Genomic DNA, 72,089 nt, shown 5'->3' on the forward strand with positions numbered 1-72,089 from the left:
ATCAGTCTGCTTTTGCCCTGAGCAGAGGGCTGGATAAATAGTCTTTTTCTAACAATGATTTTATTTTTGTCTCCTCAGGCAATTAATTTAAAACATCAACAGACATGAGTCCAAACTCATCATAAGAATAGCTGAAAGCAAACTAGTCTTTATTTGTACTAGTTTGAGATTAACAGACGTTTTAAAATGCAGATTGTAGGTAGCACAGCAAAGATCCAAAACTATCCTAACCTGAGCCAAAGTCAGGCTGAATCAAGAAAGAAAGGTAGAAATGGTTCACCTCTGTACTCACTGGTCTCAAACTTTGCTTCCAGCTCTGGTGATTAATGTATATCCCTTCATAAGAAGAATTTGCATCTCCTCAGTATGTGTAACTGAAAGCAAAGCCAACTGTGTCTTCTTCTCTAGTGCTCCCTGCAAAAGAAAAGAAAAATTCAAAACAAGGACATAAAATGCATAGAAAGAGAACTAAAAATTTCTAAAAACCTTCATACAATTACTCTGTTTACAGTGATCACTTAAATTGTACGCATTTTCCACTTTAAAATGTAAAAACAATTTTCAGGTATTTGGGAAATGGAGCAGGAGAAGGCCAAGGTGGGAATAAAGCTTAAAAAACCAATACACAATTCCTGCTACATTTACATGGCTATATTGCTATTCTCCCCAGCACATCTTTAATCAACATTAATAAAATAAGCATGGTGCTTTGTCCTTTCACCTTAGTTTAGGAGGTTAAGACAACAAACAAAGTTTGAAGGTTTTTTTCTTTAAGATATATACTTTAAAACATGTTTGAGAGCAGCCAGGTTATCATGTGTGCCTGAGGAAATGTATGATGCTGACAGAGGCATGGGTGGAATGTGTCCACCTTGCTCTTCATGAAGCACTGGACTTGGATCAAGACAGAAAAGTTTTCTAACCCCTTCTACCTGTGCTGGCAGTAATGTTCCCTAGGAACCCATCCTGCTGGCTCAGCATTCCAAAGACAACATCCAGTTCAACCCAAAACCTTTCCTGCTCCAAGTTCCCTGTCCACATTGAACACAAACTGGATTGCCAGTGAAGCTGGTTTTATTCTGCATAGGCATTACCCCAATGTAAAAAGCTTCCAGCTGGATCTGCAAGATGCTTCTCTAACCCTTTTGCATTGCATTGATGTCAAAATCTGGATTAATGGAGATCAATCCAATGATAAAAATCATTACATTAAAAAAGGTAAGTAAAAGGTGATTAATTTACATTTCATAAGTGAGAGCAGAATTCTTGTTGCCCTCTATTAGAAAGATGATGTAGCTATTGGCTATCTATTTTACAAAAATTTTTATAAGACTTTACATTCATTATTAGTATCAAATCAATGTTCAATATTCATGAATTTCCTGCATGGAGGCTAAATTGTGTAAGAGAAAAGCCAGCAGGCAACTAAGCATGCCACATAGTACAGGGTACCTTAGAAATAGGCTGAAAACAAACCTTTTTTTGCCTTTGAGAATTCCTGCTGCCTGCAAATGGGACAGGACACACAGCTCTTGCTGGACTGGTCTCTAGCAAGAACACCTTGGTGCCAGGATCCACCAGTAGGGATAAACCAGGTGATAGTAACTACCCATGATCAGGCCAAATCTTCATAATTAATTGACTCATTAAGGAACAGTAGAGAAGCACACACTTGAAAAACAGGATGTCATCCAGAGGGATCTGGGCAAGTTTGAGTGTGCTCAAGGGAATCTCATGTGGTTTAACAATTCCAGGCACAGGATGCTGTATGTGGCTCGAGGCAGCACCAGGTATCAACAGAGTTTGGGGGATTGGAACAGACTGACGGGCTGCCCTGCCCAGAAGGACTTGGGGATGCTGGTGGGTGAGAGGCTGGACATGACCCAGCAATGTGCACTTACAGCCCAGAAATCCAGTTGTATCCTGGGCTGCAGCCAAAGCAGCGTGGCCAGCAGGGCCGGGGAGGGGATTCCTTCCTTCTATCTGCTCTGGTGAGAGCCCACCTGGAGAGCTGCATCCAGCTCTGGGGTCCTCAGCACAAAAAGGACATCAGTCTGTTTGAGCAAGTCCAGAGCAGGCCACCAAGCTGATCCAAGAGAGGGAGAACCTCTTCTATGAGAAAAAAGCTGAGAGAAGTAGGATTGTTCAGCCTAGAGAAGAGGCATCTTAAGAGATAACCTAATTTTGGCCTTCCAGTATCTCAAGGGAGCCTACAAGGAAGAAGAGGAGAGACCTCTTACAAGGATATGAAGTGACAGGACAAGGGAGAATGGCTTCAATCTGAAGGAGTAGGTTTAGATTAAGTATTAGGGGAAAATTCTTCCCTGTGAGGGTGGTGAGGCACTGGAAGAGCTTGCCCAGAGAAGCTGTTGGATGCACCATCCTTGGATGTGTTCAAGGCCAGGCTGGATGGGGCTTTGAGCAACCTGGTCTAGTTGAAGGTGCCCCTGCCCATGGCAGGAGAGTTGGAACTAGCCAATCTTTAACACAGACCATTCTATGATTCTGTGACTTTTTAATCAGTACTTCAGTATGTGAACCATGCCATGCAATGGTTTGAGGGAGCAATGGACAAGCTGATATTTAGTAATGGTAGTAAGAGTTTTTTAAAAAGAAAAACATTTTCTGAATCTCTCTGGGCTTGGTTAGGTGACTGCCTTCCTCCAGAAGAGGAGGTTCAGTTCAGAGAAGGTGGTAACCTGATGTCTCCCTGTGCTCCTGCCAGCAGCATCACTTATAGGCCAAGATCAGATTTAGAATGATTTAGACTGTGTTTTCTTCATATGTTTGGTCTCCTAATGGTGCAAAAAATTTCTGGTGAAGTTGCCAAAGTCTCTTAACGTGAGTTTTGGGAATTTTGCAGCCCTACCCACAAAGTGCCTTTTCTACTAGGAAAGTTTTATTGCATGAGCATTGTTCTTGGGATTATAAATAGCAGCAAGTTGAAAAAGGTTGGTTTTGTCACAGTATTTGTAGATCAAGTGTGCATCTCTGTAAAACTGTTTTGATGATTTATTTTAATGGAAAAATATTTTCTGGAAATTGGAAAGGAAGTGGACTGCTATTCCTGCACTTGTACTGGTGTGAACGTTGCCATCGCAATGGGGTGAGCAGTGCTGCTGAGCGTGTGTAATGCCGGAAGACAGGATGGCATCGCCACCAGGTTTGGGTAGAAAGTCACAAGGATTTGGGAGGTACAGACTTCAGAGCAGCAGAGAAGCAGCAGACTGACCCTTGAGCTCTGCACAGACAAAATCATTCAGTCCCATAGGAGATTTCAAGAATTCAAGCATTGTTTCCATTCCAACTCTCAGCCTCCAAAATGCCAATTTTCTCTGCATAGGCAAAGTAAAGCTCAGGAGCAATCTGGTGCTAGCTCCAGAGCCATGGAACAGGAATGCCCTGGCCACTGGCTCTGCCAGCACAGGACTCCCATGCTGGGCTGGGTGGAACTGCCCACCCTCCATGGCCACTGCAGCTCACCAGAAATTGCACAGCTGTTTCCTGTGAGTGTCATCACTTCTACCCGACCCACTACAGCAAAACTCTGGCTTGTCGTGCCTGACATACTGAAATGTGTCCAAGGCCCTAGATGGTCCTGCTGCTTTGGCTTTTGGCAGAATGACTGGGAAGATCCCAGCCAACCACAAGTTTGTGTGTGTTGGAGTTTTCTTTCTGTGCCTGTGTGCTGTGAGAGGAGCAGGGGGCAGGACATGCAGAGGGCAGGGTTGTATGGGGGGTGTGCAGCTGTTCCTCGGACAGCATCTGCAGTGCACACCCATCTCCAGCCCTGCTTCCCTCATAGCATCTGCATCCAGGCTAGTTGGGAAACCCTATTTCTGTCCATTGTGCTGTGCAGCCCAGCATGCTGTGTAGGATAGTCCATCACCCCTCCCTGTACTACAACATCCCATGTTGTGTACGGGCTCCTAAAATGTCATCAGCACCACCCTTACCAAACTGAGAAGTGCTGGAGTACTTCAAGTACATTTTGCACTCTTTTGTACAAATGCTTATACAATGCATGCTCTGGGAAGCACTGGCTGGACTTCAGTACCACCGCTGTGCTTTAAAGGCAGCAATTTAAAGGCAGTACTAGATGTGTAATTCAATCATTCTTTTGAAGAGTGAGTTTGTCATCTCCATGTGATTGAAACTTTATCTAGGACTTTCTGTCATCTAAGAACATAATGCAGAGTCTTATTTGAAAATTAAGAAAAAACATGTATTTAAGAAACATTCTTCATTCCTTCATTGTCCTTGCCCTCAGAAAATATAAATGTGCACTTCTGGAACTGTGCTAAGGATCCCTCCCTCCTTTAGCACACAATTTTACAAAGGCTGAGTGCCCCCAGTTAGGTGCCAAGGTCACACCTTTGGCCTTGGCAGGGCCTATCACACACCTGCAATTTCTCCTTAAATTAATCCATATCCACTTGCAAGTGTTAACAATTTTGTAGAGGAGAATCTAAACACTCAGCATCTCACAATTTTCTGTTTTGTCAGTAATATGAGTATTTGAAGTTACTGCTGTAATTGCAAGAACGGTCACACTAATCTATTCCCTCTAAAGATTGCTTTCATTTCACCAGTATTTAATTTTTTTCCCCCTCTAATTTCTTATGATGCCTTAGGTAAAAGTGATTTTTGGTGCTTATCCTTTTATAAGCATTTTCTTTTCTAAAAGTAGTTTTGTAGTTTGATATATCCCTCACATTACAATGGGTGGTTGAATTCTAGAAACCCTAGTGACACTTGTGAAATATTATCATGCAGAAGCCAAAAAAGGGAAGCATTACTAATTTCCTTTATGTACTAATTTGATCGGTTTTTACTGAATTAGTATGTATTTTTGGTTGACTACCAGGCTCTTTCTCTTTCATTTAAATGTGAAGAACACACATTTCAAATAGCATACCTTCCTTTTAAGGAAGCTCAGAGCTTTTAAGGGTCAATATGACTTCTTGTGATCCCTAACTTTCCCGTTTTGGGTGCCACGTTTTCGTTTTTTTTTGTTTCCGTCCAGATCTGCAGGGGGCTGGGGAGCATTCCCCCAAGAGCATCTTTCTGCTCGTTGCTCTCGCCGCCGCCGCCGCGCTGGTGATGCTGTGAGCAAGGGGAGGGAGGCAGCGGCTGCTGCTGCGGGAGCGCCGGGTCCGCATGGCCGGGCGGGCCGAGCGGCGGAGCCGCCGGGGCCGGTGCGGGGGTGCCAAGGGACGCCAGCGCGCTTTTGAGATGCGCTTTTGTAGCCGTCTCAGTGCAAACCACTCGGGGGGTCCCCGTTTTCCACTTAAAATGCAAAAAAGAACTCTCCCGACGGGGGATCTCCTGCTTAGCTCCGTCCGTCCGCCGCACCGTGCGCTCCTCGCACTGAGTGAGGAGGCGGCCGAGAGTGGGGAAGCGCTCCTTCGCCTCCGGGCTTCCTCCCGTGAATTCTTCCAGCGGAGTTAGGGTTGCCGGGAGGCCGGGGAGGTCTCTCGTCCACCGCCTTCCCTCCGCTCCCCGGGTCAGGAGGGGCGTTTTGGGTCGCTAACGCGCACTCCGAGCATCTCGGCGAGAAGCCCCCGCGGCCGTGCCCGGCAGGTGCTCCCGGCGCGGCGGGGTCCGGCCCGGCCCCGATGGGGGCGCGGGCAGCGCCGGGCCGGGCGGGGGCGAACAAAGCGCGGCCGAGGGCGTGCTGCCCCGACGGGGCCGGCGCGGAGCCGCCCGCAGCGGGGGCGGGGTGACCGGGGCACCCGGCCCCCCTTCCCCACACACACACACACACACACGCACAGACACACAGACAGACACACAGCCCCCGCACACGCACACCGCGCCCGGACACACGCCGAGACGCACGGGCGGCCGCTGGTGCGCGGCGAGAGGATGCGGCCGCTGCGCCCCTGGGCGCTGGTGCTGGGCGGGCTCCTGTGTGCCTGGGCCGGGGCCGGGGCCGGGGCGGCGGCGCGGAGCTACCCGCACAGCGCGGTGCTGGACGGCGCGGGCGCCTACCGCCTGCTCTGGGGCCGCCGCGGCAGCGCCCTCGCCCTCCGCCTGGAGGTGCGCACCCGCGGCTACGTGGGCTTCGGGCTCTCGGCCAGCGGCGGCATGGCCTCGGCCGACATCGTGGTGGGGGGCGTGGAGAGGGGCCAGCCCTACCTGCAGGTAAGGCCCTGCTCCTTCCCCTCGGCCGCCGAGACGGGTCCTCCTTGTCCGCCCACTTTCCCCGCGCTGTCCCTCTCTCGGGACGCCCTTCTTTCCCTGCCCCACGTTTCTTCTGCAGCCTTCTTGTCCTGCATCCCTGCACCTCTTTACTTCTTCCTTCCACCCTTCGGGTAATCCCTATTCTGCCTTCCTTTGCCCTGGAGGAGACAGTTCTTTTCGATCCTCTCCTTGCCAACCTTCCCTCTAAACTTCTACATAGATTTCGTTGGAGGTGTCAGGTTTCTTTGCTCTTTACCCAGAAGATGTAACAGCCCTATCCTCTCTCCTTTGGGCACTCTCTCCTGCCTGCCCGCTGAGCCCAGACCCGCGGAGGGGAGGGATGGGAGGGCAGAGTCTCTCCCGGGGAGGTGCGGCACCTTTCCCTTCACCTTGCCAACAGCTGCTGGAGCTTGGCCCTGCTGGTGCCGCCTGAGCTTGCTCTCTCTAATCCCACCGGCATGAGGGCAGCATCCCACCAGCTTCCAAGCCTGCTGACGTCCCCTTCTGCAGGGGCACAGCCGGTGCTGCTCCTGTTCTTGGTGTTCCTCCTCTCCTCCCCTGGAAGTGTTTTGAGCCAGATGTTGGAAAGGACTTGCAGAGTAACCACTGGGAGGACTCCTGGTACATGTCCTTGGTCTGGCAAAGCAGCCTCAGAGGTGCCCAACTCTACTGGTATAATTTCCTTGGGATATTTTTGTAGTAGTCTGGATATTGTCAGGGCTACGTCTGGGAACAGGAGTGTGGAACAGAGGCCTTGCTGGTGCTTAGAGCAAGTCATCCCCTCCAAGAGGCACTGGTGGAGCGGGAGCTATGAGAGAGGAGGGGACCCACACCTTTTGTCCCATCTCATCAACCTGAGATGCAGCCGGCAGGAGTTGCTCTGGGGTCAGGGGAGAAGGGACAGCTTGTCCCACGGATGACTGAAAGGGCAAGTGGGCCAGGAATGACATGTTGTCACCCCCAGATGCTTGAATAAGTCAGAGCTGCAGTTTAAGAGCAGAGTGGTTGTTAGAGTATGGTCTAGGAGAAGTCATCTGTCTTTCCTTCATTATGCTAGAGCTAGTTGATCTTTGAAGCTCCTGCTTAAATTTTAAGAGGTTTTCCCATAAGAATATGGATTTTCTATTCACAATTCACCATAAGAAAACAAAATGCATAATATGAACTCCCTACTGTTTGTCAAGGTTTTATAAAATCAAAACTTTTCCAGAAGAATTGAGCTTTCAGTACAAATATTTTCCTTTAAAATGTCTTTTTCTTTCTTCCATTCATTTGCTATATGAAGTTTAGGCAAATATTTGTCTTCCTTAAGTGCAGACCAGTGATTTTCAGAATATTGCTTTCTCCATATTTCAAAATGAAGGTAATTTTTCTTGAAGTATAAATAAAAGACTAATAACAGTACAAAAACCCACTCTAGGCAACTCATTGAGCAGTGATCTCTTCACTCACAGAATGAAAGGCTTTCTGAAAGGCTTTGCAATTCTCAGAAGACACACCTATTAACCATTAAAAGAAACCTCAGCTTTTTTCCTGGTTAGTTCATAGATCCTGTTAGGGTAAAGCAAGTATTTTAGAGAGACATCCAAACCTAGTGTAAAGTGGTGGAGGATCCATCACTTCCGTTGCTAGTTTGTGGCAATAACGAGTCTCTGCTGTTCCTGATTGCCAGGATTAGTTTGTCTTGGTTTAGCTTTCAGCTATGCATTTTCTCTACTATATTAAAAACTCTACTCCCCCTGCATACCGCCTTCATAAAGTTATTTATATACTGCAATCGAGACAATCAAGTCGCTGCTCCATTTTCTTTTTTGTTAAATAAATAGGCTGAGCTCTTTAGCATCACGGGACATTTCCCCCAGCACTCACAGCACTTTTGTGGCTCTTTTCAGCACCCTTCACAGGTTTTCAGTATCTTTAAAAATGGCCCCATGCTAACTCCATTCTTCCAGCAGGTTTTATCCACCAACATTATGTTACAAATAGAAAAGGACTGTAGCCAATGCCCACCAATAGAAACCTACTGATATTTTTCCTGAAACACTAATTTAGCACATAAATTGTTATGCTAAGAGCTGTGAGTTATTTTGTTGCACTTTTGAGCAGTTAAGAAGAAATACTTTCCTCATGATTGCTTGCCACTTGAGGCTTGCTCCATCCCCGTTCCTTCTTCAGTTCTAGGGAGCATGGTTTCTTTCTAAACAGAACTGAGGTTTTTTTAAAGTTGCTCGGTTAAAATTTTTCCATACTTGCACCAACAAGGAACGGCCAGAAACAAAGATGATAAACAAAATTTGTCCAGAGGCTTTTTCTGGTCAGGCAGCAGGGATTGCCAGAAAATGAACAAATTGTTCTAGGATGTTGTTCCAATAATATCCAATTCTTCACTTTACTGGACAAACAAATACAGTTAATATTTTAAAAATACATTCTGTGTTAAGTGTAGACCATCATAATTTAGATTATTACTACTGAAAAAGATTTTTTCATAGATAGCACCCTTGAAAGTATGTGGTTTTATGCCTAGCTGAACTCCATGAAATATGTACACCCTATAATGAATGAACTTACTTTTCTTTTTGGTTTTAGAAATATGTTTTTATTCCATGACCATCTGTTGGAAAATGTGCATCGTGGTCTAAACTCTTAGAGGGGTCATTTTTTGGTTTCTTTGAAAGTTTTGAGATGCTTGTTAGTGGCCTGACATTCAGATGTTCTGAAACACCTTTATAGCCTTTCAAGTGGGCATTGAAATTGCTAGTCCCTTGGGTCAGTTTTGCCTTTTTTCCCCCCCAAATTCTCTCACCTTCTTTAAAAATAGAAAGTGTTCTCAGAGGTAAGAGTTCTCTTCTGGGAATAAACATGTAAATATAGTTAGACTTACAGCTGCCAGTTAGGGTAAAAGCACATAATCCTGTCTGTGGAAGACCCATGTATTGGGGTAGAGGAAAACTGCCAGCTAGTTTTCGGAGAAAAGAAAAATATTGTTTCCTCTGGCATTTAGTCTTCATCCTCTCAGTGCAAATAAATGCCATTACCACCATCAGCAGGCAGTGTTTGCCTTGAAAAAACTCAAAGTCCTGGATATCCTGGGTTGGATTTTACTTTCTCAATTTTCAGTGTATCCTGAACTTGGGTGCAATGAGCTGTTGGTTTTGGTTTGCTTTTCCATGTTGGAGCTGCATTTAATCTGAAAGGGTGTCTGACATAAGGAAAGGCTAAAACAATTTGGAAGCCTGTGGCTTAGTTTTGTCTAAATATATCAAGATGGAAAGTGTTACGATGTCAGGAAAGAAGAAGAAAAAGTTTTTTGAAGAGCATCGGAATGATCAGGGAATTACAGGGAATTATACATTTACAGTCCTAACATTTAAGAAGTTTGATACTTGAAATGGGAACCTTAACATATTTTGGGAGGACATAGAATGGATATGTGTACACATACATGCATGACTTAGTGCTTTGTCATGAGGGAGACATCTCCATCAAGCAGAAGGAGAAAAAGGAGATCAGTGAACAGGCTGTTCTCACACACTACTGAGAGCCTGTGGTGTCAGAGCAGCAGATTGTGTGGTGTTTGGCTGAGCATGTTTGAGAACAAGAAGATGCCAATGGGGGTCGGTATTGGAAAGCTGGGAGCTGTCTTTGTCTCTGTAGGGAGGAGTTGGACTTAGGAGAGTTCATTCTTAGCAAAATGTTACCTTGAAATATTTCCATGGTCATTTGCAGCATGTGTTACTCTTCATACAAGATCTTAGGGCAGCCTTAGATTTTACGTCTAGTTTTCTTAATTCTTTTTTTCTTTTCTTCTTTTTTTCCCTTTTTCCTTTTTTTTTTTTTTCCCTTAATGCATCTCTTTTGTGCTTATGAATTGACACAGCATGCATTTTCTTGCTAGACCCATGCCTTTTCCTTGGTCTCCACCCCTGTCTGGAATTGTGCATCCCCACCCACAGCACGTAGCTTCTGAGAGCCCCATTTTGGGGAGAGTAATCCTCCTTGATGAATGCCTATTTTGTGCAAGTTATACAAGAGGGTTGCATTGTTAGAATCTTCTGTTGAACTTGCACAAAAATAGTCCCTACTCAGGGTGAATAGGGACTGTATGTCACTAAAAAGTACTTTATTATTCATTAGAGCCCTGCTTGTTAACTGTCACCCAAACTAAAGAATATCTGTTATCAAATGTATCCCATAGAGTTAGCTTAATTGCTCACAGGGAAGTACTTGGAAGAGATTTTAAAGGACAGAAAACAGTGAGCATTTTCAGTACTTAACGATATGCCGCTTTTAAGTGCACTCATGCCAACAGCAACAAAAGAAGTGTTTAGAAAACAACTTGAAAGGCAGCAAGAGAGAGATGCGAAGCGAGTGCCACACTGACATATCTCAGTCGGTGTTTTGTTGGAGGTATTTCATGCCTTTGGGCATCGGGGCAGAATCTCCAGATGACTAATGTCTCCCTCTTGGCTTCAGTGTGGGGCATAAAGAGACACTCCAGCGTACATCTCCACTGGCTGGGTGCTTTGTAGTTCCCTTTGAGAGGTACAATAGTTAGGACAAGGAAGCAACAGTTGGTGAACAAAAGATGAGAAGAATTCTGAAGCTTGTAATTTGCAGGCCTTCAGGGGACTGTTTTCAAGTGTTTGGTTGGGATTTTTTTTTTCCTTTTTTTTCCTTTGTCATATTTTTTGTTCTCCTTTGCATTTGGAAACACCAAGAAAATGAAATTTTCTCACATCTCCCCAAAAATATGGAATTTTAGCCACTGTGAATGATGCAAAGACTTAAAATAATGGGAGGATGATTTAATTCCCTATATAAACAAGTACCACCGAAGGAGGAGGGAGGAAGGGAGATTTTCTAAGGCAGATCCAGAAATTTTGGGAACAAGTACCCCTAATTGTTGTGCTTGAAAATCCCCTAAGTGTTTTTAATCTTCCTCATAATTGAAGTAATTAAAATAATTAAACCCAGAAAACTTGTACTGAATGTGGCTCCTATGTAAGGAATGTTCCTTGTGATAAACTGCAGTTCTAAGATTGTATCGTGCAGTATCTCCTCATTACTGATTTTCTTTCCCTTAAAACACTTTGCTACATGTTTTGTCTAGTCTCTTTCTGTTAGGACAGCCTTTAATCTAGCTTTATATTTTCTGATATAGCTGGAATATAAACTCTTAAATTGACATTTATTCTTGATGTAAAGACTTGTATAGGGCCTTGGGACTCCACCACAATGTCAAATTATCCATGTCAATATGCAATGTCATTGTAATGGGGTGACTTTATGATGTGGAATTGTATGCCCATTTGTCTTTTCAGCCCAGAAATAAGTTTTTGCACCTTTCAAACTAGATCTGAGAGTGAAGGGGGGGAGAAGGAGAAGTGGTGGATTGTCTGAGGTGACTGTATTCAAAAACAGAGATGAGAGCTTCAGGATTCCTGCTCACACACTGTGTTGCCTGCAGCATGAACAGCAGGAGAGAGCTCTCCTTTGGTTTGGTTAGGGTGGTTTTTTTTGAGCTAGCTGAGGCAGAGAAGTACCTTGGACTGTGGCTTTTCTTTTTCTTGGAACTGACTGGCCATGCTCTGGATCAAAAAATCCAGAACATCGGGAGCTCACACCTGTGGCCCACTGGGGCCTGGGACACGGCATTTTCCAGCACAGGAGGGACTGATAAGAGACTGAGCAAGCCAAGCTACAGCCCATCACAAGGACTCCCTGAATTTGCCATCTCTTCAGGACAGCAAGAGGTTTTATTGTTTGATATTATCCAATTTTTATGCTTGTGAATACTTTGTTTGCTAAATAAACGTTTTTCTTCCACTTTTCTCCCAGGAAATCTTTTCCTGAACCAGTTGGGGGAGGGGCAGCTGGAATCTGCTTTCTAGAGGAACCCCTTTGGAAGTTTCCTCCCAAATTTGCCCTAAACCAGGACAGTCATATTTCAACCTCTAGCCACTAGTGCCTCTCATACCTTCTTATGCTAAGATAGACAGGTCTCCACACTTCTGTGTTTTCATTTGTGTGCAGAGAAAGTGATGGGTTTTACTTCTCATGAATTTCACAAACACAAAGGGATCCCACTGCCAGCTGTTGGCCTCCCTGGGCACCATTTAACTGGATATAAGAAATATACAGAAGTGTATTCAAGTGAATATACGCTTCTATAAGAAGTATAAGAAATGTAAGAAGATATTCTTCTATTCTCTCGTATAAGAAATATACAGAAGTGTATTCAAGTCTGAATGAGAAAAGGCATATTTCTAAGTAAATAATTGTGTTTCATGTATAAAAAAATACAAACCCTCTTTTGTGAAGAAAATATATGAACATGTACACACATATACAGGCATTATCTGCTTCTGTAAATACACAAATGGAAATGTGTGTCTTTGTGTATATGTTTATGTCTGCATTTAAAACACAGACACACACACACAATTATTTGTTAGAGATAAAAACTTTCTGTCCTTGTCAGAGTTAGTAGTACACCTGAAGTAAATAATCCACAACCTAGTGTATGTCAGCCAGTTTAACTGGAGTTGTACCAAGAATTGTGTACAGCTTCTCAAAACTGCCCATGTGAGCGAGATCCAGGCTTCCTAGCAAGGACTGAATCCCTTCTCATAACCTGCTGTGTAGGTAAAAATGTAAAACAAAAGAACCCAAACCCACACCCCCAACCTCCCAAAAACCCACCCACCCAAACAACCAGAAGCAAACAAAAAACCTCCTGAACAAAAGCCAATGCAACATGCTCCCACCCCCCTAAACTAATAAATCAATTATAAACTGACTGCCCATGGGACAGTGGCTGTGAACTTACTGATCCCAGTTACTTTAGGAACGTACTGCAACTACTTGATTGCTGTTGCTGTACCCTTTTGTATGGTTATTTTTTCATTTGCAGCCAATCTCAAGATTGGTTCAGTCAACTGGAATGCTCTCAAGGTGTTCTTGTACAGAACAGTGATGCTTTCAGGCTCCTGCCTCATGTTTGGCTGCTGTGAGTGGGCTCTGCTTTTCCCCAGCATAAGAACATAGTAAGATCTTTGCCTGAAACTCAAGCTGAAATTTATTTGAGGTTGCAAAACAGTTTGGTTTGCTTATTTGTAAACTCATGCTCTGTTTGGTTCTTGCCAAATACAGTGTAAAACCAGCTTCTTTTAGGTGGTAACATCTAGCGTGTGCTGGAACCTTGAGCAGCAGGATTCCATTTAAATTGAATGCAACAATAAAAAAAAGAGAAATGTTAACCACAGTTATTTTTTTGGAAACCCAGAAAGGCATAACTTGGTGCTTATTTCAAACAAATGTTTGGTTCCATTCTTTTCCTTACCGTAGCAGTTTATCCAGCCTATTTATACTAAGATAAATCCTCTCCTACACCAACTTTCATCTTTGTTACAGCTTCATGATCCTTTTTGCCAAGCTTCTCTTTGGTCCTGGTCATTGGCATCAGCTTGGTAATTTGGGGATTGTTCTAGGGTGACTTTATCATGCTTGTATCCCCACTTGTCTGTTCTGTTCATGCTGGATGTTAAGTTCTGCACCTTTCAAAGTAGATCTGAGAGTAAAGTGGGGAGAAGGAGTGGAATGTCTGAGGTGACTGTATTCAAAAGCAGAGATAAGAGCTTCAGCATTCCCGCTCACTGTGGTGTCTGCAGCATGGAGAGAGCAGGAGAGAGCTCTCCTTTGCTTTTTAGCTAGTTTTTAGCTAGCTGAGGCAGAGAAGTTCCCTCTACTGTTTTCTTGGAACGGATCAGCCTGCTTTGGATCAAAAAATGCAGAAAAACACTGGGAGCTCCCACCTGTGGCTCACTGGGGCCCAGGACATGGCATTTTCCAGCACAGGAGGGATGGATAAGAGATTGAGTGAGCTGAGCTACGCCCCACGAAAAGGACTTCCTGAATTTGCCATCTCTTCAGAACAGCAAGAGGTTTTATTGTTTGATATTATTCAATTTTTATGCTTGTGAATACTTTGTTTGCTAAATAAACAGTTTTCTTCCACTTTTCTCCCAGGAAATCTTTTCCTGAACCAGTTGGGGGAGAGGCCACTTGAATCTGCTTTCTAGAGGAACCCCTTTGGAATTTTCCTCCCAATTTTGCCCTAAACCAGGACACGGATGTTTCAAATTCCATGGATTGGCTGCAGAACATCAGTGAGGACAAGTAGAAAGATGGCTTATTTTCCTGTCATTTCCCGTTCCTGACTTGTCCCTTTTTCCACTTTTGAGTGTTAGACTGGTGCTGGAGCAGCAGTGATGGCCCAGTTAGAGAAAGGCAGTGCACATAAATGGGGTGGCTGAGTTTCTCACAAGCTGAGCTCATGAGGCAATTGCTGGATGGGGCCACAATCTGAGAATTATTTTATGCTCCTTGAGGTTGAAAGGTGATATATATAATTTAGGACGGGAAACTGATATCATAAACAAAACAATCTTGTACATTGTAAAGGTCTGGGGGGAGAGTCCCATAAACACCTGTTTCAGTGTGTGATGACAGCTGGTGGGGCTTTTGGGGTCAGGCTTCCCTCTGCAGCTGTGCTTGCATTCTCAAAGGAGAAACCAGCATCTTTTCACATCCTTAAGAAATTACTCTCCCTGACTGTTTGTGGAACAGAAATCAGAAACCATATATGCCACAAAGTATTTTTTTTTAAGAAGGAGAGTGGCTAATGGTATCTGAAAAACAGTATAACATGATCTGCCGCACATCTGGGAAAGAGCATAAAATATCTTGTAATGTCAGGAAGATTTTTCATTTTCCATATCTTATTTCAACTTTTAGGTAATGTGAGGAAGGAGATACTTAATTATTTGATGGATTGCACAACTTAGTTCAGAGTTCAATATGCCATTTTATGCAATATCATCAAAGGGTGTACAACAAATTTAAACGTTTCACATGTAAACAATTTACATACCTAAATCCTGAAACAGACATCTTTGTTATCATGTAGCATGACCAATAACACTTGTGAAGCTTTTTTAAACACTTAGTCTTTAAAGAACCAATAGAAAAATAAAGTTACTTTATTCTTCTCTTTAACTAATTCTTATAGTTCTGTAAAGCTGATGTGTAATTTGAAAACTTTATTAAACATATGATATATAATTTTTGTGTGGAGAACCTGGATACAAGTACAGAATCAGTATATAAAACCATATTGTGGGTTTTTCCACATACATGAGAGTGTTTTAGAAGTCCAGTTTGCAGGACTTGACAATTCCTGTAGATCTGTTGGAACTTCATGAAATTCAGGGGACTTGTATCAGTATAATCTACCCTACAAAAGACACAGGTTTTCTGCCTAACTGTCTGGGGTAGCAAAACCAGATCTGTGTAAAAAAAGATTGTACCATGTTAGAGCCTTTTTCTGCTTGTTGGGAAGGATAAACTGTTCCAGTACGAAGCCCATTTTAGAACTATCTGTGATAGATATCAAAGCTCTGCAATACTGTGGATTAAATCATCCCACTGCTTTACAGAATTAAATAAGTGAAACTTGTGAATTTGGATAAGCTCTGTGTTATAGTAGTCGGGACCTGAGAGAGTTTCAAATTAAATTTATATTCCTTTAGTTTAACTGAAACCCAAATGCCCAGTTTACCCTCTCTGGGCTCTGTAGATCCATCCTCTGTACTGCCACATTTCAAAGGCCTTCAGAGCTATACAACTTTCTCCTTTGACTAGATAAAAGAGTGGAGTGTAGGCAGTCCAAATGTGATGGTTTTAATTGCATTTGCACCAGGACTTTTGGCAGCAGGACTTTATTTTTATTGTTCTACTCTGAAATGAACCATAGAATATATATAGCAGTACAGACATATATCTACATAGATAGATGTAACATTTTTTCACTTTTCCAGATGGCAGGTTTTTCCAAATTGTGGCTGAAAAAGATGTGGCATCGCAGATTGTCACTGTGTTGTCATTTTTGAAAACCTTTTGTTCATTCTGTTTTGTACATAAACGCATCTTAAAGGCTTTTAAGCTTTGATGAGTAAATTGAGCAAAGTCTACATAGTTTGACTTAAAATCTTCTGTGTGAACAGAGAGAGATTCATATGGTTCCTGGACAATGTGGCATTATTTTGTTTTAAAACTGGAACACAAACCATTTTCATGTGAGAGGTTGAGCAATCAAATTTTGAGTTGTTCAGCTTTTTGGTTTTGCTGTTTTATGTTGTTGTTCTTTGTTTTATTTTGGGGGATTTTGTTGGTGGCATTTTTTGCGTGACATAATTTGATTTTATTTTTATGATGAACGTCTGGATAATTTTCAACAAAGGAAGTAAAAATAGCATTGGCTTCATCGAGCCACCAAATAATTTCAGGTGAAATCACTGAAATCAGCAAGGTTCTGTTCCTTTTTGACAGCAGGGTTGGGCACCCAGTGCCTGAGCAGGCAGCAGTGTGAGTTCCCAGTGCCATTCTCATCCCATGGACAGCAGCCTGGTCCTCTCTGGGGCCTGGGATTTGGGGCCACCTTCCCCAAAGCATTCACCAGCCATAAAATGGGCCCCTCTTGGTGAGCCAGAACTGTGACCTGTCTGTGACTGTCATCCAGCTGGGTGAGATAATTACACTGACAATCACGTTATCAAGGCATATCTGAGCTTATTCCTTAATTACAGAACTTCTTTGCATTATTGTTGCATTCTTGCCTCAGGCTCATGGAAATCAGGACTTTATCAAAGGGGTTTTTTTCTGGTTAGAGCTGTGTCCTCTAGACTTATCATGAAATTGTGAAGTTTACCACAAAACATTTGAGTGTGCACATCTTTTCTTCACATTTCTCAGCTTTCCTTCACACTGGTTTCAGGCAGAGACTTTGAGTCTGTTCACATGAGCAAAAGTTGCTCTTGAATTTGTATTCCTCAATATTTCAAAGTGTGGGGGCATTCACTAAGAATGTGTTCCTCCAATTTAAGGTAACATTTAAGCAAAGATATCACACTTCAATAAAAACTGATGTTCACAGGGTTACAATTCTTGTCCAGACAAACGCTTACTAAAAGATGGAAATGGAGATTCCACAGAAGAGTGTTTTCAGAGCAGGAATTGTACTAATGCATAGGCAATACACTGCCTCTTCCCAAGTTCTGATGCATGGTAAAAGTGGAGGGTTTTGATCCCATAAAGTATCTATCTTCAAAGAACCATTGCAAAACAACTGTTATTATTTCTGTCTGGAAAACAGCAAATCCAAGTTATTTCTCTAAACAAATACAACTCATCAGTTCACTTTCTTTCAGGTCCCAGGCCTGTGTTTTGCTCTTTTTAGTGATTATTTTTCCATTTGCCTATTCTCTCATGTATGTACTTAATCATTTGTATTTGTAAGAAGTGGTGACAGGAAAAGAAGAACTCTCTGGTGTCTTGCCCACACACAGATTTCTAGGGTGGAATTAAGTTTAAGATTACAGCTCCTAAATGACCCTTTAGTGAATTAATGAAGTTTCAGTTATTTTTTTTACTGCTATCAAAATACTTGGACATAACCTTTTACTGTTTTTCAGATTGGTTACCTCAACCTTAATGAAAGGGGAAAGTTAGAAATGTCCAACAGTGAACAGAGGTCCAAGCAGATACAGAAATAAATGCCTGTTGGGACCAGACAGTGCTGCATTATTTTGCAAAGACACCACACAATTAATGGTGTCTGCCAGTAGCCTGTTTGGCATGAGAAATACATTGCTTACTTAAAAGATCCTTCCCTACCCCAAAGCAAGCAGAAACAGCCTAAAACCCCAAGGAGGGTGAGCAGAGGAGGTGGTTCTGGGGCAGTGGCCAGCCCTTCCTAGGTGGCCAGGGTGGGAGGAGAGGGAGGGACGGGTCCCAGCTGCAGGAATCCGGGGTGAGGAGGTTAATGACCTGACATTGCTGCCATGCTACTCCTTTGTGCTGGGCCTCTGCAGAACCCTGGATGGGAAGCATCTTTCTCACAAACAGCTCCCTTGCCTCTTCCAAAACCTCAACCTAATCCCAGCAGCTTTTGTATGAAATGAGCACTTTTCGTGCTAGTTATGCCGTAGGGTTTCTGGTTCCAGTCAATGTTCATTCAAGAGGTTTGTTTTTTGTGGGAAAGAAAAAAACATAGGAAAAGTTGTGAAAAAAAAGGAGTGACACTATTGTTGATGAAAATATTAAGTGAATTTCATTCTCTCTTTAATTTCTCCTGGAGCTCATGACATCCCAGTTATGATAAATAAAGCTTCTTGGTTGCTGGATCCAACCTTTATTTCTGCAGTTGCATACAGGCAGCATGTTGCTAAAATTACCTAAAGCATTCTTGAAGCTGTTTATCAGGAGGGTTGCTTTCTTGGAGATTTTGTATAAAAAATAGTTCAGTGCCACCTCAAATTTAATGTTTAATTCAAAACTGACACTGCAGAAATTTACACGATTTGAAAAAGGCTTCAGTACTGTACATCGAGTTTCCTTTTTAATATTATATTTTAATAATGGGCCACCTTTCTTTCATAACAGGATTATTTTACAGATGAAAATAGAGTACTAAAAAAGGACCCTCAACAGGATTACCATCTGGAATATGCCATGGAAAACAGTACACATACAATACTGGCTTTTAGCAGAGAGCTGCACACCTGTGACACAAATGACAAGAGCATAACGGTAAGAGTCTCTGACTCTATGTACAGAGATGAAGTAATTAACACAGGATAAATGTGTGTATGGTTATTAAGCTGGTAATTGAAATATCTTTTTAGTAAAAGGACAGAATTAGATAAATTCACTTTCCTGTTTGCTCAGGTAAAATACTTGCGCTAGTTTTTTTAAACTATTATGTTTAAATTTCAGCTTTCTTTGTTTTTAATACATTATGTTCTGTAATTTCTAACAAGTGTACACAAGATTGAAATAGATACTTCTGTGCCATCAAGTCCTATATGCCATTGTTACAACCATTCAAGGGAGGCCAAATTGAGAAATACTTTTAAGATTCTGCACTAACTTTTAATTGATCTAAAAAACAAATTTTTTTTTTTAAATTGGAGAATATATATTTAAAGGGTCTGTTTGCTTTATTTCTTTATTCAAAATTAAGAGTGAAAAAAATTATGGTAAAACTTCCCATGGTAAAATAATTGTCATGGTAAATTCTTCTGTTGCCCTAGGGATGACTTTGGTATTGGAAATGACAGAAAGGTTAGAGAGATTTGCAAGGCTTTCTCTGCTTTGGCTTGTTTACTTCTTCTTTTGGAGGCATTACTAGAGGAGTAAAACACTATATTAATTATCTGTGTTTTTACAATATATGCAATTATAGCAACATGAGAGGCTGAAAATGCAGGAAGCAAATGCCACCTGTATAAACCACCAGTTTCCCAGGCAGTCAGTGGGTCTCTGGTTTGCACACCTGCTCCAAATTCTCAGTATAATTTAGCATTTTGAGACACTTCAGGATTTATTATAGCACTTAGTCTCAAGGGTCATTCTTGTAATCTGAGAATCGTTTACAGAGAACTGATCTGTGTAGTGGCTGTAGATTGATTTTTAATATGTAAATCTGTTCTGTAATTGAATGTTAATTTTCCATAACATCTAAGGACAGCAATTCACTGAAGGTGTTCACATCTTCACAGACTTGAGCCTGGAAAATGTCTGGCGGGGAAACATTCTGGTTGCTGATCAAATAAGTAACATCTCTAGAGAAATGTTTGTAATGCATTTAGCTTGTTACTTCTTTATGAGTCTTTTCTGCCATTTGAAGATATGATTTCAGTTCACAACATTAGGGAAGGAGTCTTTCAGAGAACAATTTAATTTCTCTGTATTTCCAGTTAACCCACTGAGTATAAAACAGTATTTATTTCAAAGGCCAAATTCTGTAGGTAGGTGACTGCTCCTCTAGGATACATTGTCATTGCTTAAATACACCTGTGTCACAGCTATTGCAGGAATTATAGGAACTGTGTAAGGAAGATGTTGCTCCTATCCCTTGTGGACATTCTGCTTTGATTTTTCAGGAGAGCACAGTGCGGGTAATATGGGCCTACCACCACAAAGATATGGGAGAAGCAGGGCAAAATTACCACGGATTGAATCGTGGTACGAAGAGTCTGCGCCTGCTGAACCCTGAGAGAGAGGAAGTCTCATCCGCCTCTTTGCCGTACTTTGACTTGACAAACAAAGACGTAAGTTACTCCTACATGCTGTAGAGACCTACATGCTGTGGGTTTCTGTGGAGAAGGGAATAAGGCGGTAGCCAAAGCCTTGACTCACACAACGAGTAGTGTGACTTTTATATGTAGATTAAACATAAGGAAGAAATTCTTCACTGTGAGGCTGATGAGGCTTTGGAACACCCTGCCCAGAGAAGCTGTGGATCCCTGGAAGTTTTCAAGGGATGGGACCTTGAGCAATCTGGTCTAGTGGAAGGTGTCCCTGCCTAAAGCAAGGGGATTGGAACTGGATCTGGACCTCTAAGGTCCCTTCCAACCCAAACCACTCTGTGATTCTATGATAATACTGTGTTCGTGCCCTTTTTATTAAGACAGGTGCCTGTGCCAGACAAGGACACAACATATTGGTGCCAAATGTTTAAGATTCCTGTACAACATGAAAAGCATCACGTGACAAAGGTGAGTGATTCAGACTCAGAAAATTTAGAGGAATTTAGAGTATAGTTACACTTCAAATCAGTTCTTGCACTTTTGAAGTTTTTTTCACTGCTTACTGGAGGGAAACAAGACCTCTTCCTGTATTCACAAATATGGATCAAGTGTTTGTGTATGTGAGCCCAGAAACTTTCTCAAGTGTGCCCTTCAAACTGCCCTGAACAGTGACAGAGCCTCTTTCTTGCAGTTCTTTTCTCCTTCATCCTCTCTCCCATGAGAAAATGAGGTTGAAAATGATTTGTGTCTGTAAATATTTCTGACAAGGACTAAGTAAAATTGTCTAAAAGCATGTTACATCAAGTTTTTACTTTTATATAGGAATTTAATGAATTTCTTTTAACAGATAGTAATTTTAAATTTAAAAAATAATTAAATGGTGGTGTTTGTTTAAATAAAGGGCCAGGTTCTTATTTGATTCCAGTCATCTTTCTTGTGATGACCAGTGTGGAGCCAGGGTGCATCACATAAGAACACACACCAGTGTTTTCAGCAGTTTAAAACCTAAATATTATTTCAAAAAGAGATGAACATTGCTGTTTATTTAAAAAATAATGAAAATGTGTGAATAAACATTCACACAAAGCTCACCAGGATCCTAGGTGACTTGAAAACTCATATGCATAAACATGTTTTCCTATAACACATTCTGTAACTTTTCTTTCTATTTTAAATTGAAAGCTTGAGTGCTGAAGGAAAGATGATTCTCACATTTCTCCCCAAAAGCAATATACTGAAGACCTAATGAAACAACAAATTCTTATTTTTCTAATATGCTGAGGATAGCTCAGTGAGATAGTTCTGGCCCTTATTTTTATCTTTCTTTGAACCCACAGATGCATTGTGAGGAATTCTACTTCTTCTGTTTTGTTACAATTGTCAGTCATATTTCTTCAGTGCATTCAGTAAGACTGAAATTTTTAATTAATTCAGAGAACTTTAACATGTGATATCAATGTCTGTATGATAAATACTTCTAATTACTCTGAAATATTGCATGTTTCTACACATTCTACAGAATGAACAATTGCAAGGCCCAAATTTCTGCCTTCAGGTACTTGATCTTTAATCACATTTGTGACAGCTACTTTCACTGTATGAAATAGAGAATTTGTTGTGTTATAATTTGTATGTCAAGATCCCTAGTTCTTCTGCTTTAAAGTGAGAGACCTTTAAAATGGTAGTATAGAAATCAAGCTTCTCATGTTAAATTTGGTGGAAGTTGTAGGTATTTGCTGCTTTGCTAAAAAAGTTCCCCGGAAGTATTCATTATTTATAATTTCTGATTTTATTTTCTAAATACTTTGCATGACTGCACATACAGTTGCTCAGTCATTAAAAAATAGTGTTTGGTTGAAGCTAAAACAAGATTTTAGCTCAGAAATACACTGGTTGATTTTTCAGGATAATTTTATATTCTTTGTTTTTACAATAATGGATAAAAATATTGAAGTTTTAGAAGTCATATTTTCAAATCAGCATCTATTTTATAAAGTTAAAAATTAGAGTAAAACCCTCAGTGATTTTTCCATCTTCACAAAAGCAAGAAAATTCGATTTTGTGGCTTAAAAATTTTTAGAGAGGGAAAAATGAATACAGAAAGAGAGTAGATTTAAGTAGGAACACTTCCATAGCCTTTCTTCTCAGGGGCACAACTTATATTTTCCTTTAAGTGGCACTTTCAGATGCCACATAGAGGGTTGTTGTGGAATTGTGTCTATGTGCTCTTGCAAACTGATTAAACATTTCCTAAAGCCTGCTGATACACAAAGGATGGGGCTTATGGCTACTGGGGGAGATATTAGCTGTGCAAACAGAGCTTGAGTTCCACAAAGGGGAGGGCGGATGAGCTCTCTGCCCTGATCAAACTGTCCGGGTTAGTTAAATACTTACATGGATGTTGATGCTGGATTCCCTCTCTAGCACGGTTTTCACACAAACCTACGCATCTCATTTTTGCAGACAGAAAAAAAGAGGTGTAGACATGGTGCAAATTTGTCTGTGGCATAACTTAGCCTGCTTCAGCAGTGTACGTGTGAGCTGGCTTTGGCCATTTCTGTGCTCCTGTACGGTTCTGTGGAGTGTTGGACTGCTCAGTTTGGCTCTTGCTGGACAATGTGTGCCATCAACAGTGTGTACACTGGTGTGTAAATCTGGTGGTGACCTGGGATCTCAAGGAGGTGCATCAGCCACAATTGGAATTTTTTTTCCTATGTTCCACCATTCTCTTTCTTCTTGAAAATTGCTCTGAGGACTTTATAACCAAGTACTTCTTAAATACCAGTTTCATCTGGAAAGCATGATGTTTTACTGAAGGACACTGAAAAAAAATTAGACCTGTCATTAAAGGTAGAGGTCAAGACTTTTAATTGTTTCTGGTTAACAAATACCAGATTCTGAATTCAGATTCTGAGTTTAAAGCGTTTTTAATGTCTATTAAAGATGCATTATTTAAAAAAATATTGTCTTTAAACCAGAATATATTTAAGGTATTTACAAATACGTTTTGTAAATACAATCTAATGGTGCCAAAGCTGGCTGCCTGATAACACATGGGTCTTAGGGTTCACCTGCAGTAGTGTTTTAGTTTCTTCTGTTTGTACAAGATGAAGAAATAACTAGTGCAAGAAATAACTAGATCTCAGAACTAATCAAAGATAAATTATGTAAGACCTTAGGTCTTTTCTTTCTCTTTAGATAATATTCATATTACTTTCCAGGAATCACAGGTAATGGGAAACAGCATATTTTCATTGATCAAGCTGCTCTACGTGATATGTAAATTGTGCAACAGATAAGATTGTAATCTTCTGTTCATTTCAGAGGTAGAATAAGGACATGGACAAGTAATTTCTCCTTATTCTGCATTTACTAATGGAGAACAGATCTTCACTGGAATAAAGGGACAGACATTCAGGTTTAGAACTTCTCTGTTAAATCTTGTTTTGTTACACATTTCTTGCAACATTCTCTTCAGGGAAGAGATTGTGTCTTCCTCCTACATGTCCTTACAATGCCTTCTGTTTCTAATGCCTCCAGGAACTTCTGGAGGGACAGCTCATAATGACATGATTGCTAAGAAATGAAACAGAATAGGACAGCTTCTCAATAACTGGGCATAATAGTCAGTTATGCTATAAATGACAATAGTGATACAGGAAACAACCAAAACCTGGCACTGAGCTGGTTTTGTGGCTCTAATGGTTTGCATCACTCCTCAGCTTTAAACTGCCTACCTGGCTGAATTGTTGCTCCTTAAAAATTTATTAAACTTCTATAGGATTTTCCCCCAGAGCATTTTCTATTAACAGAACTAATTGTAAGGGTAATAGGTAAATTTTGAAAATAATATATGCAGAACAGATGAAAGGGCTTGCTTGGAGGTAATAGCAGGCATTCAAATCAGATATTTGCAGCATGGCCCTGCAGTGGTCCCAGAGTGGTGGACTTTGGCTGCTCTTCACAGGGAGAGCACTCGGCTGCCTGTCTGCAAACTCCTCCTGCAGCTCTGTACTGTGCATTGACCTGTTCTGCTGCTCTGAGCTTCAGGCAGTGCTGTGTGCCTCAGGCTCACTACCCAGGGGATTTTCACTTTTCTCACATGCAGAAGTTAGCTAGGAGCTTTCTCAGAAGTAGGTTTCTTAGAAAAATGCATTCCACTTATTAGCCCAGACTTTCTGGCGATGGGTTTAAGACTATGTCTTGCTGGGATTATTTGCAGTTCTCTGTAAATGTCATTATTCCGACTGGTCTTGAATGTGCCCTTTAATCACATTCCTAAAGAAAATTCTCTGGTTTCGCCAACTGCACCTCAGGAAGAAACTCCACTCCAGCAGGACCTCTTAGAAGGAGGGAGAGCGGATCCACTGGTAGAGCAGACATCCAGGCAGGTCCACACACCTACCTTTGCATGAAAATGTATTTCTGTCTCTCTGCTAAAGCCATGCTGAGGGCAGGTTCCTGGGTGTGAAGAGCCCACACAGGCAGAGACACCACTGCACCAGGCTGGGAGCAGGGCTGACAGAGACAGAGGTGATCATCCCAGGGAGCACACCCTGAAAATGGGTCTCTGCAGTATCCTCCCCCTTGTAAATTACCTGGATTGTCGCTTTCTTTTTGCTCATTCAGTTGGAAAAAAAAGTTATTCAGTGACAGTCAACTGGATTTTCTGAAGTCTTGTCATTTTTGTACTGTTGAGATGTCCAATTTTCATGATTGTCACTGTGTGTGGATATGTGTGTGCTGACACACATTTCTCTATTTTGACAAGTTTTAAGACTATTTGCTGATAGGTTTTTTCAGCCTATTTGCTGAATTTATTTTTTCCTTGCTGTGAGCAGGCATCATGAATGTATTTACCAGCAGCAAGAAAGTGAAAATTTGTTTCACATTCATGAGAAATACTTCCCAGTGTTTCAATGAACACAGCTCTTGCTTTGTATTCGAAGCTTGTTCTACAGATGCAGCTCTTTTTTATTACTATCTTTAGTTTAGGTTTCAATACTCCATGTCTTCTGTCACTTCAATTTAACTGTATTGCTTATTCAAATAACTGCATCTGCTAAGGATTCATGACTCTGTCTTTGCATTTACATCAAGTCTTCCATGTGCTTGATTGTTTTTTCTGCTGCAATTAAAAGACCTTAAGATACAATGTTTCTTCTACTGTCTACATTTTTTGTGAATCCTGCAGACCTGTGGTCTCCCTCTCCACCTGACAAAGTGTTTAATGCTGTGTGTAAACTGGAAATTTAGAGTATATACTGGTGAAAGACTGGTATGGATATCCTGCATGCCAGACGTGCCAAAATCTATTTGTGTGAGACTTTTCAGCATAGCATGCCTGTGCTAGTTCCAACGCTGTAAATTTCCCCGCTATGTTTTCTTAATTTCTTTCAAAAACACTGTGTTTTCCTCAGGAAAAGTAGTTCCTCAGGCTTCATTAGTAATAATCCCCTAGTCAAAACCATGTCAAATATTAAATTTTCCTCCAAGAGTAGGAAAAGAATTTTATGTAAAATAAACCCCAAAATTGGTTAGTACAGTCACTTGTATCTGCATGTCTTTTCTCTAAGAATAACTCATTTTTCCTTAGTTCTAAACTTTATAGGTTGTTTCAGAACTAGTATAGTCAGAGAAATACCAGCAGAAGTGCTGTGATGTGGCTGTGTCCGAGAGCATAAAATATTTCTGATTCTGGAAGAGAACTTTTTACATGGGACATCTAGTAGAGGGCATTTGGCATTGGAAAGGAGGATAGTAGTTGCATTTTGTAAGCTCTTAGAATCTTTGGTTCTTGTATAAAGCAGTCCTTCCACATGCATTATTTGAACCTGCTTATGAGAATGGTGTGAGCAGGTTTAGCTCTGCTGAAATGGGGAAGAATCCCCACACTTGGAATTAAGCTGTGTGGTCAAAATCCAATATCTCTTCAGTACAACGTATGGATACTCAAGCAACATATTAGAGACAGTAAATTTTCAGCCATAGAGAGGGGCTTCCTCTCATCTAACCTGACTTATCTATGGGCCTGAGCCAGCTGCTTAATTGACCTTACAGTGGCAAAACTCGCTGTTGGTATCATCCTAGAGGAGTTGGCAGAAATGTATGAGCTCAAGCATCCTGTGTATGGTTCAGTCTCTCCACTGATGGATGAGAGAACCCAGACCACCAGCCTTTGTTAGATAAGTAACACCCAGATGAATGAATCAGGGGAGATATATCTGAACCAAAAAGGTCAGGGGAGAGAAGAGACTGTAATAAAAGCAAAAATTGCAAAATAATACTTTTTAAAAAAAATTTGCCTGTGGGAAAAATGATCTTCTCTCAACCACAGCCCCGTGTAATTTTTTTGGCACTAAGCCTACGATGTGACTAGTGAAACAGGCTAAACATAAAAGCAGGAAAAAACCTTAATTATTTAGCATTAGCTGAGAAGTGTTACATTAGGCATATTTTTATATAGCACTAAAGTTTTCCATTGCTGATGTCCTTAGAAGAGGGAGCCTCTTTTCTATTAAAGAAAGGCCTGTATTAGAAATACCAGCAGCTGCCAGTTAATCTTCATGTTCTGTTTTGGGGCAAACTGATAAGGAAGTAAAAACTCTAAAAAACTTGTTGCCATGGGTAACTGTGCTTTTTGACAGTGGAATGCTTTAGTAATACCAAAGACCTCAGTGTGAAAATACAAAGGGACTCCAGTTTAAGAGACTGATTGATTGGAAGCCAGAAGGGCAGCTTGTAGCCTGCAGTACCTAAATGAGGGCACTGATTTTTAACTTGAGTGATAGCAGACAGTAACTGCTTGTTACTCTCTGGCCTGAACTTTTACATTTTGCTAAATGTGATAACTCTAGCAAATTGCATCATGCAGCCTGACATAAACAAATGTTCTATATTTTCCCATGCATTCCCCTACAAAGCAATTTCAGCCCAAGTAAATTAGATTGGCAACCAGACAATCATCTTACGCTGCAGAGCTTGTAAGCTATCTGCCCTTTGATCTGCAGGGCTGGCTCTTTGGTGCAAGCCTGAATTGGCCCATTAGGCTTTCCAGTGCTAAGATTCATGTAACTGAACAGGCTGAAAATTAAAAGTTTCCCAAGCACTGTTGGAGGAAATAACAAAAATGCATTATTTTCTCATATTCTGCTAAATTATTTAATATGCAAAATTGCTTGAGGTATTATTCCGTTCTGTGACCACAGATTAAATTATATATGACCACAGATTTTGCTGTCCTACCAAACTTTCTATTTCTTACATAAATTATTTTATGGTAGTCTTCTTTCATTTCACTTGTGTATCTTAACTAAAAGAATTATTAAATTATGCAGTTATTACTGCATTATTTATTCCATACTTGACATGCAAAAATAACCTACTTCTGTCATCAGCAAAGTTGAATGTCTAGTTAATTTAATCCATTTTCTTCGATTTTTGTTTTCTAAATAAAAGCAACATTGTCCATTATGGCAACGTATTGACCATGCCAGCAGGTGGTAGGAAAATATGTGTGCTGTGTGACTTTTTGATTAAATAAATGTCAGATGACAGCAGTCTTACTTTAAAATGTGACCAAAAGTAAGCATGAAAAGGGGGAAGTAAAAGTTTTTTGAAGACCTCTGAGTTTTACCTCCCAATTCTGAGAGAATTTGTGGGGTGATCTTCAGGAGACCATTGATATTGGTTAACCCTATTTTGTCTTGTGCCATGTCTTTTTTTTTTTTTTTCTTATTCTTAGCTTTATATATGATTTTAAAGTAAACCTATGTCTAGGTGAGGCACTGAAAAGATAAGAAAATAGTCTGCAGCCAAACATCTAGCACTTCTTATCATAGCAGGCAACAAAACACCTCAGAGCAGCATTTGTCCTTAGATGAGCAGTTCCAAAGCATCTTTTGTGCAAATACCAGAATAGCAGGCTCATAGGTAGTAAAATCTCCCTTGATGGTACTTGTGTAGATGGATCACAAAACAAACCTAGCTTGGTTCTGCTAGCATCTTGGCATTGTTTCTAAAGATCAGCCTTCTAATTCAGACAAATCACATTGTAGCAGCATCTTAAACAGATTTTCAATAAGGCAAATTAAATTGCTCCAATGGTATTTAAATGGAGCAGAACTATCTATTCCCATCTAATTGAAGTATTTCTCTTCAGTACCAATCTTTTAATCTGCAACCCCAGCTACTGGTGGTAGTTTCAGAAAATGATATTATGACTCTCTCCCTCTTTGCTTTCACTTGCAGTGCGCAGTAGTCACAGCTATGAACAAAGCATAGATTCATAAACTCCCCATAAGTAACAGTGGAAAAATAGACAGACAGTGGTCAGAAAATGCCTCTCCACCATGTCCACATAGCAGACTGTATTGGGTTTGCATGGCTAATGTTCTGGTGGCAGGAGGGCTACAGGGGTGGCTTCTGTGAGGAGCCGCCAGAAGCTTGCCTGATGTGCAGCAGAGCCAGTCCCAGGTGGCTCCAGGATGGATGTTCCAGTGGCCAAGGCTGGGCCCATCAGAAATGGTGGGAATGCCTCTGCTGTAACAGATCTAAGAAGAAAAAAAAAGAAGAATTATTGTGCAGATGTAATTGTGGCTAGTGAATAGCAGAGTGAGAAGAGGAACAGCTATTCAGACCCCAAGGTCACTGAGGAAAGAGGAGCTGCTGCAGGTACTGGAGCTGAGATTCTGCTGCAGCCCCTGGTGCAGACCATGGAGCTGTGCATCTGCAGCTGTGCTCCTGCAGCCCATGGAGGATCACAGGGATGCAGAGGTCCACCTGTGGAGGAGCCCGTGCTGGAACAGGTTTCCGGGCAGGACCTGTCACCCTGTGGAGGACCTGTGTTGGAGCAGGATGTGCCTGATGGACTGCATCCTGTGGAACAGTGACCCACTTAGAGCACTTTGCGGAGAACTGTTGCTCATGAGATGGACTCACATTGGAGAAGCTCGTGGAGATCACGCATAATAGGGACCCCACACTGGAGCAGGAGGAAGACTCCTCTCCCTGAGAAGTGGGAGAAACAAGGTGTGTGATGAACTGACCATAACCCCCTTTCTCCTTCTTCCTGTGCTGCTGTGACCTTTCTATTATTACTGTGTCTTAAGTTGCTGGGACTGAAACTGTATCTTTCTGTTTTATGAAGTGCCAATCACAGTTTTGGTTTCTAGAGAATTGCCATGGTATAATTTTATTGCAGACTTTTAAAAAGAATCATGTAAACTGAAAATAACCCTTGTTGTGTGACTTCTTGCATGTGTTGATGGGTGATGAAGTCCTGCAAAAGGGTATACCAGGATTTGACTGGGTGAGAAAATGTGGAAATAGTATTAAGGTGATCGTTACTTAACTACTTTTGTAAGCTCTCTTATGTTTGTATATTAACCCTGAAGATACAAATTTTTAGAGGGTTATGAGCAATAGTTCCTGAGTGTTGCTCTGGAGGCTGTCCTGTCAAAATTGGGAGGCTTGTGCTGACTTTATCCCCTGCTTTCCCTTCAAACTGAAGGTGCCAGGATGTGCAAGTTGGTGGCTCCTCTGGGAGCTCAGTATCCGAGCACACAAGGTTTTTCTCACATATGGTCCTTTTTGGTAGCCCCTCACAGAAGTCAGAGTGTCACTTTTAGAAAACATGTTTCCTGGTAATGTACTTCTGCATGTGCAGAACAAGAAAGGGACACACTGTCAATTCTCATGTGTTCTGTCTTCAGACAAAGCTGCGCACTCACTCATAAGCAGGAGGAGAAAAAGTGTAATGTTATTTTAGCTGATGATTGAGGGAATTACTTTGCAGTTCTACAATAGAATCAAAACCTCTGCCATTTTGCCCTCAAAGAAATAGACATTGCTGTGCAAGAGTGGTGATGCCATGAACAAATGGGAGTACCTTCGCTGACTTTATTATTTATACTGTTCAAATTGTATGTTCCTCTTGAATAACTATAAACTCTTTATTGGTTACCCACTTTGGCCTTAGATATTTGGCCTGATACATATTTGGTTACATATTAATTTATGATGATACTGTTTTCATAAGGAAGTAATGATGCTCATGATTAATTGCCAATTAATTCTGCTTGAAGTGTGTCAACTATGCTGAGAGACTATGGTCATCCTTTAGACCACAACCACTGCCAGTGGCTCTGCTGCTTAGGAATACAGTGAGGGTACTGCCAGGATGCTTAACCAAAAGAAACATGTTTTTGCTTGACCTGAGCTTTTTATGAGATTTCTCCTCAGGGTTATACTTCTTAACTATTAGTAAATGCATTATCTTAAATCTTCAGGCGTACGTCAGGCAGAAACAATGTTTTATTGGTATTTCTTTGAGCTAAACTTCTTTTGGATTTAGTCTAAATTACTGTAAGTCTTTAAAGTCTGAAACTCTTTAGGAGTGGCAGAGTTCCAGGTAATTAATTAGGAATAAAAATTTAAGAATGAGCATGATAACAGAGAGAACAAGAAACCATCTCTAACTTGCGTTTTTAAATGTTTGGGCTTATTGTTTATTATGTGTTTTGATTCCTCTTTCTTAATTAAAATATTTAAGTTGTTCTGCAGAAATTCTGGATAGACAGTGCAATTATTAGTAGGATTATATGGGGATAGAAAGATTTATGTAAATTTAGATATATAGCCTTCTCTCCAAGCTAAAAGCACAGCAACACTTAGGTTTTACCTGAAAGTACATATTTTTTCCCAATAAAAATTCTAAAGCTTAAAACAGAGGTATGGTAATTACTTCTTAATGCTGTATAGAAATAAAACCTAAATAAGAGCCTTCATTGAACAACACAGTCACAGAGTAAACAAACCCTTTTTTTACGCCAAGAGCAGGAAATATCTGTGCTTTGAATTAGATTTTCCATTCACGTGGTAAAGATCTTTCCTCCTCAGTTTTGTTAGAATTCTTATTCTACATTTAAAAGAGGGCCCAAAACCAGGTAAACTCAACTGCCAACAATGCAGGTTCAGTCAATCAATCAATCAATCAATCAATCAATCAATCAATCAAATTACATTGTTATTTCAAATTAAAATTATTATTTGAATCTCACTTTAAGGGGGAAAAAGCCTCCACACATATTAAGTACAAATCACACAAATTTCAGTGCCTTAGATTGCATAGAACTTTCAGTCTGGAAAATTTCCATCCTCCAAGGAAACCTTACCTAATCACATTATGAGATTAGGGCTGGGGATGGTTTCTGTTGCCTGGGCCTTTTTCTTGTCTACATCTCTGGTTTTATTCAAATACAAAAATCAAGACCTGTCACTAAATGCTCAGGTTAGATTTTTCTCCAGCTAGAAGGTACGAAAAATGTGTATGAGAATAATTTGGTTTAACATTTTTACGTTTGAAAGACAATTTAAGTTAAGCAGTTGTACCTCCCTGTTGTACCTCAGAAGTAATCATCCCTGATGACCATGAGGGAACCAGAAGCAGTGGCTTTGCTCTATTTCCTGCAATTAACTCACCAAAACATACACCTTTCTAAGTGGCACAGTATAAACTCAGAAGCCCTTGGAATATAGAATGATTTAAATAGATTTGTTAGAGGTGGTGACTGAATTTAGGGTCTGGGTTGTACAGTGAGGAAAACAGAATGAGCACTAAACTGTGTTATGTGCAAATGATCTCAGGAAAGATTACAGCAGCTAGTCCATACTAGACTGCAGCCAGCTGAGCGCTGGAAGTGTCTCTTTCAGCTCTGACTATTCTGTGGCATTAATTTAATGCCTTCTGACAGATGGGGTCGGGTGGAGGCATGGGGAGGGTGGTCCCTGCCTGACCCCAGAATGCCTTAACTCTGGGCTGAAAGTCTGCACCGTAATTGTGTCCCAGATGTGGCTCTGGTGTAGGCAGGCTCTCCTGCTAACGTGAGATAGCTGTTCAGTTGTTGGTGCTAAAATCCTGCTCCACCCTGCAGTCAGGGACTTTAACATCTACCCCAGCCCAGAGGCGTGTTTCCAGCTCTTGTTTTAGCTCAGCACACCTCTGGGCTTTGTGCAACAAGCAGTGTTAGGCAACAAACGTCTGGTGGTTTTCTTTCAGAATATTTATAGGAAAATAAAGCCATATTACTGACAGGTTTTTTCTGGAATACATTTTTTTTTTTCTGAAAAAGACCTAACTTTATAAAGCCAAATATTTTAAGTATGTGCTCTGCTGAAGAAAATCTAAAACCCCAAGGGTGATGTTTGGATAAATATTTGATAATTTCACAATTACACTTTTAAAAACTCAGAAAAAATCTTGATGAGTTCTAACAAGAAGAAATCATGTCAGCCTTTGAAAAAGTTTTCTAAGTCAGATAATTTTTTATATATATGCTTGGTACACATTTTCAAAAGAAGTACAAAGACCAAAGTAATCAGTAAGCATGTAATAGTTCTTCCTGATGAGGAGTACAGGAAGCAGAAACCCTATGACTTGGTCTTTAGCGAAAATTTTCGAGTGAACTCAGCCAGTTCTCAGTTTCACAGCCATCACTTTTTGCTCTGAGTTAACCAGAGACATGGCAAGTTCATATAAATGAATTAACCAACCACAGACTGGAAATTCTCCTAGATGTAGCAGCGCTAGCATAAAAATCAAATTTTTACTCTCCATTTTGAGACCAAAGAATTACATTTTCTTCCCTGTGTCACCACTGTCTACCTACATGAGGTGTTGTGTAAGGCCTTATTCAGAATCATTTACATGGCAATATATCATACCATCATGTCTTCAAAATGTAAGATTGATTTGGAATTACCTGTTTGAGCCAGGAAAAAAAATCATTAGTTTCTCTGACAGTGTAGTAACATTGCTGCAAGCAGATCAGAAACCTGCTGCTATTTCCATATATAAAAATAAAGTCAGGTTTTTGTTTTCTGATATTTGGTGGGCTGTATTTTCTAAATGGGGACACTAAGGTGAGACTATGGATATATTTGAATAACTTTCATCATTTGCACAAGCAGGCATAAAGACAAATCATGTTTATTACCATCAAAGAAATCAGAGCAAATAAAAAGGTAGGAAAACAGGAATAAGCAAGAAAGACTTTCGGATTTCTCGAGATGTTTTTAACTTGTAGGAAATTTAACTTCTTGGACCACTTGAACTGTTTGCATTTTCCTCCTGTTTAATACATCACACATTAGTATCTTGACCCTGCTTAACATCAGCTTGAGATGCAAAGCACTGTTATATTAAAATTTTGGCTTCTTTTATAAGGAAAAAAACCCCTAAACATATGACAATGTTCAGACTGTGCATTAGATAAAGTGATAATAGGAAACAAAGAAGAGAGGAAGAAAAATTGAGGATGAGAAGATATAAACATTTTCTTTGTTCATGTGATGTCAGCCTGTTGAAATGAGAGGTGAACAGCACACATATCATCTGGCTTAACAGTAGAAAAACTAGATTTTTTTTTTTTATTTTGTATTTTTTGAAAGTCAGCATTTTCACAAGTCCTAAGAGATTCAGGACCATGAAGGGAGCTCTCTAAAACCTCTCAGCCTGCCTGATGAGTACAAACCAATCCCTATGACCATAACCCATACTTTTGGCTGCAGAAGACAGTACCTTCACTTACATTTGAATGTGGTATATTTTAAATACCTCCTTCCTTGGGAGCCCTGATTTGAAGTGCTGGGGGTTTATGTACATACAGTACATAAACAATAGTACATCTATTATTTTTTACCTCTGTTAGTGGAAGTGTGGTTCATGTATGTCAGTTGCTCAGTTTGAAAGACTTTTTGGCCAAGCTTTCAAGAAGGTTGGAGAGAAAGAAGCAAAAAGCAAACGATCATGAATAATAAATCATGATCTTCTTCCTGCAGGTTTCATGAAAACCAGAGGAGTTTGAGCCTTGTTGCATGCACTTACATTTTTGCAATCCCAAACACTTCGGGCAGTTTGATGTAGAGTGGATGTAGGGCTTTTGTTCTCCATGCCTCTGGCAGTTAGGAAATGTCAAGCAGAAAATGCACTTTGCCTGCAGGGGAAGAAGTCACTGAGGTGCCCAGTGGTGCAGTATCTCTGCAGGCTTATTCACAACACAGCAAAGAGATGGACCCTGACAGCTGGGTCTTCCCTGCGTGTCAGCAACAGTGAAAATTCCACAGATGGTCCTCAAAGAATGAGGTAAATTGGGGAAGATAGGTAGTTATATGCATATTCCGTTTTAGTATCTATATTCCATTTTTAGTCACCTTTCAGTTTCTTTCTTTACTTCTTTGGCTAACAAGAGATTGGTAGGAAGTGGCAAGGACAGAGGAAGGAAATACATTTCAAAGTCACAGGTTTCTTCATAATTAATGAAAATGAAAGGTGGATTCCCATTTTCACTGCATCCCATCTAAATTACTCAATTATTGCTTATCTTACTGCTTGGCTCCAGGTGTCATTTTAGAGTGCCCTTGTAGTAAGAGAGCAAACAAGGCTGTGTATAATATTGATGTGTCCAAATAAAAATTAGCTGTTGACTTACATCTGCAGAGTTTACTGAATATTATGTACCATGCCTGTTTTTATCAATTTTTGTGTATGTATTTCACTCCTTAAGTGGCCCTAGTGTGCCACTTCGAATAATCTTCTTTCCATAAGTATCCTGAAAGTTGCACTAATTTACAAAACAGTCCTGGTGACTCTTCAGGGCTGGTCCTCTATCATTGTGACTGGAGACCAGGAGAAGTAGAGCTCTGAAAATTGTGTTATCATTCATTGAGGCTATGAGTACTCTGGTAAACAAGCCACCTTGATATCGAGACTTAATTATAGGTACCTACTTTAGCAACTGATTTTACATCTAGGACTACTTATGTGCACTTCTGAATGCATTAATGATTTCCTGAATTTGGCCCCTTATTTGAGAAACTCAGTTGTTGTTCATCATTACTTGTAAGGCTGGCCAGAAAACAATATTTTGTTTATTTGAGAAAAAAAAAAGAGGTTTAGAAATTTCTTTTTGGCTTGGAACAAAGTAATCTGTACAGATGTACTTTGTGGAAAGTCAGAGAGGAAGTATGAGGCAACCTAAATAACCAATCTATTCTATAAGCTAAAATGACCAATAGCTGAGCAAATAGGGCAGAACTCAGCTGGGATGTAGAATGGCATATTTAAACCCCTGCTCGAGTTAAACACTACAATAGAATATGGGATTGTATTTTTTAATTTTCTTTTCTGCTGAAGTTATCCTAGTATGTAAATACAGTTAGTTATTTTTCAGATCAGAGAAGTGTCTAAGGGCTCTGGCCCTCTACCTTCTCTTGTTTCATTTAGCAGTAATGCTGTGAGCCTTAAGGAGGAACCCATTAAAATACTTCCATGCATTTTGGAACAATGAGGGATTAATGAAATTTTCCTAAAATTTTTTAAAATAGAATTTTGACCTCTCTAATATTTTCTTTCTTTCTTATTTATATGCTATTTAAAAGGGGGAAAAGAAATTTCTCTTTAACCAGATTGTAGTAAAAATATGTGAAAAGCATGCCTTCACTGCCGCTCTTCATTATTTATTTCTGCATCTGAAGAATGTAAGTTTTCCTACAAGATGCATTGGAAAGATGTGTAAGGATTTGTTCTAGTTTTTTATTTTCTTTTCTTCACTACAGACAGCCGAACAAAACTGCTTTTTGAAGTGCTGTAATTGTTTAGGTAACTGACACTAAAAACCAATGACAGGATGTGAGTTTCTAATTTTGGTGATGTCCCATTGTTTTGAGGGGAAGCTGGTTTTGAAGTAGTGATTGTAAGCACAGCAGGTGCTGGGATCTTGTAGCAGCAGGCAGAGCTGTCACATGTTGGGACAAAAGTTCCCGTTTTTCTTGCTAGATAGAGGGATAACATTCCCACAACCATTTCTTGACTAACATATACAGTATGCAGAGCTTCAAAAATCTAGAGATACCTTCTAGTATTTAATGTATAAGCTGCCGTGTCCTGACTGTGGGTCTGCAGTACTTGGATAAATATGCAGGTGTGTGATGGAAAGAGGGAAGAAGCAACATCGAGCTGGAATGGATTTCTGAATCTTTGTCATTCAGTCTGGTATATTGGGGAATACAGTCTTATTTCATGGAAAAACTGACTAATCTTCTTCAAAAATACCTTTTACTTCCACAGTGCAGTAATTCACAAGGGTGGTAATGCTAACTGAGCAGGGATTACTGAGAACAGTACAGATGATCCCCTATGGAGTATTTCAGCTTCCCTCCAGAATGAAACTTCGGTGCATCTGAATCAATTGGCATCCTTCCACTGATTTCTAAGTGCAGTGAAGTGGGTTGTGCTCTTCTTGGGTGGACATGCAGGTACTCAGCAGCATCTGAACTCTCCAAGAACCCAACTCCAATGAACTTTGCAGATTCATGTCAGCAAGGGTGGCCTTGGTGCACACAGGCTCTGGCTGCTTCCTCCTGCCCTTCCTCTTTTGTAATTAATCTAGTGGTTTGAACAAAATGCAGAGAGAGAAATAGTGTTGACAATATTTTAATAATGTAATAAACTGCTCCTGCTTACCCTGTTCCTGTCCTCCAGTAGCACATGGATGTGCCTGCAAAATGAAAGGGATGCAAATTTAGGATGCATATATATTCTTTTCCCGTTTTAAGTAACCTTCTCTTTCCTAATACTGAAATGCAATACTGCATGGCACCCTGCATCTTAAGAGTTGCATTGTCAAAGCTTTACTTTCCTTGTGAAAATATTAATCTTTATCTTGCTGAACTTGAAGGTAGATATGATAGAATGGGACGAAATCTTTGAAAGGAAAAGCAAGGGAAAAACTCACTTTCATTTTAATACTGTCCTTTATATGCTGATATTTTGTGGAATATAGTCATTCTGAAATGCAAAATAATTATTTTCAGAAGTATTCATCTTTGCCCCAGGGACATCATCTCTGACAGAGATGATTTAACATCACCCATCCAAACAGGGAGTGAACACTTACATGGAAATTAAATAATTTTAGCCTATGCAGAAATTCTGTGGTGTAATTATACTGGGGGCACTGGAGCACCCCTGAGAGCCCTCCAGCTCATCCCTGCCATAAACAGGCTGGAGTACCCAACCTCTCAAGAATGACTTCATGTTAATAAAGTCTTTACAACTGAGAGGATAAAAAAAAAAAAATTCTAATTTCTTGTAAATGTCAAAAAAATTTCAAAGTCCATTTTGAGCTGCTGAGGAATGTGGGGTATACCTCTAGGCTCACCCTTGATATACAGAATTTATGGGCAGCTGTAATTTGAAATAGTACAAAAGAGGCAGAAACAGGGATGAAAACCTCTGAGTAGTTCAGACACCAAGCTGGTTCAGCAGAATACATTTTCAGCTGGTTTATATCCCCCCTCCTGCTGGAATGTGGCTAAACAAGACTGGGCAGGGAGAAAAAAGTGACAGTGCAAGACTAGGATGGGAGAAGAGAGAACAAGTAAGATTGTAACAGAGGTTTTGTCCAGATGCTGAATGTTTCTCATGACCCTCATTGATGCATTTGGGCAAAATGAAAATTTTGGAAACTTCGCTCCTTGAGTTTGTAGAGTGCTGGGCTTACATCTCAAGCTAAGTACAATCTAACATCGAGTCTCCTCTTTTAAAATGAAAGTACCATAGAATTTTTAGTCCTGTCTTCATACCTGCATTGAAATAGTCACATTGAGATATGTTTTCTTTTTTTTTCTTCTTTTAATTTTGCCATTGACAGGTTAAGCCATTGATCCAGAAAGGCCACGAGAACCTGGTGCACCACATCCTCCTGTACCAGTGCAGCAGCAATTTGAATGACAGTGTTCTGGACTATGGGCATGAGTGTTACCACCCCAACATGCCAGACTCTTTTCTTACATGTGAGACAGTCATTTTTGCCTGGGCCATTGGAGGAGAGGTAGGATGAATGTCTGCCTAGCATAGTTCATCAGTGGGGCTTTTTGAGGGTGTGTGTCATCAGGAAATGTCTTCCTAGTATATTAGTGATTACTTAGCCTGTCTGTTCTTAATGGTATGGGATCACAGTCCCCAAATGCCTCAGCAGTAAGTCCTCAACCTCCTCTTGGCCTTTCAAGTATGCAGTGCAGTGATCATCCTGAGTGACAACCCAAAAGTAATGAAAAATAGTAGAGAGGGAGTTGATGCCTTAGGGGAGGAAGATAGCTTTGGAGCATGGAAATCTCTTGCTGTATCAGCTTGTCCCATCTGACATGGAAATACAGTGCCTCCAGCAATGACCACTATCTGCTACCTGTGGATAATGACAGAAAGAAAAGCAGTGTCTGTAGGTGGCTTCATAAAACACACACAGGGACAATTCTCCAAATGAAGTTATACATTAATTTAATTAATTTTGTGCCTTACCAGGACCTGGTTTCAGTGTTGCCCCATTCAGGCATATCATTCTGAAGTTTCTTACCTGTCCAAAGAAACATTTCAGTGTAGGAGATGTCCTGTGTGAGTGCAGGGCCAGCATAAGGACCACTTTACATATGGCAGTGAGGCATATCTACAGAAAACAGAGGCTGTGATGCCATGTGTTTGCAGCTTATTTCATGTTAATTTAGGCTGCATTAAAGTTAATGCTTTCAGCTGACATAACACAGCATGACTACCAAAAGAATCCTAGCTCTTTACACCCTTGATTCACTGTGTGCCCAAATGATGGTTTGGGCAGAGAGAGGGACTGGGGTGATGAAACTTTCTGGAACCTTCGTTTGCCAGCCTGCAGTCCAAAACCATCTGCAAATGCTGCAGTGTGAGGAAGCAAGAGTTGTTACATGGACCCATCCAAAGAAGTTTAATCCACTACGAGTGTTATCCCTGGTGTATGCTTTGTGCATTTTTGCCATCAGCTATGCTCTGACCTAGTATTTGTACTTTTAACTGTCTTAATCTAAGTGAAATTAAAAACTCATATAAATAAGTTATCATTTGACAAGCCCTATGGAGGTTCTTGCAAGGATGATGCTGTTGTTAAATCTGTAGAGAGGAATCTGACAGATCTGGGTTACATTCAGGTTTGCCCAAGTACCCATTTCACTAACTTTAGCTTTAGCTTACCCCTATGTAGAATGAAGATGATAATAAATTTTACTATGAACTACAATTAATCCAATAATGTCTATCAAGCATCAAAAAGTTGGAATCTCAAATTGCACATTTCAGAAAGTTAGAATGTCAAATTGCATATTAAAACATTAGCTATAAGCTATAAAATGGTGCAGATTAATTCCAATTAAAGTGAATTTGGTAAATGATTTCACTTAGGGATACTGGTATTTTGGGTTGAATCAAGAGTGAGCTTTTGAAGTAAATCTCCCAGTTATCCCCACTTACAAAGCTTTGTTTATCATCATGAGTGGTTTGAGAATTTGCACAGGCCTCTCTGGGATGAAGTTAAAATAAATGTGCAGGGGTGAACCCAGCACCTTTAGCAATAAATGGAACCTGACCAGAGCTTGTCCAGAGGAGCATTGTTTGGGGGCAGTGGGTCCAGCACAAGCTGTTTCACCATGCAGAGCTACTTCTTTATTGGCTTGCTAGTGGAAACATAGCCATAAAAATCACCTTTATTTTTCAAATAATTTTACTTAGAATAGAGTTATTTGTGCACAAAAAGCAAGTTAATTACATGCAACCTCAGTATTCCCTGGAAATTACTGCTTTTAGAAGCTGGGAACATTTGAAATGTTGATTCATCTCTTCATAAGGGTTTTATTGTCAGACTAAGTGCTTGATGATGCAATGTTTGTAAGTTTAAAATGGAATTTTCCTTTTCTGCTCAAACAATAAATACAGAATAAATAATCATAAGATCACAGGATAATGCAGGTTGGAAAGGACCTCAGGAAGTCTCTAATTCAGCCTCCTACTCAAAGCAGGGTCAGAGGTGAGGTTAGACTAGTTTGCCCAGAGCCTTGTCCTCTGGGAAGCATTAGATCTACTATTTTATATTGACATAGTTATTAAGTTTATTAAGTACATAGTAGGTACATTTTATCACAATGCCATATTCAGAAAGTTGTAAAAGAAGTGATATTTGTAAATTTTATCATTAATATGATGATACCATTGCAAGAAGGAGTCAATGTACTTCCAAAGAGAAATTAACTCTTAACTATGGCAAAAAACACCTTAACTCTGTATTGATTTCCATGTGTATTGGTTTCCAGGGCTTCACCTACCCTCCTCACGTTGGCTTATCCATCGGCACAGCAGCTGACCCTCTGTTCGTCCTTATGGAGGTGCATTATGACAATCCATCAGAGACAGAAGGTTTGTAGCCCCACAGGCTTTAAAGCATGCCAGACTGGAAAATGTACTACACACAAGTGCTCATCCCTGCACTGCATGGCAAACAGAGCAAATAAAAAACTGAGGGTTATTTCTGCTCCTGATCAATAGTTCCTGGTTTACAGTGTTTTTCTCACTGCCCTTGAATTTTTTTTTTTTTTTGCTGCATTTTTTTAGATGTACAACTACCTGAACAGTGGACAGTTTCTGAAGCAGAAGTATAGACTCAAGTGTCTTGACCATTCACCAGCAAAAAACAGCTTATCTTAAAATATAAGTTTTTAATTTGTAATAGTGTTTTAAAATTGTTCTTCCTAAATTTAATTTATATTTAGAAGAAGTAAAAGGGAGAAACAAAAAATCCCAGGAAAATCAGGGGAACTTTGAAGATGCCTCTGGGAAAGATACTTTTTTGTTCTGAAACAGAAGTTTATTAACTTACTGTACCCAGGAATATTGTGGTGGTTGCTACATATGAACTGAGTAAAATCCAATGCAGGATAGTATACTGGCCTTTCTTTACACCCTCATGAATAAAATAAAATAAAATAAAAATAAAATTTTAATTAAAATAAAATCTGCTATGTGGGCTATGGCACTCTGCCTTACTGTCATTTCCCATCTTCATCTTTTAAATTAATTTTTTTTTAATTTAGTGACAGACTCTGTGCTTTCAGGACGTGGGATACAATAAACTTAATTTGCATCCTTGATATTGTATGCCTTTTCATCAAATGTTGCATGAAAACCCAAGAAATCACATGCTGAAAAACTGTGTCCCTTTGGTTTGTCCCTTTGATTTGGTTGTGTCCCGAAATCCATCATTTTGTTTTAATTGACAGTTCATGATAGTGTTGGTTTAGCTGAAGTGGCACATACAAAAAACTGGAAAACTGATAATGTTTTGTTTCCTTTTAAGCAATAGGAACAATTGTGCCTTGCTGGGACAGTCCCAAAAGACCTGGGAAAATTCAGACAGCGTAGGCAGAGCAGAGTGTTTGTAATCCAGGTCATGGTTTTCCTCCTCCCTGGCAAAATACACAGTGTAAGATTGTGCCAGGAGTGCAAGAGAGCAGACCTGGGTGCTCCATCTGCTTCAGGTGGGGACAAATGAGTTCTCCTGACACAGCAGCAAACCTGCCACTGGGTCACCTTCCTTTGTGTGTTTTGGCACCTGCATTTTCCCAGTTTGGTGAAAGGCTGCACTGTTTGCCTCACTTTGTGACCTGGGGTAATGTTTTCCTAAGTGACTCAGATTGGTAGTGACTTTTGGCTCCCAGTTAGGAGGAGTTGAAACATGTTTTAGTTTAATATGGATGGGTTTCACTGTTTCTGGTTTTGTAGTCCTTAACATTCACTTCTCATTTGAAAGGTGGCCTCTTTTGAGATTGTTTATCAGAAACTCTGACATCCCAGAGTTTTGCCATACAGCAGAGTGTCTGACATTTAGACATTAACAATGTCTTACAATTTCTGAAGCAGAAATAGCAAAAGGAAAAGGTCAAGTTGATGAGGTGGTACAAATTTCTCCAGGAAGGGAGTAGGGATTCCCAAATGCTAAAGTTGGGATGTTGTGGGACACAATGTATCACCTTAAATATGATTTGTATGTTGCAGAAGGTCTCAAGGCTGATTACAATTCTTAATTGGCTATGCACAGTTCATATCCTTCGTTCCTTAATATTTATATGCACTACTCCATCTTAGGTATTTTAGTGTGTAACAATCCCTGCTCTGTACCTCTGCCATTTGCTTATCTTAAAATAGACTGCTGATATCATATTGATGTAAAATTTGGCTCCAGGCACTGCTATGTCTGCTTTGTTTTTCAGAAGACTAATATAGGTCATTAGGAAGCATCTTACCTTCTCTGAGATATTCAATATGTTTTTTGCATTTTTCATTTTCAACATTGAAATTGTTTCAGTTATTATTCAAAAATACAAAGAGATTAATAGATGAGCTAACAGAATTTAGTTCCTGTGCACAAACAGATTAATAATTTTTGTCAATATCTTTACAAATAAAAATTACTAAAAGAAGACAAGTATTCTAAGCATTTAGATGAATAAGGCAACATCAATTATTAATAGATGCACAAACAAACACATATGGCTAAACATATGTGGGTGAACAAAATAGATTTGTATTATTTTGACTCTTAAAAACACAGCCTCCAAACAGCAGGCTTTGGTTCTTTAAACCAATTTCTGAAATCAAGATAAGTTCTTGAGTCAGAGCAACATTAACATACTCTGTAATTCTCTTGTCTACTTCACTCAAGGTGGGGGTATTGTCTGCAAGTCTGGGATTTAGTAAGGCAATTTTCATGTTTAATTGATGCTCTCTTAATTGGAGAGATTGTAAAAAGGATGTATTTTTCATCTCAGGTAGTCTGTAATGTAACAGGCAATCCAAAGCCAAGGGAAAAATATAATTAATGGTAGGACCCAAGATGAAGAAATAGATAAAATTCTCAACTAGAAGACAACATGTGGCTTGAAAATTTTGAAGAGAAAAAACCACTTCCTGCATATGGTTTCACTCATTTCCATGATATTGAGATTGATTCCTTGATTTTCATGTAGAAAACTTATGATATAGCATGAAAAACATGAAACAATATGATTTGGGTTTTTTTCTCCTTTAAAAACCTGATTTTTAGCCATGGCTAAGTGTGTTCTTTTGTTGCAGGCTTGATAGATAACTCTGGTTTGAGGCTAATTTATACTCCAGTTTTAAGGAAATACGATGCTGGGGTTATTGAAGCTGGTCTTTGGGTCAGCCTTTTCCACAATATCCCACCAGGCATGCCTGAATTTGTGTCAGAGGGTCACTGCACACTGGAATGTCTGGAAGAGGTATGTCCCTTGCCTGAATCCACTGGTTTTCATTCATGGAAATAATTGGAAGAGTCACTTGAACCTCTTGGAAAATTTGATAGTTACAGTTAAAAGACATGAGCAAAGGCATCTAGTGGTACATGTTGTCCTCCAAAATGTTGTCTTTTTGAACTGGGTACTTGGCATGCTCACTACTCAGGCTGCTTTATTTATTTGAATAATAATGGATGACACAGGGGTTGCAATGTTTTTGTTTTGTGTTCAATATGTAAGCATACACTGCTTTCCGTGGCAAAGCTATTAATAACTTTGGTATTAATAGCTTTCTGGGTATAGCTAGCTCAGAAAAAAAAGTTTAGACTAATTCAGACATGGGCATGTGCAAAAGGCTTCTAATGATGAAATGAAAGCCTGAAAGGTGTTCTTACACCAGCCACAGAAACTGAAGGCCTAAACAGGTTTTGCATTTATTAAGTTCTTGGTTTCATTAAGATAACTTAAATATCTCTGCAGGCAATGGAAGCACTGTCTAAAATCTGTGGTGACTGTATAATGGGAGATTCTCATATACTTTGTCTTCCGTAGGGAAAGGTTGAATTAATAACATGGTTTACAGTGAAGGCTAAATTAGATACAAAATTTAGTTTTGTTTTTGGTGGTGTTAAATGTTGTGTATTTTCCTGGCATTTTCAGCCTTACAACTCTTGAGTTATCCATTATCATGAGGCTTCTGACCCTAGGGCTGTTCTTGAAAGGTATTGTGATGACAGATTATTTCTACCTTGAGCTCTGAACAATAATTATAGCATACTCATACTCAACATAAAGTTTAGATCAGTAGATGTCAGCCAGAATGGGAGTGATGCCAGATGTTATGGTTTGGGCCTGGCAAAGCCAGAGCCCCCATGAGGACACCTTCTCCCCGGTGTCTGCTGCGAGATGTGACCAGGAATAAACAAAGCAGGCTCCAACTTCAACATACAGAAAAGTTTATTAACTAAGCTACATACAAACAATTACTAAACTACACACAAACACTAAACTACACATACACAAAGGAAAAAAAAAAATCACAAGGAGAATGAAAACTACACAGAAACACTTCCCCCTCCTCCTCCAGATCCCCGTACAATTCATCTCCCAAAATTATCCACACTCCCAAAATTATTCACACTCCGTCTGGCACCACCCTTTAGATTGGTCAAACTTTCAGCTCCTCAAGAGGAGAGGGAGTCCTTCCATGTGTCGTGGTGGCCTTTTCCGTCCTTGTTCCGGTGCTCTCACCACCGAACAGGGATCAGGGCTGCTTCCAGGGTTGTCTTTTTAAGGATGCTATGTCCAGTTCCAGAAAAGCAGAGTATCTCACCTTCTCATCCTCTGGGACATCCGTCCCCCCCATATTTTATATACCCCCTGGGGCCGAGGGGTCCACACACTGACTCTTCTTTGGCTCTGGGACATTTCTCCCCCTGGACTCAGTCTCTGTATCTCACGGAAACATAGCTCTGTCCATGACTACACAAAAGAGTCCAGCATAAAATGCCACTCCATCTTCTCCATTCTTTCAACATCTCTCACTCTCTCTGGTCCAGACCTCCATCAGTCGTTCATTTCCTTCATCCTCCTCCTCTCTTATCACTCGTCTAGGAAGGGTTAATGTTCTGTAAGGCCTTCATTGTCCAAAAAAGGGTTAAAAAACTCCTCCAGACGGCTGGACTCCTGGCTGCACCCCCCCCCATCTCCTCAGCTGGGCTGCCTGCTGCCCATATTTACTGAGTTTCAAGGTCACACAGGCTGCACTCTCTCTCTCTCTGTCTGTCTGTCTCCAAAGGGCTGGGGGGGGGGAGGGGGGGGGGAATGGCTGCCCGATGTCTCTTGTGGATCTCCACCCTTCCATCCTCCAGGGCCTCCTCACTCCCATCTCTGTCCAGGCCCAGGCCTACCGCATGGCTGCCCCTCCCCCGCCCAGCAACAGCGGCTGGACAGGGGAGAGCTCCGACCTGCGTCCCTCGAAGTCCCAAGAGAGCCTCCCAGGGCCGAAGCTCTGCTTTTAACCCCTGGGTGTTCTCGGAGGTGTGTCCTAAAACCCACTGGTTATCCCAGGTGCCAATATCAAAATCCAAGCACCCATTGGTTTGACCACAACATCCCAGAATTCCCACTTCTTCCTGGTCAAACCACCACAGTGTCAATTTGGAAAAGTTAATTTGCAAATGTTTTTTAATTTGCAAATGTTTTTGACCTGGAAAAAAACTTTTAGATTTGAACTTATGGTATTTCCCTACCAGTTCACTTAAAGATGGAAAGTAGAGGATGTTACAACTACAGCCTCTCAATTTGAAGTGCGTCTCTTGGCGTCATTCATAACTGCAGAGAAATTCATTTTCACAATAAACATCCACATTCATTAGTGTTGGCCATTAGTGCCAAAATAATGTGCAGGTTTTGGTACTATTCCTTTGAAAGTCTTAAAACTTTTGAGAATTATTTGCAGTCCAGTTGATTTTCATTTTAACAAATGGGTGTGTTAGGAGTAAAAACATGTTTTGGTTATAAAAAATAATCACAGAAAAAACCATAGCCTTTTTTGTACATAAACCCTGAATTTCACTTAATGTCTTGGTTTTGCTTCAGACTGCATTTTTCAGTAAACTGAGTGAATTCAAAATGCATTAATGAATGTATTTTCACTGTTTGTAGATGGAATTATATCACATTACTTTTCATTTGGGAACAGTGATGATGTTGGTTTCTCTTGGCCAGGCTCTGGGTGCTGAGAGACCTGCTGGGATACAAGTGTTTGCAGTACTTCTCCATGCTCACCTTGCTGGCAGAGCTATCAGGATGCGCCACTTCCACAACGGCGAGGAGCAGAAGCTGCTTGCTTATGACGACGAGTTTGACTTCAACTTCCAGGAGTTTCAGTACCTGAATGAAGAGAGAACCATCTTGCCAGTATGACACTCTTAGTTCTTTTCCTGGAAGTGTTTAAGAGATCATGTGCCTATAATTTTCTCACCTTTAGGATTAAATTTGCCACACAATTTCTTAGCCTAGCATCATAGAATTCTCGTTTTCCACTTATTGCAGAGTCACTCATGCATTAAAGTTTCAGTGTCTCAGGAGTGTCCACATGAGTCACCACAGAACTGGCTTGGTTCACCAAATCAAACTATTCCTTGGATATGTTTGATATCCATAATAATTGAACTTTACTATCACAAATGTTTGAACAAAGCAGATTAGAAAATCCCTTGTTTTGGGCTGTACCATTTTCACTCATCCAGAAAGATGAATAATGGAAATGCCTCTGTGTGGCTTTACAGAGCTGTGGGACCAAGTAGCATATCTTCATTATTTGCACACAGCAAGTATCCAGCCTTACAAACATGTTTAAAAATCAGCCAAGTCTTCTGTTTGTTTCACACTTTTTCTTGTTGGGAGCAAAACTCCATGCCCATGTTCCACCTGATGTTTCTCTAGTAAACAAAACCCTTTGAAAGAAGAAATCATACAACTCTATCTACTGTATTCCTGAAAATAATGCAATAGAACTTGTAGAAATATTCCAACTACAGTTATATTATAAACCAGTAACTATGCATAGGTATTGCATGAAAGGAGTCTGCATTTTTAGTGTGTCACTCATTTAAAAATTATTCACTCTTCTTTTGTTCCACCCAGTATCCATATTTAAGTTTTGGCATGATGACAGAAATTTTAGTGCTGCAAAGATCTCCTTGGTGCACCAGATCTGGCCAGGAGAGCAGCTTGTCCTGGTGCATGTGAAAAAGCATGTTTTTAAATTGCCAGTTGCAAAGCGTCGAAAAATTGAATTTATTTACAATTGGAATCACTAAGGGAGATGGGTCTGAAAAGAACATTGAAATGACTGAACTTCAAGTATGATCAGGAGCCCCATGGTTTAAACTTCAGGGGCTTCTCTTTAAGCCCCTTTCTCTCTTATGTCTCGTCTCCCACACTGTGAGGCTTTGATATTTGTACTTTAAAGACAAGAAGCTAAAATGCTAACTTTATAGTTTAATTTCTACAGCAAAACCTGGATGTTCAAGTGCAGAATTTACTCTTTGAAGTCAAATTACTCGTAGTTTAGGGGCTTCAAAGACAAAGTACCTCCTTCAGGAAAGAAGGTTGAAGGGTTTAGGAAGAGGACTGGCAGAAGATGACAGGTTTGCAGAGAAAGCCTGTAACATTTTTAGGAAAATTCATGCAATTATAACAGAAGGCCTCTTAAAATTCAAGAACATAAGGGAATAGACAACAGAAAAACTATAAAGAGCATTTGATAGTAACAGCAAAACGACAAAAAAAAACCCCAGCTCAAGTAGAAGATGGAATTCTTTCTCTGAAGAGAACCATTTTTTATGCATTTCATTTTCATCTTATGCAAAATTACCAGTACAGCTTTACATACATCATCTGGTATAATTCAGAGAACAATTTAATCAATTAACTAATAATATGATTTTTCATGTAAATTCTTATTATTCTCTCTTTCTATAAGCTCTCCCAAGAGTGTAACCTTCTTTCAGTTTGTGGAGTCCATGTTATTTTTTTTCCTCACATAGTAGCACTCTCTTCTCCATTTGGAAGCAGCAGATCTAGTCTAAGAGAAGGAACAATTTTAGTGAATGTTATCCAGTCTGTAAGATACAAGAGCCAGAGACCTCATTGACAGGAACAGAGTATTCCCACTGGAAGCAGTGACACTGTGCCAGCTCAAGCTACTTCAGAAACCTCTGTCTCCATTTACTGACATGAGGCTGATGCACCTTCTTCCAGCAGTCTGGAGTACAGATTGTGCTAGCCTTGATCTGGAGAAACAGCCTGTAGGAAAGGAGAAATTCTCAGCCTTTGAAGGGTGATCTGGTGTTTTTAGGGAAGTATAATGGTTGATAAGCAAAGATGATGATACCAAAAAAAAAAAATCCATTTGATTATCACGGTGATTTTCAAATTTGTACTTGATTAGTTTCACAGGGAGTGAAACTATTACCAAACTGTAGATCAGTTTGTCAAGACACCAAAAAGTTAATTGTATGTGCTTGAGAAGGTAAGTATTCAGCCTTTCCCATACATATCTGTCAATGTAGTGAAGTCTTTGCCTGCCACTCCTCTACTCCCAGGCTTGGCAGAGATATAGTTGTTTTTGTGATGTGGAAAGCCTTCTTTTCCTCATTTGCCAAATATTTCTATTGAAGTTGGCAGTGTAAATTAGCCTGGGTAACGTAGCACTGGATGAGTTTTGCAGCAAGTATCATTTGTTTACATTGTCTACTATATAATTTTCCAGAAAATTGGATGGTACCTGTGTACCTTCATTGCTATTTTAAAAGAAATCCAGACAACACTCTTATTAAGACTCTGTTTAAATCCATGGGGGATCCCTGAGAATCTGGATAATATGAATACTAAGTGCCAAGGCCTTAACACATGGCAATTACCTAATCCTTCACTCTTTCAAAAAGTCATATCCACTGCTCTGATATTTATTACTTAAGTGCTTGCTGTCATCTGTGGTTACCTGAAACTGGTGTTGATGAAGTTCAGAACTGTGAACTTCCTAAATTTTGTATTTCAGGGGGATAATTTAGTCACAGAATGCCACTACAGTACTGTGGACCGAATTCGTATGACATGGGTAAGCAATATTTTGGTGGATCAAAATAAGTACACAGATAAAACTGGGGACTAAAACCTTTTTCACAGAACACTGTTTGAAAAAAAGTGAATTTACTTACTAATTCCTGTGTGCACATAACTATTTATTGTCTTTCCTTTCATAGATTCTTAGTCTTTAAGGTCATCTGAGCTATTGTGATCTTAGTCTGATCTTTTGCTTAAGGCATTCATATGCATATTTTGTAAAAATAAGCATGTCAGCTCATAAAAAATCCTTAGAAGTCAAATTTTTCTGGTATAAGGAGTGCTTTCTTCACAACATGTATTAACATGCAAATTCTGCATACTGTAATGAATTATTTTTATGAACTTGTTACACATTTTTCCTTGGAGTTGTAATTGCCAGTTCTTTTGTATTGATTTTTAGATAAGCTGTGATCAGGAGGTTTTCCAACTATTTAGTTTTGTGCCTAATACAGAATCCAGGCAGAATGAAAGTCCTTGGGTTGGGAAGAGGTGTTGGGAACCCACTCCTCCCTGATGAGGGTGTCCGGCTCTGGTTTGGCACAGTCTCCCAGAAGCAGCTGGATAGGTTACCAGAGGCACTGGGCATTGCAATGCAGTCACTGGGTTTTGGAAGTGAAGTAAATTTGGTTGCTCAGACATGGGCTGGACTGTGCCAGTTGTCTAGGAACACACAGAGTGATGCCAAACCCACTTTGTCTATGGGAGGGATACAGCTGCCTGTGCCAGGGTCTGATGCTGCTTCCTGGGGAGTGGCTGGATCCAGACCTCTGGGAAGTGAGACCTGAGGGCTGTCTGTTTTGCAGGGAAAAGCTGTTCCTGGCATCCAGAGAGAAAAGGGATACTTCTCCCTGAGTAATGGATTGCATGTAGGCGCATGCAGTAGTTATTTAATGAGAAGCAAAAGAGCAAGAACGAAGGCTTTTGAGTTTTTGTCCTGTTTTCCTGTATGGTGACCACACTAACTCTTGGCACATCTGTTTGTTTTCTCCATTCCTATTCCTGTGGTTCCATGAGACTTGTGGAACTGTTCCCACCCAGGATATAGGAACATACAGTTTATAATCTTGTCCATGTTTACCAAGATTAATTTTAAGTTGGTTGTTTGCCCCATGGTTCTCAATGGAAGATTGCTTAAGAGTCTGTTTCTTCTGTTAGCTAGAAATATTATTCTAATAACTAATTTTATAATGCATGCTCATTTTTTCTTGAGTCAACATTATCTGTTAATAGAAATAATTCTTTTCCTTCTTGCTTTTTACTGGCATATGTACTTACAACCTAAGTTCATAGGTTGTAAGGAATATGAATCTTCCATCCCAGCCTCTGTTTTAATAGGCAAAGCTAAATTAATTTCTTATTAAACATATTTCTTATTAATAATATTTCTTATTAAACACATTAATTGTCCTACAAGATTTTTTTCCTTATTTCTTCCACTTTTCTGAAACGTGGCAAATCTAAGTACCTCGGGGGCAAGTGAAAGCAAACCTGAACTTCTCAGATAGTACAGTTTAATATAATATGAGCCTTATTTCATTCACAGGTGTTCTTTCTGATGTCTTTTAAATTAGAAGCTGTTGCTTGACCTTCCAGAGTATTTTGTAATTAATTATGTAATAGCCTCTTGCTACTTGATAACCTCATGTACGAGATAAACTTGTCAAATTTGGCCTTCTCATACACCTTTCATTGGCATCTGAATGCTAATCAGTGGTTTAATCTGTGGGATTCCAGTGCTACCCTGATTAACGAAAAATCCTATTTTCAGGGTGGTCTGAGCACCAGGAATGAAATGTGCCTGTCATACTTGCTCTATTACCCAAGGATCAACCTCACCCGCTGTGCGAGTATTCCTGATATAATGGAACAGCTCCAGTTCATCGGTGTTAAGGAAATCTATCGACCAGTCAGGTATGTAAAATCTTTATGAATATGTGCAGCACCTCTCTTTCTGTCTGTGGGATTCTTGGATCGTTTTTATACAACTTTTCTTTCTTTCTGGTAAGAAAGAAAAGAAACATAGTCACTGTGCTGCTTTTTTTGGTCAATATGTTGTGCTGCCATTTTTCCTGCCAAATTCTTTTGCATCTTTTTTTCTTCTGATAGAAAAGCAGTTTCTTCTTTTAAGGAAATAATACTGTTTACATTGTTTTGTTTTGGTTGTTTTACCACATACATCTGTAAAGAGGCTATATATCAATGTTTTAAATCTATCAATTTATTAAAACATGTCAATGTCTCATATATAGAGAAGTAATCTTGAAAAAGAGTTTGTGAGCTGGTTATTGAATTTCCCTGGGTAGTTTTGTTGACAGGCATTCCGAGGACAAAAATATGTTCCTTATAGTGCTTAAGATTAAAGCATCTCAACAGGAGGTTGTAAACAGTGAGAATAGTCAGAATTTGAATGTTCTCAAATGAATGAAATGCAGAAAAATAATCAAACAATAAAAAGTTGAATGAACATTTTGTGGTGAAAGGTGAATTACATTTGTATTTTTAGTTGCACTAAACTACAGTAATAGTAAGATTTTAAGATCAAGTGGATAGACTAATTGTGTGTCATTACAAATTTTAAAAGTTGTCTTTGCTTACACAGTTTATCTTAACAAACCATATAAAGCTATTATTGCAAAATAATTTGACATACAGGCTTAGTGGTCTTAGTTCTGAAATTTATGTTCAAGAAGAGTTTGAAGGAAGTCACAGTGCAATCAATGTCTACATAATTTTCCACACTATTTCCATTTACAACCTCTTTTAATGTAGGGAGAACAGATTTTCTAAATTAGTCCTATCTAAAAGAGTCTTTCTGAGCTTAGAAAGAAAATACTCTAACAAATGTATGCTCTCTTGAGTGTTCATTCATGATAACTCTACTTAAGCAAAAAAAATGCACATTTGGCCTGGGGAAATAAAGATGTTCTGAATAGAGTAAGTATGCAGACTGTCTGCCACAAATGGAATAGTAATTAGGAGAGGAGATTATTAATGCCTCTAGTATTTATGACCTAATCCACAATTCTTGTTTCATTAAACTCTGTCAGCCTAAGGATATGTGACCTGATCCTCATCTCTCTTGTGTCAGTTTAACACTAGAATTGCTTCACTGACTCTTCCAAAGTCTCTCTTGACATACAAATGCAAACTGGGAGTAGGATCAAAGCATTGTGGCTCCCTTTAAAACATTTTTCCTCTGTCTGGTGGCACAACAATAGTTTAAATCATGAGGAGCAGAGATAAAAGTGATTGGGCCATAATAGTGGCCTGAGTACCAAAATACTTGGTTAAAATCACAGTCTCTATGCCTAGATGTTGTGGAGCAGAACTCTGGCATAGGCAATTTCCCCAAAGCAAGTGGGAGACAGCCTAGTACAAGGTAACACAGATCTCTTTAAAGTATTCTGAAAAGATAACTCATGCTCCAATCACAGTATTAATTAGGTTACTTGATAAAGGTTTAGATACTTCTGTTCTTCCTCCAGCTGTATTAATTTTGTGTTTGATTCCTCTACCATGTTTTTTCCATTCTTCTCAGTAAAGTCAAACAAGGAGAAAGCAGAAACAATTGAAAAGGTTGTGGGGTTTGGATTTTTGGATTTTTTAAAAATTTTCCTATGTTACTTGTTTAGTTTTCTTTACTAAATGAAATCTCATTCCTTCCCTTTCCATATGGCTGGTGAGAAATGAGATTGTCCCCATTTGTTCATGGGAAGGATTCCCACACTTGGCCAGACAGATCTTCCAGAGCAGTGCAGCAGGTCTCTAAACTGCCTCTTGCCAAAAGTGCCCTTGCAGCCAGCTTGCAGGAATATGCCAAAGGGAATCTCCACAACACCTGTTGTTATCTGCTGCCCACCAGTGCAGAGCAACTCCTCAGTTCTGACCTGAGCTTGGCAGAACCATCTGGAAGCAGCTTTCTAATGGCAAAGGTTCCTTGGCAACCTGGCCTGCCAAACCTAGAAGTGGGTGTGGCTTTCTTTTGTTTTTGTTTTCTTCAGAAGTTACAGCAGATCTGTTTTGTATTGCTTGTGCATTGAGTTTGTGGATCAGAGAAGAGCAATGCAACTCTTGAAGTCTTTCATTTCTAAAAGCATCTGGTAGCAAGTACTAACCTGCTGACAGCCTTTCATAAGGTTGTCAAAATCAATGAAACTGCATCCGTTTTCAGTAGAAGAGAACTTAGTTGAAAAGAGAACTTAGTGAGCTAGGCATAATATACACAGTTGTAGTGTGTTTATTTTTCTAAGTAAGTTCCCCAAAAGTTTTCCTCATTCATTTTAGCTTGATAGTTTTTATCTATTTCTTTAAATTAATTGTTTCTTTTTCTTTAGGACTTGGCCTTTCATTATCAAGAGTCCTAAGCAATATAAAAACCTGTCTTTTATGGATGCAATGAACAAATTCAAATGGTCCAGATCAGAGGGTCTCTCCTATAATCAACTTGTGCTTAAACTACCTGTGAACGTGAGATGTTCAAAAACAGATAATGCAGAATGGTCGGTAAGTCTGTGTGCTGAAAAGGAGGCAACGATGACATGAAACTAATCTGATTTACTGTGTTTCAATGCATGTGAATAACTATCTGATTATATGTCTTCAGGATGTTTAAGCAGCTATATTTAATTTACATACAATAACAAATGATGAGAATGTTTTACCAGTACTTTCATCTAACTTGAGTTCTAGAAGCATTTAGAAAGAATAGAGAAGTTGGAGCTTTAATCAGCACTTGGGATCAGTAATAGGAGGATGGAGTCTTTCAGTGGGGCTGGGACTGATCAGAGAGCAGCCATGTGTGTCCAGGTGAAGTCACCATGCCAGGAAGCTGTCCTAGCTTGGCCACCTCCAGGGTCAGGGACTTATGTTAGGGTCTTGCAACAGATGATTTGAAATCCCTAAATCAGGTTTCCTCTCTGAGACACCTTCTAAGGGAAGTTTACTGACTGCATAATGAAGCCTTAAGAATATGCCTTCTTAACTTGGGCATCTAGACAACCTAAAGCTGTATGAATACTCTTGCAATAAGTCTTGCTTTTTTAGTGGTCCTAGAATTGTCTATAGTGTTGGGCCAGAAAAATAAAATTGTGTAGTCTGTTCCCTTTGTGCAACTTACTAAGATTTTATCTTCCATGGTTTTACTTGCCCTATTGTCTTGATGAAAAAACCTGTAATAGAAAAATTAATTCCCCAATAAATTATTATTTATTCTAAATATCTATTGGTAGTTTACCAGGACACTGCTGAGAAAAGTTGTCATCTTTAATGTTGATGTTCGTTTAAAAAGAATGGCTAGTGCATGTCATATCATCCCTAAAAGGGATTCTTTAAAATATGTATTCCTCTTTGAATTCCTTTACAGACTCCAAATTCTAGGCTTTCACTTTTTTGAGATTTTCTGTTCAGAATGAGAGGCAGTCTCACTGTACCAGCTTATTTCCTATTGTGATTTCAGTCCAGTGTAGCAGAGCTGCTGTGAGATACTACTGATGAAGTAATTCCTATTAAAGGACTTCGGCTTCATCCTCCTCACCCTAGAAGATAGCCCATGCTTCCTCATAGTGTGTCACACAGTCCTTTCAGGTGGTGAAGAAATTCCTACAGCAGCATTCTTGTGTTTTTCCAGCATAGGTCAGACTGTTCTGCCCATTGGATGACAAAGGAATACTGTGTGCTATAAGTAATCAAAGAGGTTCTGTCCCATTGTAGACCTCCTGTGGAAAGTAGCTGTAGACAGAAAAAAAACAGTTGTAGACAATGCTGTGACTTTTCACCAGTTTTGGTCAAACTTCTTGACCTTTACAGCTGCTGGCTAGTAGCAATTGCATAGCCACCCTTTCACTGATTATTTGTCAGAGGACAAGTCAAGATGATGAAAAGCACAGAAATTTTATCAAGTGGGGATAGGCTGAGGTTTTTTTAATGGTATACTTTTAATGGAAAATACTGTTGCTGTTTATCTTACAGGATGAAGGAACAATACTTACAACTCAAAGAATGAACTCACTGGAACTGGGAGTTCTTAGATTTTCCTTAATCATAGTTTCCTTTTTCAAAATGACATGGGCATATTCTTCAAAGCTAAGATTAGGACTCTTTCCTTTCTCTTCCCTTATTAGTGATATTGCACTTAAATGACCATCCTCATCAAAATCAGGGACAGATTTAACCTGAATGTCCAAATAATCCCTCAGTTGTTACAAGACTGAAAAAAATTGAAGCAGAGGAACTGAGTTGAAAATACCTTCTTTTTTCTACAGAGTTGGTCTGTATTTCAGTTTTACTTTTGTGTTGCGTTTGCTAAGATTAAGTCAATATTCAGTTGGGGTTTCTTTCTAGAGTACAGAATAATAGCAACATAGATGAAGTCCCCAAAGCAAGCATATGCTGTACAGGTGGGCATGCAAACTTTCAAAAATGTGCCCAGGAGCATACTTTCTGCAGAGCTTATTTTCTTTAACATGTAGGGAGTAAATTTAGGAAAAGCAAGCTGGGTTGTGTACACAAATGTCTCCAATTTCATGTCAAAACTATAGCAAACATGTAGTTACGTCAAATCCCATAAAATTGCACTGAGTTCTATGGGAAGAATGAAAAATGCTCAGTACTTAGCAATATGACACTGCTGTATGTGACCTTGCTTGAGCAGGGACATGGAACCCAATGACCTCCAGAGATCCTTTCCAACCACAACCATTCTGTGGTTCTGTGGAACAAAACCTGTGTACACAGTTTCAGCTGTTTTGTACGTGCAAGTGTGAGTCTTGCACTCAGAAATGAACACATTCAAATATCATCCTCTGTCCCCACAGCAGAGTGACACTGCCAGTTTTCGTTTTTATTTGACAGAAAGATGAAAACAACAACCAAACCTGCCAAACTACTCCACAAAGCAAAATAAGGTTATCCAAATGAAGCAACCAAAGTCTATCCTTGCTTGACTGGGGAGGATGCCAGTGTGTGCTGCTGCTCTCGAGCTGACAATGTTGGATATGGCTGATCATTTGGCATGCAGTATATTCATACTTTTACTGAGCTTGATGTTTCCACAGTGAGAGTCACAGCCCAAGTACAAAACTATCAATAGACTATCAGGCAAGCTGCCAATTATCTTGAGAGCAAAAAGAGTTTTCTAATCTTATGTGACAAAACTCTGATAATTTTTTGCTATTTTAATTTCAGATCCAAGGCATGACAGCTTTACCTCCTGAGATAGAGCGACCATACAAGACAGAGCCAGTAATATGCAGTTCATCTTCCTGTTTAAGTTGCAGTTTATTCCTTACCCTGTTGTGTATTGTATACATCACAGCCAGTACCATAGGATACACTGGGCCCTTTGTATAATAATTTTTATTCATCTGTGTTCTGTATGCCATGCAAGTTCTGATGTGTTTGCACTGTTGCTATTGTAGATTTATTTTTTTACTTATTAATGAACTAAATTTGCTGGATCAAAACAAAATGTGTACATCCTCTGGAAACTGTGGGGTTTTTGGTTTTCAATGTAAAATATGTATGAAATACAGTAGGTACACTGACACATTGCATATTGAAATATTTTCCTGTACCATTTTCTTATACTTTGTCCTGCCTCTTTCACGTGGTGCGTTCAAAGTCATCTATGTATATGGGTAAAATTAATAAACTAAAAGCAACTTAGTTAACCACAATCAGCCTGGTCCGTGCTGTATTATTTTGCCTTGACTGTTGTTATCTGCAGGTAATGAAATCACTGCTATATGGACAGAACTTGCAAACATAAATTTGGGCATGTCTGGCTGACATGTGCCATAAAGCTATGGGAAGAAATCATTCTGTCTGGACATTTCTAGGAGCAGCACACTGCAAAACCATCTCAGCTCCTGAGATACGAGAACTAAGGGTGCTAAAGGGATGAAAAACACAGGCAGAACCCCAAATCTCCTCATCGTGAATCCCGTACAAATCTTTTGGCTTGGTTGGCATTTCTTTTTTCCCGATCCCAGGTAGTTCAGGGCGTTCCTTGTGTCCTAAGATATTTGCACAGTGATTAAATCTTTGGCGAGAAGTAGGTACTCCTTTTCTAGATTTGATCTGGACAGCAGGAGCAATAAGGATTTATCTCACATTTAGGCTCTGCCATGCACAGGGAACTGATCCTGCCAGCAGCTATTGTTAGCACATGCTGAGCATTGCAATAGGGCAAACTGCTGATTAAGAGGTTGTTTTTCTGTCTCATATGTACAAAGTTTTATTTATATTCAGAAATTGGCAACTTTTCAACTCAGATGGTGTTGGGTAGGGAGTATTCCTGAAAGAGACAAAATTTATTGCTCCCCAGTGAAATTATGCCATGCAGTAGAAAAGGACTGAACATTTTAAAAAACCCATTCACTTTTGTAGCCCCACTGCAATTACAGTAAGCTATAATTTTTTCAGTATTTTATAAACACTTTTGGAGTGTGGCTGTAAAAATAAGCGAGTCTGGATGCTGAGAGTGCTTCCCTGATCTCTGCAACACCTGCTCTACAACTGACCTCTGTAGGCTTAGTTACACACAGGCTTTGTTATGTACATTTTATGACATTGAGCACTTCTGTGCAGTGTGGTGAGTCCAGAGCAGATCAAGAACCTGAGCTGAGATAAAATGCTTTTCTGCCCATTTTTTTAAAATTAACTCTTAATGACTGATATCAGCTCTCCATGCAGCTCCTTTTCTTAAGTAGGGCAGGCTGTTTTATGCAAAGAAATATCACATAAGAAGGAAGATGAGGAGAGGATGTGGCAGCTGTCTTCTCTGAATTTGAGAAGTAAAAAAGAAAGCATCACAGAGCTGGTAGGGCTCCTCTGAATGTAGCCAAAATTACAATGCATGTGACAGGAGAGAGACACTGAAGCAGCTCCATGTCTCAAGTAGAGATGAAAGATTTAATCAAGGGTAGATTTATTTTCTAGGAGCTATAACAATCTCATTAGAGAACTTATGCATAAAGGGAGTTTAAGATGGACCATGAAGGTAAAAGTTCACAAGGCCAGCTTTATCCTCCTGATGGTATATCTGTACTTGGCTTGGAAAAACTCCTACATGGGAAAATTCTTTATCATTGTTGGGCAGCTCTTTGCTCTAAATATACCTGGACTGTGATATATTCTGTTATTCTTCCCTTTTGTCCTGAATGAGCTAAGGAAGTAGTGTATGCCAAAGAGCATGTGGGATTTTTGGGATTAAGCTCCTGAAGTTTCAATAAAGAAATGTAACTATGTAGGTGTCTTCTTCCTGCCAGAAGAACTATGTTCTTCTGTTTTGTAGTCCCAAATAGAACTGGTTGAAAAGAGTAGTCATGGTGAATTATAGGCAGAAAAGTCTTCTGACTGATTATTTTTACAGATCTGTTCTGTATGTAAAAAAAGTGAGGGGCATCCTCCATCTACTAAGATATCTTGAAGTCTAGTATGCATCCTATTCTAACAGGAGTCAGCAGGGACCTTGGCCTTTCTTATGCTCAAACCCATCCCTAATCTGGGCATGTTTTAACAGCTTTTCTTCAGGGAGCAAGGGGAAAAAAACAGGCAATGAAATTAGAAAAGAGCTTTTGTGTGGGATAGGGGAGCCCTTTCACATGCAGTGTTGTGTCTCATTTGCTACTACTGGCATCCATCCTGGGCTGACTTGATTTGCAAAAAATATAAATCAGATCTAGGGTTAATTTCCATTCTGTCTCTTCTCTGATTGATGACTGCATCTTATCTACAGGGATTTCCTTTCTGTGGGCACCCATCCTAGGAACACATGAACAGATGGGTGTTTGTTTTTGCTGTCCAGTATGGCACAAGATGATGTAAAGCAAAGCCAGCTCAGAAAGGATGTGTGTGAGAGATAGCTGCCAGCATATCAGGTAGACATGTCATATACACTAAACACTCATTTCTGTTTAACCCACAAGTGTTTTTTGATTTCTGGGGGAATGGAAAGGAAAATTTTGCATCACAGGTAAATAAAAAGAGAAATTGGTGATAGAGTTCTGGGATATTTCCAAATAAAAGAATCCAAGACAGATGTGAACACATTTTTACAGAAACTTAGAACCAGAAAACAAATAAAAACCAGTCTGAAATTGTTGAAAATTCAAAGAAAGATAAAAGTGAGAAATGCCACGAGCTAACTCTATGTCACTGAAGAAAAACATGTAGCAAGCGCACACCTAGTCACACTGCACAGGAAAAAGCTCTCAGACACAGCTCTCTGTGGTTTTCTTTCAATACTGAGCTCTGGTAAAGCATATGTTCTTTGTGTTTCTACCCAAAGCATTCAGTAGTTTAGTTATAGTTATAGTTATAGTTATAGTTATAGTTATAGTTATAGTTATAGTTATAGTTATAGTTATAGTTACAGTTACATGTATAGTTATAGCATATACAGTAAGTACTATAGTCAAGCAAACCATGGTGGTGAAGATGTATATACATTAGAAAATGTATGACTTGCAGATGATGAGCCCAAAAATGACTATGCACAATGCATTATTTTAACAATTATGTCATTCATGCTTTTCTTTGTGTGAAAAAAATATTTTAAAGTTTCTAGTGAGAAGCCAGACACATAAATATTTTAGTGAGATAAAATATTTGGTGGATTGCACTCTCCAATAGTTGCTGAAAATCCCATTCTGTTTTAATAATATTCCTCACAAAATGATCCAGTCGCCTATCACCTGCAGACTATCTATAGATGTACTATTTACAGTATTTTATCCCTTTTCTGTCTATTATTTATCCATTACAGATCTTCCATTTAAACATGTGGCTCTCCTCAAATATCCCTCTCATCTAAATTGACAACCATTTGGGATTTTGTCTGTGTGTAGTAAAAACAGGATGCAGGATGTCTGGGACAGGAACATTGGAGTTTACATAGCTATAATATTTGTCCCTGTAGAGGAGAATGTCATTCTCTGATTTCATTTCCCATCCTGGAGGCCCATCTATACAACCCCATGTCAGCCCATCCTTGGCTGCATAGCGTTGACATCTAGGCTGGGTGCAAGTGTGGACCAGTGCCAGGGGGAGAGGCTGAATCCCAGCTGGTGGGATCACAACTGTATTGGGCTTAATTCCTTTCACTGGGGAGGTCTGGCTTGTTTAAAAGAGGCCTGTTTGGCCATATTATCCCAGATGCCATAGGGGCACAAATTTAATAAACAAAATCCAGCAGAAACACTGGCCTCATTCTCCTCTTTCCTCCCATCAAGCATGATGTGACTATTTTTAGACCAATCATTACTACTGGAATGTTTAAGAATTTTCATTCCTTCTGCCCTTTGCCTCTTATTTGGTACATCTGTGTCTTCCATAAGTGTGAGGGAGGGAGAGAGAGAGAGAGAGCGCGCGCAAACAACCTTTTAGCAGAGGGTAAAGCTCCTCTAGCCCCCTTCCTCCACCCCCAGAGAGGTCTCCCTAGGTCATGGGTGCCCTCACAAGCAGTTGCCGTCCTCTCACCAGTCCCCTGCACTGGACACTGGGGGTGGGTGCAGCCATGTGGTTTCCCTACTTCAGCCCCTACAAAGTGCAGGTGGTGCAGGTGCAGTTCCCCATCAGGCCAACCTAAGGCCTGGTGCTAAGGAAACTCACCTAGGAAAACAATGTAAACGTAATTTATGTTTGCACATCAAATCAAGCAAAGGAGACTATTCACCTAGATTGAATTTTTAGTTTTGTGGTGTTTCCAGTTTACAGGAAGATGGTAAGGTACCAGGCAAATATTGGGAAATTTAAGATGACTAGTCTTACAGTCTGTTTCTGGGCATACTAGAAAAATATTTACTTCAAGCAAATGTCTTTTTGCTGTGCATGCATACTCCCGTAAAAGGAAATCTGAGGCTTCACATCTGCTCTAGGACAACGCATTGCAGTTACACTACCAATGGCAACTAACACTGTGCTGTGGAAGTGAGCTCTGAGAGACAGAAAGCTCTGCTTGTGAAACATAAACAGATTGAGTAAATACTCCTGGAGACTCAGAGACTTATTGGGAAGGTAAACTGCCTTTTGTGAGGCTGCTCTCTCCTTTCCTATGGATGTCTCCCATGGGTTGCATATACATCACCTTGTAAATGCTGTTTCTTGCATCCTAGCAAGCAAGAAACCAGCTGGGAGCTGAATGTGCTTCTATCACTAGAGACGCCAGACCAGACTAGTTGTAGAGTTTACAACTCTCTTACAAAATTATGGCAAAGAAAAAAAAAAAGTATTGCTCTGTCTTTTAGTTTTAGAGGCTTGAGCAAGTGTTTCCTGAGCACATTGCCATTATTTAATCATGATTTAAACTTCCCTCTTTGCAGTCATTTTTAAGAAACATAACTGCATTTATTCACTAAAAATTTCCAATCTCTTGTGAGAAAACTTGGCAAAATCCAAGCTGCTAACTCCTTCCCCTGCTCTAACCTGTGAACTAGAGAATAAAAGGTTCTTAAACCTTCTTAAAATAAAGGTTCTTAAAACTGTGAAACATTTTGCATTATGAAGAAATAAGAATAATATGACAATCTCAAATGCCTATGATCACAAATTCTCAGTACAAGAGAAAATACATTAAAAATGCCCACCTTGTTAAGGCAAATAGCATTTCTGTGGGTCTCCTGTTGGTTTCCTGGAGAGTTTATGCTCTTAGGTCCAAAAGAGGATGTTGTGCAGTATATTTTTCTTTCTCACAGGTAGTCTTGAGATTGCATGATTAGTTTGTCTTTAGAAGATATCTTAAGGTGTTTAAGAGGATAAGGTTTGAAAACTTCTTAATAACCTGTGAAAACCTTGCAAAGCATTTCTGGGGAATACAGTAAACTTATATATAAAAAATCTGCACTATTCTGTGCAAACCATAGAAGCTGCTTGAGTGTTGGCCATTATTTGTAGCATCATGTAATAAATCTGGGAGAAGCTATTCCCAGATTGTGCCTCTCTGGGAGACTCTAAGTGAAATACTGCACCTGGACACATTTTTAGACTTGACAGGTTGGATTTGCTGCTGATGTAAGGGGACACAAATCCATTATAGAGCTATATGGATCTACCCCCTCCTTCAGCAGCTGAGGAGTTAGTGTTCTAAAGCTGGCAAGACAGAGAAAAGTAGGTCAGAAAATTGAGAAAGGCATCTCAGGAACCAGACCATGGGGAAAAAAATTAAAGATAGATGTGTCCAACTAAACATACCTCCAAAGGTTAGTGCTTTTTAGATAGGGTGTGGAAGAGCTGAGCTACAGAGAGAAGAGAGATGATCACTGAATATAAAATTTGTAGGTATTTTTGAAAAGCATGATGAATGGAAAGAGCAACTGAGTTCATAGCTAAGGTGTTGTACAGAGCTTAGGAGTCCCAAGTTCAGTAGTGTATCCATGCCATAACCAGAAATATGTCTCCAAACCCTTAAAGACAGGGTGATGATGGATAAATCAGTGAAAATGGATATCACAGGGAGACAGAGAACTACCAGAATTGTACAGAGACTGTATTGGTGCTGGAGGGAAGAAATTATTAAAGAGATTTTTCTGGGAGGAGAATTAGGCAAAACAAAATTATGGAAGGCTGGAAAAGACAAGTAGACAAGAGTTTCAGATTATGAAATCTGTCCATCTTGTTGTTCTTCTCCTATATGAAGTTCTAGCAATTTTTTATCTGGGACAGGTAATCTTAGATTTGGCAAAAACTTTCCCCTTTGAGGGACATTCCTATCTTGGCTGAAGATAGTCTGGTAACCAGACAAGATCTTTCCCTTGAAAATAGAAAGATAAAATACACCTTTTCCAAGGACCACTTTTTCCTGTAACTATCTAACTGTGTTAAAGGCCTAGTATCCGTCTGCCAAAGTTGATTCTTAGAAACTGTTCTTTTCTGGGTTTTTTTATTTGTTTGGTTGGGTTTTTTTAAACTAGACTGGGTTTTTTAAGAATGTTTCTCTATTTTTCTGTAAAAAATATTTGTACGACATTGCAACAGGTTAAACAGTTTTGAAATTGCAAGGTAATTGCAAGGAAAAGATTTCATACTATAAAAATATACATATTATATTCTCTAGTAAGTCTCAACCCCAACAGGGAGAGTAAAATACATCCATCTATATAGCATTCTCTTCAAAGTTTAATGCCCAATTTTCAAATATTGCTGTTCTCCTTCCATTAGTGGTTGTTGGACTAAGGGTTATCTTAATTTCTTTGGATTTAGTTCCCAGCTGGTTTACCACTATAATTTCCTTTCTCTGGCTCTCCCATTATTCCTACTCTAACCCTAGCTAGAATTTTTCTATTCCTCAGCTACCTTAAAACAGGTAACACAAGATCCCAGCTAATGACGGTCTTACTAAGAAAAGTTTTCACTTTTCTTTTGCCTTTTTTTTTTTAAAGCCACAGATTTTACTCTGTCTGGCACAAAGACATTGTTATTGAATAGTTGAAGTATTTTCTCCTGCTCCTGCCTATAGAGTGGGATAACAGCAGAGGAAGAATTTTAAAGCATTGACTTCTGGTATGGTAGCAGGTAATTGCCAGATTCCCCACAATATGCTGTGGTCTTATCCCCTGCCCATCTGCCAGCCTTGAAGCAATGGACAGCTGAGATACCCAGGCAGGAAAAAGGGACTTGCCAAACTTAAGAGGATCTTCATGTCTTTCTTTGACCACATCCAGCTTAATTTGTAGAGGAGGGAGGGCTCTTTCCTACAAGCAGAAGGAATAAAATATTTCTTCCCCCCACCCCCCATTTTTCATGGTTTCCTCTTGGATTTTTCTTTAAAACCTGAAAAAGAGAGAACCAAACTGAAAAAATAACTGCTTATTGAATAGCACTCTCTGCTGCCCTCTGAGAGATCTGCACATGCTATCAGCTCTAAGCTTTTCGATGAGACACTTCTTACCCTGGAAGAAACAGAGAGCTCGAGTTAACCAGTCTTTTGTGCCGACCCTGAACCCTGCAAACCCTGCTGTTTGCCTTCCCAGGCAAGAGAGAGAGCTCAGTGGCAGTGAAGGACAGGAGGGAAGGCCCAAAGTACACTCAGCCACTGGAACCCCATCCTCAGCCCCCATCTGGTTTAGTGCCTGCTCATGTCGGGCCAGGTGCAGAGGCAGAGGTCGGAGGGGAAGAGCTGAAATCACACACTATCAATGCACTTTACAGAAGTAGGAAACCCCCCAACAACTGCTAAGCATCTGCCTTCTTCAAAAAATAAGTCATTTTGCTAAGGTGTTGTCCAGGGACAAAAGCCAGAACATTTTATGTGTCAACTCTTATATCTGTAATTTATACCAGTATAAAGTTATTTGCAGTGGCTGGCCTACTCCCAGAAAGAAAAGGGGAAAATTGGTACAAAAACAGAACCAGAAAGGCACCTACTTATGCCAAGTTAGATTTATAAAACAGAATTATTTTTAAAGTGTTCAATCCCCTCCAGAGCTAAAGCAAAGCTGCTATGCAGACAAAGTTTCATTGCTAAAGACACATCATTTATACTCACTTTCAATGTAAATAGCATTATCTGAGAGTGTCGGGCAACCCAACAATGACAGGGGGAAAAAAGAAAAAGCAGAACGAATAAGGCAGAAGTAGAAAAGATTGAAAACTAAGCTCCTGCCATCTTGTGGTACCGAGGGAGAATTACTCGAGTTCTGCAGCCGTCCTGGTCTTGCTTTTCTGGCAGCCAGCAGTGCCTCAAACACCCATCACTATTTAAGAAAATGATAGGCTGTGGAGAGGGAGGGGTTAAAATAGTGTAACATTTCAGTTGTCACCTAATGGGAACTATTAAAATACTTTAATCGGTTTTATCTGCCTATTTTATTTGTCCATTTCACCTTCCCATTAGCACACAGGGTGCTTACTCTGCATTTAGAAATATCATAACTATTTTGGTTTGCTGAATCTGGCATCCCTAGAGGGGTGAAGCTGCTGCTGCTGCTGCTGCTGCTGCATGTCCCCAGGTCAAGACTGAGCATGCATCCCCACAGGCACACCTGCACCACCATGAGGCATGCATTAAATGCAAATACACAGACTGGCCCCAAAAAGCAGCACCAACAGTGATAGTTACACATGCACAGACAGCACAAACAGCTTAACCCTGTTCCCTCCCCCAGCAGCTCGTGATGAAGACTCATCAGTGGGAAATATTTGCATATATGCAATGGGATTCCCTCTGATAGCTGTCCCCTGGACAGACAAGCCCCCAGGTCCCACGCCCCTGCTTCATTTGCTGGTGTTCAAAGACACACAGAGACACCCCCTCTCAACTCCCAGGCAAGCCCCTTGTCCTGCTCAGCAGCTAAATCAGTGTGGTGCTGTCTGATGGTTGCACACTGACACACAAACCCTCTCCCACTCTGGGCGCTGATACCTGGACATGTGACCCTGCTCCAGCTCCTGACACTTCTGCCCCCTTACCTACACACAGACAGAAGGAAATAATTCGAAATGGAGCTGAGTGGGAAGCCAGGACAGGATGTGCTGATGCAGTGCCGGCCATGGCCATACAAGCCCACAGACCAGCAGTCTCCCAGAAGAGCCCCACTTCTATGATGGATTATTAGGAATCCCCACCAGCACCACAGCTCTGTATTTCCTCTGTGCAAAGAGATGAGACACATAACAATGTACTTTTTCCTGTGCTGAATAAGCAGCTGGTGCATTGCTTAAAACCTGCTAGCCAGTTCTTAACATTATTCATATTTCCCTGTATTTATTCTCTACAACTGATAGGGCAAAATACAAACCACAGATGAAAAGAACCTGGAACATGTTCTTTTTTTTCCCTGCAATTTCATCCTTAAAAATAGCAAGAAAAGAAAATCAGACAGAAGTTGCTTGGTGTTGCCCATGGAAATGCCAGCTGCTTTTCCCAGGTGTTGACAATCCAGCAGCCAAATGCCCACAGTTCAGTTCCTCCTGGACAAGGATACAGAAGGATCTACAATTTTTGGTCAGCCAGGGGCCATTCCAAGCATACAGTCCAAAGATCCCTGGTTCTTGCAGACAGCTGCACAGCACTTGCACAGGAGTGATAGGCAGAAGAGGAATGAGCCAACAACAGATTTGTCAGACATCTGCTGGAAGAAGCCCAGTGAAGAGAAACTACAGGGCTTGCTAATTTAATTCCTATACATTAGAGTGTTCCCTAGGCCCACCTGTACTGAGTACCCCTCTCCTTTCAGCCTTTGTGCCAAGCCCAATCCCAGGTTTCAAATGAGAGGGATACTTCAGTGCCTTCAGGGAAAAGGGATCAGAACATTTTCACTGTGTGAAAAACAATGTATTTTTAACTAACCTCTTACTTGGAAACCAATGAATCATTTTGGCTGATTTTTTCCACAAACAAAGCAGCCTAAAGCAGATGCTAGACATGGAAAATTTTCGTCCAAATGAAGCATTCAGAAACATTTTATGCTGCTGAAAATAGGACCTGAAAATTGGAAATTATGGGGAAACCTTGGTAGTAACTGATTCTGTTCAGTAGTTTTAGACTAAGCGCACTGGAATGGTGAATAATTCAACAAAAATGTTTTTATTCTTTTGCACTGTTTTTCATCAATGCTGATATTTACCTATTTCTAACTCATCTTTTATGGACATATATAGCAGTAGCTGAGACAAATTAATGAACTTTTCAAAAGCAAATATAAAATATTACCACTCACTTTTATCATTCTGTTCTTCAACATCTTGATTATCTGGGGAAGAATTGGCAAGATTTTTCTGAACTGTGATTATTAGAAGTGAGAACTACAAAAAACTTGAAATTCAGTATTTTTGTTGAGTTTCTTGCCAGTTTATCCAGACTCTCCCACAACTGTTCACTTTAATTCAATTGCAAATTTTAACAAATTCTGTGCTTTTGTAATGAAATATAAATCATCTGGAAAATGACATATCAAAATCACTTAGTTTGCCTCCCTTCCTCTTCTGCTCTATTCTCAAGTGACTTTTCAGTAGACCAGGGCATATGCCAACAATAGATTATCAATTTATTTTTAAAAATAGTAGGGTAGGGGAGAGTTATTTGGAAAATATTACATATTGTTTCTACATATTGTTTCTTCTTGTGTTTTATTGTATCACCCCTTCCTTGGAAAGGTTAATCTTGCCCAAATAACAAAAAAAATAGTAGAAAAGGAGACTTATTGAGGTTTGCACAATATGCCTAAATCCCTCTTCCCACTGACTGTCCTGAAGTGAGCGCTCCCCAGCTCCCCTGCCAGCATGGGGCAAGGGCCTCTGGCTGCCAGCCTTCTCCCACAAACCAGAGGCTGGATCACAAAAACAAAGCCAGCTTGTTGTTGCCTCCAGAGCTGAGACAGCAGGTCCGAAGGTAAGAGGGGCCATTTTGTCCAGTTCTGTAGCTTTATTCAGCTCTTTCAGACTGGGTTTTGGACTCTTTTCTATTCATCTTCCTTTTCTGTTTTCAGCCCTGTGCACTGGTGGGTAGGTGACCGGACACGTGGGCTCCCTCCTCCTTGTGTGCCTCTTTCTGTGCTGCTGGCAGCCAGGGAAAAAGCAAGTGGGCATTGCATCAAGAGTAAAATTGAGCTCATGACATCAGAGGATCTGAGGAACAAAATCCCTATTCAGGGTGAAAAACAGGGGCAATGTGTAGCCTTGACTTCCACACAGAGCCCAGCTGAGAACTAGTTTAACCAGACACAATAAAACTAATAGAGATTTATGGTACAGCAGTCAGTGGTGAAAATACTCCTTTCTCCTTCCCGCAAAAGACCTCTGGTAGTATCTGGAGATCACCAATCAGCACCTATCAAAGTAACTCTCCTCTTGCAAGACTTTTTTAGTGGCACTTTAATAGTCCTGCTCAGCACATTAGAAAGAAAACTTGAAACCAGAAAATGCAAGACAAGTAATTTGGTGCAGTGGCAAAGTATTAGACAGCAGGCAGACCAAACCCCAGGTGGCAATCATTTTGCTCCCTGTTTGGCCCTCTGATTCTCTAGATTTTCTTTTTGTAAATGTGAATGACCCAGAGTCACTGCAGATAAGAAGCATCATTAGGGCAGGAAGGGGCTGCCAGAATGATCTATTCCTTCTATTCCGTGCAACAACTCTGCCAGGTACCCATATCAGTCACTGACACTCCTCTTTTCTGTAGCTGTGGCTTCAGTGCAAGACATCCTTGCATCTTTAAGATAAAAGCAAAACTGACAAGCATGGCAAAAGTTATGTTCAAGAGAATTTGTTATGAACTAGTTTTGGGTGCTTACTAAACATTTATACATGAGCTCTCAGACCGTGTATTTCCCAGGCAATTAATCACCATCTCTGAAGATAACTATGCCCTTTTAGCTGTAATATTTTCCCTTCTTTAAACTTACATTCTTTCCTTTCTTTGGGCAACCCAAGAAATGTCATTTTCCATTGGAGACAGTGAATTAATTAAGCTTGTGCCTGTTAATTCATGCTTTCGTCAGTCAACCTGGAAAAGTTTGTTTCCTAGGAGTTGTAGAGTCTCGCAGGGCTTGTTTTGGAGCCCTGTGTTTTAACTCTTCACACTTTCTGACTGCATCCTTCTCCAGAGCCCTGTGAAGATAGTCACCCTGCAAATCAATCACACAATGCACCTCATGAGTATGGAGCATGTCAGGAAAAGTAGCTGAGTAAGGGATGCTGGCTGCTGCTGATCCACTGTGTTTATCTAGAGTGATTTAACAAACATGACCGAGTCAAGATGGTGAGTCTACTGTCTGTGGCAGCTGGCCAGGAGTTCCTGGGCAAAGAGAGGAGCTCTGTGGCACAGGAAGGCAACAGGCAAATGTTTGCTGTTGATACACAACTGTTAAAACAACTTACGCAGATCGCAGTGGGCTGAACAATCAGCAAGGTTGATATGATGACCTAGGAGAGGGCTGGCATCCTGGTATGATATCTGGAAAAATGTTCAGTTTCTTTCTTCCTGTTTTCTTCAGGCTAGAGTTTGGAAAAAAACCCCAAAGCAGTCTGATGAGGAAAATATTTTCTCTGTACAGAGGCCATCCTCATAGCAAATATAAATCAATGGCAAAAGCTTTCTTTCCTCTCTGTTTCTCTGTCTTTTTCTCTCTTTTCATATCACCTACAGTCTCTTTTTCTCTATGTACACACACATACATACATGGTTGAAAAACCAACAATTCATTATCTACAAGATGCTGTTTCCCTCACCACATATCACAGTGTGTTACTGGGTGACTATAAGCAGGACAACAGCACACAGGTTGAGTTGCCAGCTGAGGCTCTGGGCTGGAAACTTAAAGATGGAGAAAAGAGAGGATTGGATATCTGAGAGTCTAACTAGCAGTCAGCCTGAATCACTCATTACCTCCTTGAAATTTCTTGGCCCTCTGCACCTGGAGGCAGACTAAGTCAAGATGTTCTCTCTGCATCTGAGTTTACCCAGATGGTCTGTCATCTTCAAGTTGGTTTACATCTATTTTAAATTAGAGTTTTAGCCACTCTCTCTTCATCTAAATTAGTTTCTCTTTTAATCACAAGTGTTGAAGAACAATTTATTTTAATGCATGTGAAATTGCACTTCATTTAACCTCACTTTAATCCATTTATGACCATGTAAATAGAAGACTGTAGACTGTAGAAGTCATAGAAGTTTTGAAAAGTACAATCTTAAATCAATACAAGAAAAATTTATCTTATACTGTATCTCAGAGGCTATTTTAAGTGAATTTTGATCCTCTTCAAGACAGATGACCTGCTGCATCTGCAATTAACAATAGCAGCAAAAACAACAATTTAAAACAATAATTCATCTCAAGGTTTTGGCTTCCAGAAGTTTCACAAGACAGTTTCAGATGATCTTTCTACTGATTGTTTACTGAAATGAGTAACTGATCATTTATCAATTTCATTTCTTTGAAGGGAATTTTGATGCTGTGGACTTCGGACAGACACCCAAACTGGGTGCTCAAAAGCATTGGCAAGGGGAACCTAAAATAATTTTTGAAAAAGTCCTCATACCTTCCTATATATTCAGAAGCAATAATTCTGATTCAGCCTCATGATGACTACTGACTCATGCAACCTTTAAAAATCAGCCTACAGACTCTAAATATAATTTCTTATTCAAATCTATTGCACTGTTCATGATTTCTGAATCTCTATCCTTCTCTCAGTCCACCTATCTAAGGAGTGACACATATTTTTAGGACGCTGTTGGTGATTATTTCATGACAGAGGGGTGTAACTGCTGGGATGAGCCACAGCTGTGTACTTAGATTTGGTGCCTCTGCAGGTCTAAAAGGATTTTAATGCCAAGAGAGCTGTGTCAACTTCTCACAACAGAAGATGCCATCCATTGTGTTCTGCAAACATCTGTGCTCAGCATATCCAGAAGTACTGAGAAAGGGGCTGGGAAGCGAAGTGCCAGAATTTGCCAATAATAGGCAAAAGTTTTTATAGTGGTAAAGTTGAGAGTGAACACTGAAGGACTGCAGCAGACAATCAGGTTACCTCTATAGTCAGAGGGAAAAGGGTATACAAAAAGTTACTCAAATCTCTGATAATGTTGGATGTTTTCATAAGCTTACTACTTCCCTTAATCACTGAGAGACCTAAGGAGCCAGTTCCTGACTCATCCTTATATTAATGGGCATTAATCCAAACTTTAGTTTTGATACCTCATAGAAGATTTCATCTCATCATGCCATTTCTCTCATCAAGGTACAACATGGGGTTCTTTTTATTCTCTAATCTGCAGGGTCCTAGAGACATAAGAGATCAGTAGGAGTTTCATTAATTCCTTCTTTGGGCTTTCGGCACAATCAGGGGAATAGAGACCCAGGTTCTAGTCCTCAGTGACATCAATGCCTCTCAGCATGCCTGCATAAACACCAACAGTCTTCAATTTCTCCTAAATATAACCTCAGGGGATTTCTCACGTGCATTATAAAGTTAGCACAATTGGTCTTTCAGTGCCTTACTCTACCTCTCCTGAGGCCCCTGGCATACAAGTGAGAAAGGGTGGTTTGTTCCTGGGCAGTTCTGGGTAATAGAAAGGTCTGGTAATAGCATGGTAATATCATGGGTGGGAGAATGCATGCTACAGCAGCTCGTGAATTTGCCCAGATTTGTGCTGTGGGTACCACAACTGCAGGCAAGAATCAAAATGGCTTAAGAATAGGACTGAAACAGAGAGAGTGATCTGGTGAGCTACAGCAGACCATGAAAAACTTCATCATTTATTCATGTCTGGTTCAGAAAAGGTGAGAGGAATTTGGTCTGTAGAAAACAAAATCACAAATCATAGCTCCTCTGTTATGTTGTGTCATAACACAAAAAGAGATTTGTAGCTATCCCTGGGCAATAATTTAAGAACAAAAATTGAATTTTTTTTTGTAGTCAGTTTATATAAGTCGTGCCATACATTTTTAAGAGTCCAATGCACATGTGGGTTTAAAGTCAGCTGGATAGCATTTTTCTACTACTGAGGATATTTTGTTTCAACTCATAAAACATACTTCTTGTGACCAGAGTGAATATTCTTCAGATATCTGATACAGCAGAGGGATGGTTCAAACTGTGTCTTGTGGGTGGAGAAGTAATGCCTTTCATTATTCTATTATTCTAATTACTGAGGAAATAAAAAAGAATCAACTAATTTGCATTAGATGTGATTCACTCCAGTGAATCTCAAATGCTTTTAAAAATCACACATGACATTCTCCCCCAGTGTGTAAATATCTGTGGATACGTGTGAGACAAAAGACCCTTCATGTCTGCCAGCAGAGACCTCCAAGTGGATCTCAGACATGAGACTTCTCCATGGAGAAATGAGTGTGTTTCCTACCAAGGTGTCTGTCTTTCCTTCCACGAGAGGCGTGTGCATACCTCTCTTCCTCTGCTGACAGCTTGCCCCTGACCAGCCTCCTCCCAGCAGCAGAGACCCATCCAACTCCCCTCCATTCATGGGTATCCACTTGAGCCTTTCCTGTC

General features: G+C 40.1%; 1 protein-coding gene across 1 annotated transcript; it reads left to right on the plus strand.

Annotated features, from left to right (window-relative positions):
- Positions 1-5,868: 5,868 nt before the first annotated feature.
- Positions 5,869-56,815, plus strand: MOXD1 (monooxygenase DBH like 1). The gene is made up of 12 exons (XM_058020665.1): positions 5,869-6,147; positions 18,691-18,837; positions 20,193-20,360; positions 20,724-20,807; positions 38,051-38,230; positions 40,509-40,611; positions 43,324-43,490; positions 46,236-46,427; positions 49,075-49,134; positions 50,911-51,053; positions 53,477-53,645; positions 56,325-56,815. Exons 1-12 carry the CDS (start codon positions 5,869-5,871, stop codon positions 56,487-56,489), a joined length of 1,857 nt encoding a protein of 618 aa, XP_057876648.1. The 3' UTR covers positions 56,490-56,815.
- Positions 56,816-72,089: the final 15,274 nt, after the last annotated feature.

The sequence above is a fragment of the Melospiza georgiana genome, chromosome 3 (genome assembly GCF_028018845.1).
Source record: "Melospiza georgiana isolate bMelGeo1 chromosome 3, bMelGeo1.pri, whole genome shotgun sequence".
Lineage (NCBI taxonomy): Eukaryota > Metazoa > Chordata > Aves > Passeriformes > Passerellidae > Melospiza > Melospiza georgiana.

Excerpts from the sequence above, each read along its gene's own strand:
- MOXD1 (XM_058020665.1), top strand. The coding sequence starts at position 5,869 with ATGCGGCCGCTGCGCCCCTGGGCGCTGGTGCTGGGCGGGCTCCTGTGT. Across the intron at positions 18,838-20,192 it reads CAAATGACAAGAGCATAACG|GAGAGCACAGTGCGGGTAAT; the intron begins GTAAGAGTCTCT and ends TTGATTTTTCAG. Across the intron at positions 46,428-49,074 it reads AAGAGAGAACCATCTTGCCA|GGGGATAATTTAGTCACAGA; the intron begins GTATGACACTCT and ends TTTGTATTTCAG.